Source organism: Lucilia sericata, unplaced genomic scaffold, assembly GCF_015586225.1.
Source record: "Lucilia sericata isolate MDLA Ls3-8-SP2 unplaced genomic scaffold, ASM1558622v1 Contig000014F_arrow, whole genome shotgun sequence".
NCBI classification, from domain to species: Eukaryota; Metazoa; Arthropoda; class Insecta; order Diptera; family Calliphoridae; genus Lucilia; species Lucilia sericata.
Window position 1 is genome coordinate 1240716 of NW_023994053.1, and position 72089 is coordinate 1312804.

The 72089-nt window shown below is 32.1% G+C and overlaps 6 protein-coding genes across 8 annotated transcripts; 2 read left to right on the forward strand and 4 right to left on the reverse strand.

The window, feature by feature from the left end:
• The first annotated feature begins 8387 nt into the window (after window positions 1-8387).
• LOC119605102 (protein dj-1beta-like) lies at window positions 8388-9606 on the forward strand. Its single transcript, XM_037958053.1, has 3 exons — window positions 8388-8663; window positions 8933-9252; window positions 9326-9606. Exons 1-3 carry the CDS (start codon window positions 8478-8480, stop codon window positions 9474-9476), a joined length of 657 nt encoding a protein of 218 aa, XP_037813981.1. The 5' UTR covers window positions 8388-8477; the 3' UTR covers window positions 9477-9606.
• A 3809-nt stretch (window positions 9607-13415) lies between these two features.
• Window positions 13416-29929, reverse strand: LOC119604658 (RAC serine/threonine-protein kinase). The gene is made up of 8 exons (XM_037957422.1): window positions 29343-29929; window positions 17185-17899; window positions 16949-17114; window positions 16681-16878; window positions 16222-16611; window positions 15922-16155; window positions 15713-15859; window positions 13416-15584 (listed from the first exon to the last, which is right to left on the reverse strand). The coding sequence occupies exons 2-8, from the start codon at window positions 17541-17543 to the stop codon at window positions 15504-15506; spliced, it is 1575 nt and encodes a 524-aa protein (XP_037813350.1). The 5' UTR covers window positions 17544-17899; window positions 29343-29929; the 3' UTR covers window positions 13416-15503.
• Window positions 29930-33671: 3742 nt separating this feature from the next.
• LOC119605135 (protein mini spindles) lies at window positions 33672-47819 on the forward strand. Of its 3 annotated transcripts, none has more exons than XM_037958110.1 (16): window positions 33672-34172; window positions 38923-39605; window positions 39662-39846; window positions 39910-40229; window positions 40291-42830; window positions 42917-43154; window positions 43220-43743; window positions 43863-43943; window positions 44459-44872; window positions 44946-45135; window positions 45238-45491; window positions 45561-45891; window positions 45961-46140; window positions 46214-46382; window positions 46654-46898; window positions 46967-47819. In XM_037958110.1, the coding sequence occupies exons 2-16, from the start codon at window positions 39028-39030 to the stop codon at window positions 47042-47044; spliced, it is 6327 nt and encodes a 2108-aa protein (XP_037814038.1). In that variant the 5' UTR covers window positions 33672-34172; window positions 38923-39027; the 3' UTR covers window positions 47045-47819. The 3 variants fall into 3 exon arrangements, with proteins under 3 accessions (XP_037814038.1, XP_037814046.1, XP_037814029.1); XM_037958101.1 differs by having other exon boundaries at window positions 33673-34172; window positions 46630-46898; XM_037958118.1 differs by lacking the exon at window positions 43863-43943 and having other exon boundaries at window positions 46630-46898.
• Window positions 47820-49744: 1925 nt separating this feature from the next.
• LOC119605176 (NACHT and WD repeat domain-containing protein 2) lies at window positions 49745-56091 on the reverse strand. The gene is made up of 11 exons (XM_037958141.1): window positions 55976-56091; window positions 55817-55905; window positions 55283-55748; window positions 54493-55163; window positions 54192-54392; window positions 53050-53898; window positions 52588-52980; window positions 52207-52520; window positions 51318-52148; window positions 50893-51257; window positions 49745-50836 (listed from the first exon to the last, which is right to left on the reverse strand). Exons 1-11 carry the CDS (start codon window positions 56076-56078, stop codon window positions 49950-49952), a joined length of 5169 nt encoding a protein of 1722 aa, XP_037814069.1. The 5' UTR covers window positions 56079-56091; the 3' UTR covers window positions 49745-49949.
• A 4283-nt stretch (window positions 56092-60374) lies between these two features.
• Window positions 60375-61480, reverse strand: LOC119604563 (putative uncharacterized protein DDB_G0291812). Its single transcript, XM_037957261.1, has 2 exons — window positions 61086-61480; window positions 60375-60951 (listed from the first exon to the last, which is right to left on the reverse strand). Exons 1-2 carry the CDS (start codon window positions 61478-61480, stop codon window positions 60375-60377), a joined length of 972 nt encoding a protein of 323 aa, XP_037813189.1.
• A 1100-nt stretch (window positions 61481-62580) lies between these two features.
• LOC119605127 (zinc finger and BTB domain-containing protein 14) lies at window positions 62581-64476 on the reverse strand. Its single transcript, XM_037958091.1, has 4 exons — window positions 64196-64476; window positions 63305-64119; window positions 63097-63231; window positions 62581-63030 (listed from the first exon to the last, which is right to left on the reverse strand). Exons 1-4 carry the CDS (start codon window positions 64337-64339, stop codon window positions 62712-62714), a joined length of 1413 nt encoding a protein of 470 aa, XP_037814019.1. The 5' UTR covers window positions 64340-64476; the 3' UTR covers window positions 62581-62711.
• Window positions 64477-72089: the final 7613 nt, after the last annotated feature.

Below are 72089 nucleotides of genomic sequence, written 5' to 3' on the forward strand. Positions count from 1 at the left end.
CCGCATTTTAATAGGAATAATTCAATAAACCGAAAAATTTTTCTTAATGTGCTAAAAAAAAAAGTACCATAAATACAGTTTTCTCCCTTTTACACCCAAAAAGGACTGAATTTAAAAAAAGTAAGAAACAGGTGTCTCATAATTTTTGGAGGTGTATCCAAAATATTTATAAAAATGTTATTATGTTAATTAGTTCAAAAGTTATAAAGGTCCAAAAAAGGTACCAAAATCACCTTTGTTATACATTTTTACCCCTAAAAAGTACGAATTTCAAAAAAGTACCAGACACCCATATCCTCATTTTAGGAGTAGATACACGTGCATTTAAAATTTTTCTTCTATCACTAATATTGTGTAAGATAATTAAGAAAACCTGTTTTACCCGTTTTTTTTCCCCTTTTACGGGTAAATTTACAAATTTCCAAAAATCCCTCCTTAATGGATCTTCATAATCAAAAACACATCTACTGTCAAAATTTCATGATTCTAGGTTCAGCCGTTTGGACTGTGCGATGATGAATCAGTCAGTCAGTAACGCTACTCTTTTATATATATAGATAACTAAACAAGTAAGAAATTATAGTCGGGCGAGGCCGATCATATAATACCCTACACCTTTGACAAAAATATAATGTGATTTAGTTGACATACTAAAGCATTTAAGTTGAATTGTACCTTGCCTTAGATATACATACTTAAGCCGTTTATGAATAAAATTGTGGACATTTAAGTGAAATTTTGATGGGGGCTTTTCATAGGGGCTAGGGTCATATGAGAACCTATTATTATTGAATTCGTGGGGGTCATCAAGTCTTGTATACAACTTGGTTATTGCAGCTTTTTGTCGAGATATGAGTATATTAAACATAATTATGAACTTAAAAGCCCTATTCGGCGTGTTCAGTTGTATGGGGGCTAGGTGAAATAATGGACCGATGTAAACCATTTTCAACAGGCTTCATTTTCGGTACCATAAAAGATCATGTGCCAAATTTCATTGAATTATCTCCAAAATTGCGACCTGTAGTTTGATTACAAGTTTTAAAAGCCCTATTCGAGGGGTTCATTTGTATGGGGGCTAGGTGAAATAATGGACCGATGTTAACCATTTTCAATAGGCTTCGTCCCTGGGACAATAGAATATCATGTACCAAATTTCATTGAATTATCTTTAAAATTGCGACCTGTAGTTTGATTACAAGGATTACAAGCCCTATTGGGGGGTTCAGTTGTATGGGGGCTAGGTGAAATAATGGACCGATCTTAACCATTTTCAATAGGCTTCGTCCCTGGGACAATAGAAGATCATGTACCAAATTTCATTGAATTATCTTCAAAATTGCGACCTGTAGTTTGATTACAAGGTTTACATGGACGGACGGACGGACAGACGGACGGACATACGGACGGACAGACGGACGGACATAGCTAAATCGACTCAGAAAATGATTCTGAGCCGATTGGTATACTTTAAGGTGGGTATAGGACCAATATTATTGTGCGTTACAAACATCAGCACAAACCCAATATACCCTCCCCACTAAAGTGGTGTAGGGTATAATAACATTAATAACTACTCAACGTTATAAAGTTATGATATCCTTAAAATACATTTTATACTAAATTTTAAATCATATTCCTCATTATTTATCGCACGTTACACTGTGCCATGGCATTGCGTGTGCGCCAAAAGATAACACTGTATATTAAATAACAAAGAAATAAAGAATTTATATGGAACTTTATGCAGTTAAGAATGTTTTGCTTTAAAGCACAATTTGGTCAATCACCATCTATGGAAGTGGTAAATAATTCATTTAAAAACAAAATGTAATTTATATGTTAAATTCTAATTTTCAATTGTTTTCTTTCTCTTCCCAAAAAAACGGATTCAAAACCCTATAAAATAGATTATCGGTCAAATCGGACTTAATATTTCATAAAATTTTAGAACAAGCAACTATTACTTAGGGCCTCAGAGTGGCATCGAATTTAACAGAATTATTCTTTTTTCAAAACTAAACAGGTAGAGAACAAATGAACATGACAAATTTTAATCCAGAGCTGCACTGAATTCGACTCATGTCATGTGAAGATAACCTTTTTTTTTTAAATATTATGTCAAATTAATTTTGGTAGGCGTTTTAGTGATGCACTTTCGCCGCAGACCATAATTTTGTAAATTAGTATTTATGTATGTTTAAGAACACCAAATCTTATTTGAGGAAGTAGACAATTTTGATGCAAATACAAAACAATGGCATGCGGGGTAAATAAATATGATGCGCGGAAAAATAATTGATTTACATTGAAATGTTTTTGTTGTTGTTGACAGCTTTTAATGTGATGCAACCATAAACACCTTGTGAGTTAATTTTGATTATTGTTGTCGTAAGTTCCCAATGAAATGACTTGTTTGTATGTTTAATTTTTTGGCAACTTATAATTTGTTAATTGGTTTTTTAAACATTATCAACAATACAATACAATTTACTTGTTTGTTTTTATTTTATTACATAATCTGTTAAAACAAAATTACATACATATCTTCATACATTATTATAATGTTGTAGTACTTAATTTATAATTTGAAACTAAGTACGTAAGTACTTACTATTGACCTTGATTAATATAATTGGGAAGGTAAGGTTCTACTTATGGATACTTGCACATTTTTTAGAGAAAATATTGTAAAGAACTTTATATTAAAGAAATGTAAAACTTGATATATTTAGTACATAGCATAAAACTATTATAATTGTGTTTGGAATATTACTACATACGGATATACATATTTACATATGTATTTATATACATAAGTAAAATTTCTTTGCGTATATTGTGAAAAGTCGAACGTGTTTAACAAACACTTTTACAAATTAATAATGTCTCTGCTTTTAAAGTGTTAAAAATTTTGTTTAAATACTCATAACAGTACAAAAACATACATGAAAGGGAAAGCTTTTGTTTTTTTTCTCTTAATTTTTATTTATTATTGAAACTGAAATGCCTGCGAAACACACCTAGATGAATCTGTCCATTTCTTCGCTTATTTGTTGTAATCGCATTCGACATATTGATGAAAAATTAAGAAAAAAAATGAAAATAAACAAAGCGCACGCACGAGCATTTACTTCATTCGTGTTCAATGGAAACGGTGACAAAAACAGATTTATTAAATATACATTTGTATATTGTATATGCGTGTGTGTGTTGTAGATAACGAAACATCCCGACAGATCTGAAGTCGTGTTAAGTGTTAACAAACGTACTATATACTTATGGTAATTTAAAATTTTGAAATGGTACTGAACCCTAACAAAAAAGTAATATTTTAAACAAGATGGCACCCTTTCAATAAAAAACAAGTAAGAGTGCTATATTCGCCTTTGCCGAATCTTATATACCCTTCACCATAGTGTATTTAATAAATATCAATTTCATAAAATTTAAATGTATTTCATTTTCCCGACAATATCATTATTATAGCAATAGCAAAACAAAATGAACAACAACAACGCTAAACGAAATAACCACACAAAAAACAAAATACACAACGCAATGAAACCGACAGGCATCCAAACATACGAAAATGAATACACCAAGAAACAAAAACAAAATACACAAGGCAATGAAACACACAGCCATCCAAACAGACAAAACGAAATATTAAAAAAAAAAAACAAAAACAAAAACAAAATACACAACGCAATGAAACCAACAGACATCCAAACATACGAAACTGAATGCACCAAGAAACAAAAACAATATACAGAAGGCAATGAAACACACAGGCATCCAAGCATACGAAACGAAATTCTCAAAAAAACAAAAACAAAATACACAACGCAATGAAACCGACAGGCATCCAAACATACGAAAATGAATACACCAAGAAACAAAAACAAAATACACAAGGCAATGAAACACAGAGCCATCCAAACATATGAAACGAAATACTCAATGAATAAGCTGTGTTGTTGTTGCTATATGTATGTATATCAAAGCATGGAAAAATTTGTCTTTTTTATGAAATTTTCAGAGGTTGTCTCGGATTTTTGCTCATATCTCCGGTATGGACCGATTTTACTGATTTTAAATAGCGATCTTCTCGAAAGCATGTCTAACAGAATTATTGAAGATTCGGATCTCGCCGATATCTGGGGTCCTCTAAAAACTGATTTCAACAAACACACAGACGGACAGACAGACGGACACAGCTTAATCAACTCCGCTACCTATAAGGATCCAGAATATATATACTTTATGGGGTCGGAAAATTATATTATAGAAATTACAAACGGAATGACAAACTTATATATACCCTTCTCACGAAGGTGAAGGGTATAATAAAGACTGATCTAACAAAACAAAACAAGTTTCCGAGTACGAGAAACTCCGTACCACGAGAGAGATGAATGATATTCTTTCTCTTTCTCTCTCACGCAAAATCAAAAGTTTCCCAAAACAAGTTTCCTAGTGTGGACCGACAGATACATCCCAGTAAAAAATTTTTAGACTTTAGGAAGCTAAAAAGGGAAGTAACTGCATCTGTATTCGCTTACTATTAAGCCTTACTGAGAAGCAGGAAATAAGGGAATACCAATGATAGGAGTAATTTTATAATGTAAGCTGAAAAAATTAAAAGCTTACTACTATCCCTTACAGAGATGCAGATTGTAAGTGAAGTATTTAAATAATATTTAAGCTTACTAGTGGGAATGCTTCCAAGTGGGAATTCGCTATATAAAAATAATGCCTTATCGAAGCAGGTTTGTAAGGGAGAAAATAGCTTCGTTCCCTTACAAACCTGCTTGCATGTAAGCTCCAATTTTTACTGGGATGTTTCACTGTCGCTAGGCTTAAAATATGTTGGAAATCATCATAAAACAAACCAAGGTAAATTTTGTGAGGGGTAACAAAAGCAATTTTGCCATCCCTAACGGACATGGCTACATAGATCGGGGGTACTATGGTAATTTGGGTATCAAAAAGTACTGAAAAAAGTATAATACTTACGGAATTTTCCATGTCTGATGTGCAAGTAAATAAGTATGTATGTATGTTAGTATGTAAGAAGTAACACAATCCACAATAGGGTCATGTTTGCTTAAACAAAAACAAAGATGATTAATTGCATCTTACTTGTCCGGTGACACTATGTGTTTATATGTACATATGTTTATGTGTGAGACAAATCACAGGCTTTTTGTTCAAAGTCAATCGGTGTTCATATTAAGATTTTTCTTTTTCTATAATAGATGTTTAAAATAAAGTGGCGGTCATTGTGATTCAAACAAAAGTGAATGAATGAATGTTTTCATTCGGGCTCCTCACGTTTAAAGTATTGTTTGAGTGTTTTTTGTTTTGTTATTAATTTTTCTTAAATATTATTATTGTTTTTGTTGTAGAATTTCTCTAAAGCTGTACTTTACAAATGGCATTGAAAAATGCTGTCAGATTTGATGTGACACATTTGAAAGTGTTAAATAAATGATAATTAATTTCAAGTAAAATGTAATTTTACATCATTGTTAATTATGTATGTATGTATGTATGTATTATGAATATATGTGTGTATGTATATTGGACTGTCATTTTAATTCTCATTGAGTTGCATTAATTATAGCAGGTTCCAATTTTCAACTTCAAATAATAAAACGTTAGTTTATTATTTTCAATTTTTGATTGACTATTTTAAACTCGAAAACCTTTATAAACTTTCATACATTTTATATGGTTTTTTAATAAAAAGGCTACTATAACTCAAATATTTTTTACAGTGTACTACAAAAGATGAGCCGAAATAAAATATATTATTATCTATTTTAAATTAATGTATATTATTCCTGTAAAAGTCTTTAATATGTCTGTTCACATATAAATTTAATTACATTAAGTAAATGAGGGCTACAAAACATGTTCCATACTGTAGTTTTATCAGATTTCAAATATCTCTATTATTTTCGGTGTGAGATCGTTTTTTTGTTGCAAATATAAAATTAGTTACATAAATAATAATCAAATTTCAATTTAGATGAGAAACATATCAACCTCTAATATCTGAATCTGGTTTAATTTTTCAAAACCATTGATTTATTTTAAAGTTATTTAAAAAATACTTAAATGCAATTTTTCTCTAAACGCTTGTTTTCGAATTATGCCAATCTTGCAGTCGATTGGCATAATCCAAAAACAAAAAAATCAACATTTATACTAATTATACCTATGTATTTTTAATAATTATATCTATGTACTATAAACAAGAATATTATTATTTTACCATGAGCCATCCTAATGTATGTATGTATCCCGTAAGTTTGTGATTTATTCCAACGGCAAATAAGTCAAAAATTTCCTTTTAATACTCGTAAGTCGAATTTATGGTTGTATAAATTTTTCTCCTTTGTTTACATGAACTTTAGTAGTGATGTTTTTACTTTCCCTTTTAACGACTTTTACAACACCAGTGTTTCACCCAGCGTTGCCGTTTTTAACTTTTCCTATCAAAAGTCGACTATAAAAATTAACAATGATTTGCCAATTAATCACTTCCAAATTATGGGCCAGAAAGTGATTCTAAGACAAAGCTTACAACAAAATATAAGTTTTGATAATAGAACTGCACATTAGGGTGTGTTTAATTCTTATATATATCCTTTATAATATCCAGTATAGAAAACTTTAATTTTTAATAATCCATTTAACAAAATTTTTTAAAGTTTGAAAATTGAGTTTTGGAGATGCTAAAGATGTTAAAATAATGGCCCTTTTTTGACCACAGACTAAGCCGAGTAAGCGTTATCCAATTTGAACAAAAATTCGTACTAGCACATTTATGAACCTTATAAAGATAAACATAATATTTTTTGTAAAATTTTTCAAAACTAAAACAAATTTTCTTATATTTACTTTTATATGTCTTCAGAATCACAAATTTCTCGGGAGAAATTTTAATAACTCAACCATTTTTTAACCAGTTTTTCCATCTTTTTGGAAAGACAATTTTGTAGACATTACGATTTTGCTATAAAATTGTGCAATAATTAATACTTAAAGCCTCATTTTGTGAAAAAAAAACTCCAAAAAGTGCCGTTTTTCCCATAAAAACGCACTTACAAACTTTGGCGGCGATGCGCGGCTCTTACCCTCAAAATAATTGAATAATATTTTACAGTCTTCCATTTGACGTTAAAATACAACATAATTTCACTATTAGAAGTTGTTCCGAGCGAAAAGCCTATTTTCGACCCACCCTAATGTACATACATACTTCAAAACTGACATTTAACAAAGAAAAAACCGTAATATGCGTAATAATCGAGATATATACACAAAAAATATGTTTGTGACCTTTCAGTGAAAACAACATACTGCTGCTAGGAAAAAATTAGCAGCACAACGATGGCGTGTATGCGTTACTATAGCAAAAAAATATATTTCGATTGTTGTACAAACGCAGAAAACAAATACTGTGAATATGAGCTGCTAGAAATTTCAAAGTAATGTTGCAATTTTTATTAGCAATAATATTAAAATGTGAAGATGTTAAAATATTTTTAGTATTATATTGATAAATATGTGTATTTTACTGCAAGTGGTTACTAATATATTAGTAAAATAAAACGTTGCCTTTCACTTCCAATATCTCGCGTACACGGGATTAGTGCTAACTTTTGGAAGAAGAAATTTTTTATTATCCTCTTGAATCATGTGACCCGCGGCTGTAAAAAAATCAATATAAAAACTTTTACATCCCTGGCAAGTCTATTATTTTTCTCGCATTACCAATTTGTTTAATATTTTTTGTTATTTTTCTGTCAATGATGTTAACTTTTTCTCAAAGTAAACTGCAAAATGTAAATATATTAAAAATCCCAAAAAATTAAGTCAATAATATTGTTTTCTGAATCAAAAATTATAAATCGAAAACGACGATCAGTGCAGATAAGACTGATTGCCTTTCATACCAAAAACATGTTAGGTTTCATTAAATGAAACATGGAGCCGAATAAGGAATATTAAATTTAAATTAAAAAATAATTTGTTCAATTGACGTTGTGCTAAGCATTGTATTTCAGCTCTTTTACAATAGTAATAAACTTATATTGGAGTATGGGCTCCAAGCATTAGGAGTAGTAGTAATATAATCCATATACCTTGAACCGGAAATGCCCCTAAAGCTAAAACTTAAACCCCCTTAAACTTTAAAAACACCAAATTTTAAGAAAAATCGCTGAATTGCCAATACTGACTTCGGCTAAAAAGTGTCAAAACAAAATACGTGTTTAATAAAATAGACCTACACGTACAGCTGACTATTTTTTATAAAAAGTAAAGGTTACAAAAACAACAGGCAAATTTTGACATATTGGTGGAAAATAACAAAAACAATTGCCTGTGGTTGTTGCAGATGTTTATTGTACAAATAGTCCGTCGTCACTTTATTAATACACTTTCTGTCAGAAAAATACCGAATGCTGTTCCTGCGAAGGTCATTCATAAATATTTGCCTGAAACCATCAAATTTAAGTGGGTTTTGTGAACGTAATTTTTGCAGTCAAATCATAGAAAAAATGTCCAAAACTGCTTTAATTATTTTGGCACCAGGTGCTGAAGAAATGGAATTTGTTATATCCGCTGATGTTTTACGTAGGGCCGGGGTAAGTTCAAATAAATACATATATGTGGATGCATATATACTGTGTGTATGAGTTGCATATTTAAATAATAAATATGTACATTAGTTCATACTACTTTTATTTTGTGTTTTTGCCAAAATTAAAATTTGTTTCGTTTCGTAAAGCATGAAATAATTCCTCCTAAATTTTTAGCAAAAATATCTTTGTAACTATTTAAATTTTGAGTATTTGGCAGTTAATCTAATCTAAAACAGCTTAAAATATAAATTATAAATTATGTACTATTTTAGGTAAAGGTAACAGTTGCTGGTTTAAGTGGTACCGAACCGGTTAAGTGCTCCAGAGATGTTGTGATCTTACCAGACACTTCTTTGGAAGCTTCAAAATCTAACAAATACGACGTTGTTATATTACCCGGTGGCTTGGGTGGATCGAAAGCCATGGCAGAATCGGCAGTTGTAGGAGAAATATTAAAACAACAAGAAAGTGAGGGTCGTATTGTGGCTGCTATATGTGCTGCACCAACGGCATTAGCAGCTCATAGTATTTGCCAAGGAAAATCACTGACATCCTACCCATCTGTAAAATCTCAATTGGAAACTATTTACAAGTAATTCTAACGAATATACACACATATTTACTTTTTGTTAATACATAACTACCTCATTATTCATTTAATTTAGATATATTGATGATCAGACAGTTGTTCAAGACGGCAATTTGATTACTAGCCGTGGACCAGGAACAGCATTTGAATTTGGTTTAAAAATCGCTGAAGTACTAGCTGGTTCCGATAAAGCGGCGGAGGTTGCCAAAGGAATGCTGTTGAAATAGATATTTTATTACAATGTTCAAACAGCTCTTACAATAAATATGAATATATGTACATACCTATAACAAATTGTATATTCATGTACTGGTCAAATTACAGGATATAGTCTGAAATACAAAGAGTTAATGAAAATAAACAAACATTAAACTTTTAAATGCGAAAATAATTTACTGTAAAATCTGCAAATCCGACAAGTAGTGAAACGATAATTGAATCTAATTATACCCTACACCACTATATTATAGTGGGGTTTGTAACACCCGAAAATATTGGTCCTACACCCACCTTAAAGTATACCAATTGGCTCAGAATCACTTTCTGATTCGATTTAGCTATATCCGTCCGTCTGTGTGTCCATGTAAACCTTGTGCACACTCTACAGGTCGCAATTTTCAAGATAACTCGATGAAATTTGGCGCATACTCAAGGACGAAAATGGTTAAAATCGGTCCTTTATTTCGTATAGCCCCCATACAACCGTACCCTCCGTATAGGGATTTTAAGCTCATAAATATGTTAAATGTTCTTGTATCACTTCAAAATCGGCAAAACTTAGTTTTTTATGTATTAATGATACTGCTGATTTTCGTAATGATCGGGCCTCATTTTACCCTATCCTCTATACAAAGTCCCATTCAGAAAATGAGTTGATGGTCAAAATTCACTTACAAACACTAGTATCACGATGATATTCTGCATAAATAACTAATGTAGACGTAAATTACTCTACCAAAATTTTTAAGGATATGACCATATTAACCCCCTGCCCCTCATTTAACCCCACTTTTAGAAAATCCCTCTTTTGGCAACAAATTGTTAAAATATTTCTGAATTAAGGTAAAAATTAAATATTATTAAAAAATAATCAACATTTTTAACATAATGTGGGGTGGTCGGACATGCCCGACTATAAATTCTTACTTGTTTAATAATTTAAAGTTACTTTGTAGTATAAAATATAACCAAACAAACGGGTTTACGATCAACCAGGTTGATGTTGCTTGGTTATTTCAATTAAATATAACTAAAGTTTTATCACGATTTTATAAAGAAAGATATTAAAATCTGTAAAAATATATTCAAGAAAGGTTTTCAAATCTTTTTAAACTATTTTTATTCGCCCTTATTCTGCATTTCGAATATGAAAATTTATTGTTGGAATACCTTTTTTCGATCGTCGCTTAACTGAATGAGTAATATACAGTTAATCGCAAAAATAAGTATACTGAAATACTGACGATTGGTTTTATTTATTTTATGATAATTATTATTCACTAATTTTTTTCTTCATATTTTGGTTCTTTGAGTTCTCATTTAAGCTGAAGTTAAAAAAGGTGCAAAATTTACGTCACAAAAGTAAGTAACAGACCATTTCAGTATATATTTGGTTTAATGATATTAACAAAATTTATGAAAATTTTACTTGTATTAATATAATTACTTTTTAATAAAATATTTTTTACACAATAACTTGGAAAAAATCTACTTTTAGTTCCGAAATCTTGAAATTTGTGCCGATTGGCTCCGGAATTAATTAGTAGAACAGTTTTTTCTTATTTCTACGATTTTTTTCCACTTTAGACCCCGGATTTTGGATCTGCTGGTCATTGAACCCTCCAAATGATGCATTGGAAATAGAATTTTTAACTTTTGAAAAGAGTTGTTATTTCGAAATTAATGTTATATGCATGGATTTGGCAATTTTGAACACAGTACGTTCTTAAAAAACCGAAATTTAACTCCGATTTCTTAAGACTTACAACATAAACTTTAAAATTTGGATAATTCTATATATTTCCTTTAATTTAAACAGGTTCTCTAAATACTTCGATTTCCAAAGCATACAATAATGCTACCAATCATATCTTGATATACTCTATACAATAACCATGTTTTATGGATCAGACATTATATTTGTTCCAGCAGCAAATTAAGATGTATCCGTGTTCAAAATTGTTCAATTCGTATTCATACCACCAATTGAGCCTGATTTAATATAAAAATCTTACTATTTTGGACAATAATCAATTTCAGAACCGATATGTAGTGTAAGTTATTGACATGGTCACCATTTGACGATTATTGGTAGTATTTAGGAGTGTGTAATGGATGATTGGAACCAAAAAACTTGGTTTAATTAATGGATACTAGTACAAATATAATTAATATCGCATTTTAAGATATAAATTTTAGGAAATCTCCGTTAAATATCGAATATGAACGCTATACTATGTTAAAAACGGCAATGTTCCGCAATGGATTGCAATTATTGTAAAGAAACGATTAATTTAAAAGTTAAAATATCGTCTTCCAATGCATCATAATGAACAAACGAGGGATATTATTGAATACTGGATCCAAAACTCCGGGGGTTTAAATAGTCAGATAGGAAAAAATGCTCCTATAAATAATATTCAGATCAATTACCAACAATTTAAATTTTTCGGAACAAAAAGTGAATTTTTTCCATGTTATAGTGTACAGAATATTTTATTATATAAAAATTACATTCAAACAGGTAAAATTTTCATGATTTTGTTAATATCATTAAGCCAAATACATATTGAAATTATCTGCATACTTACTTTTGTGACGTAAATTTTGCACCTATTTAACTACACCTTAAATGAGAACTCAAGTAACCAAAATAACCCGGAAAAAAGTAGTGAATAATAATTATCATAATTGTTTTTAATAAATAAATATGTTACTTTTTTGATTTTTGAAAAAATAATATCCTTTTTTAAATAAAACCAATTGTCAGTATTTCTGTATACTTATTTTTGAGATTAACTGTAAATAAAAAGTAATAAAAGCAAAGTTCGGTATAAAAAGAACAAATTTTTTATGAAAATTGTTATCGAAATATCGAGACTTGAAAATAAGTTCTTAATATCGAGAATTTGTTATAACTAAGCTATATAGTAGAGGTGCAAAAAATTGGGTTCCGTTATAACTACCGCCAACGTACCTTTAAAATTAAAACAATTATATTTTTTTATTTTTTGTTTTTATTATTTTTTTAAATCTTATATTTTATTTGTATAAAGTATATAATATGTATAAATTATTACATAGATAAAATGTTATCTACATATTTAATAATGTTTTTCTTTATTTTCGATCCGTATATCTTTTCTTCGGAATTCTCAACATTTCTCATCGAATTATTAAATCGTATTGTTTTTCATGTATAAACAAGTATTTTTTTTTTTTATTAAAATTAGTACAAAAGGTAAAACAAATAAAAAAGTAAATATGTATTGAGTCTGTTCGTAAATGTATATGTTCCTTTTTTAAATTCATTATTGAAAATTTTTAATGCAAAAAAGCGAGAGTGATACTGGAATAAAAAAAAAAGTACTTAAACGAACAGGCTTTGATACCAATAAATCATTAATACAAAAAACTTTACATATTTATTAAACAGCATTTCCATTTTTTCTTTTTTTATAAAAAAAAAATAAAGTAGTGTATATTATTTAATATGACTTACATGACTAAAACTGCAAAACTTCTTATTTAAGAGGAAGTCGGTAACTATTGTTGATGAATTATATTGATTTTTGTGTATTACTTTCATTAGTTATTAGTTAAAAAAGTGATTTATTTCTATTATTAAACTATTTTTGTTTGTTTTTTATACTTTTTTATTAAACTATTTTTATGTTTTATTTTTTTGTTATTTTATTTGTATTTAGGTAAATTTTTGCTATAAAAACCCTATGAAAATGTTTACAATGTCAAATAAACAAATTTAAAATTGTTTTAATAACGAAAAAAAAGTAAACCTTCGTAGTAATTAAAAGAACATAAAATAATAATATTTTTAAAACTAAAATATGTAGTTCAAAAGAAAACATCACACTTTTCAATTAAAGTTGGTTGGTTGTACAGTTTGTTGCATTCAATTAATTAACATAATAAATCAAACAAAAGGATTCTGCTTTTTCTTAGAGTACGCCGTTCTTTTCAATTAATTTATATTTGTTTAATGAAATTCTTTGAATTTTTTTTGCAATAAAGTATATAAAAACTGAGCTTAAAACTAGACTGTGAGGCTGGGGAAGGAATTTGGGTTGTGTTGGTTGGTATAAATTGGTGCGGATAGTGCTGGAAAAATGTTTGTTCTTCCTTCTATTCTTAATGATTATGGCTTACAGATGATTGATTATTACAATTATGTTTTTGTGTTTATATGGATCAGTAGTAAGTAGTTATTCAACTGTTAATATAACAGCTAGTGTTTATTTTATTTGTTTGTTTGTTGTTTACTCTATAGTGGAACATAGTTTCGTTGTTAATTTCTTTAGATTGTACATTGAAAGTAAAAAGCAAAATCCCTTTAATTAATTGTATCTCTCTTTTTTTCTATTTTTATATTGGCATATTCATAGGTAACGGATTAGAAGATTCAGAACAAAATTATTATAAAAAAATATATCGAAAACAAAAAATTAACATGTTTTATTTTTATATTATTTGTTTTTGTTTTTAATTTTTATTTCATCTAAATGCTGTGAAATAACAAGTACATAGCTTTATATACTGAATTGTAAGTTGTTGACTATTAACTCAGCGTTGTATGCATGTATGTTTGTAAGTATGCAGTATAACCAACCACAAAGATACTTCTTCAAATGAAATTGTTACTAAAGAAAAAACAATAAAATATACATAAACGTTGTCTCGGCATTTGTTTGCTTGCTGTCTTGGTTTCTTTCTAAAAGTTATATTAAAGTATGTTTGATTAATGTAGTTTTCATAAAACTTTCTTCAGATTTAAAATCAAACTAAATTCGTTTAAAATAAATAACTATCAATCGAAACTCAGTTAAGATACAAATGATACTATACAATACACATGTATTATATGAAATTATAAGAAGTTAGGGGAAAAAGTTAAACCAAACAAACAATGTATCTGGCTGGCTGACAGTGTTAACTATCCGTCAAACTCGCGATGAATACAATTTTTCAAATTCATTATCATATTTTAATTTATTATTATTTTTATTCGTTTTTTTTTTTACTTTGAATGTAAAGTACATACTGTTCAATGAATTTTGAATTCATTAAATTGTCTTTACAAAGTTAATTTAAAAAATTCTTAAAAAAAAGAAATTAAAAAATATTTCTTGGTTGGTTGGTTGGTTGCTTTTTTGCTTTTTAAAGCACCCTATAGTAAGTTGTATATAGTATTTATGTATGTATGCATGTATTTATGTAGATATATAATGCAACTGCCTGTTTGTTATATGTATTATGCTTTTTAATAATATAAATTTAATTAACTTTTTATAGTTTTTAATTTTTTGTTTTCATTTTTCTTGTTTTAAATAGGTATATTAATGTATATTAAATTTAATTTCATTTTTTAATGTTTCGATTTAAATACATCGTGTTTTAAATCATATTGTTTGTATGTATTGTATGCTGATTTTTTAGTGTTTTTCTACTCAGTTTTTTATTTGTGTATTGTAGTTTAAACAATAAATAATGAATTATTTAAATGATCGCCTCAAAGAAGGCCTTAGAATCCAACAGATGGCTACCAATTAACAGTTGACCTTTATATGGAGGGACAAAAGAAATTAAATTACCTGTTATTATTTTTATTTTTTAATTTATAGTTTATTTTGATGCTAAGAGAGTAAGAATAAGATCTATTTGGCCTTTATGACTTTTATCGGAGCGAACGAATAAATCATATGTAAGGATTAGTTTATCTTTTTTGGATTAGCAGTGTTTGTTTACTTTCATTGAATTAATTATTTGCTGTTGTTGTTTTTTTTTTAAATTAATGGTAGTGGTTGCTTTATAGTTTGTTTTTTTGTTTGTTTGTCATAATTGTTATTTAGGATACTAAAATACGTTCCAACGTTTACGAAAGAAAATAAGTTCGTTGAAAACGTTGGACGACTTTTATTTAGACGTGAACACGGCTAATATTGTTTGCTGTTGTTGTAGTTGCTGGCATAGGCAATATGTGTATTGTTGAATTTTTATCAAATGCTTTGCACTCTTTTCTATTGCATTGATGCCAAACTAGCTGAGTTACTGATGTGTGATGAAGTGCCCAATGTAGAGGCCATATCCTGATAACTAAACTGTAAATAGAAAATTAAATCAACGTTTTTTATTTTATGTATTTTATTTATTTGCGAATGTTAAAAAAAGTTAAAACCCCTAAGTATGTATAAGTTTATAGCTGTTTATATAGTTAGACATTACTTACTTGTGGAAAATGTGGTTCTTCTGCTATTGAGCCTAGGGGGCCCGTGGGGTCTGGTGGTGTCAATTCGACACTTTCACCGGTGAATTCTTTGTCAAAATAACGTGTATCCGTATCTGAAGTTACTTGGGGTTTAAATGGCGGTTCGATCTGAAAAGTAATCATACTTCATTATTATAAATATGCAATTTTTAATTTCTTCAACTACTTGCCTTTTTCTGCACCAAATCAGTCCAATTAATGCTGGCGAAGAAAGGATGTACTTGAATTTCTTTTACATCACCTGGTCCGCCACCTAAACGTTTTTTAGGATCTTTAGCCAAAAGACCGGCCAGCAGACTTTTGGCCTCATCTGAAATCATACGAGGAAATTTCACTTCTTCCATAAGAATCAGTGTGAAAAGGACGTCGTGATCACGATTATAAAATGGAAGACGCCCACAAATCTGGAATTGAGTTAAATGAAGAACAGGAATGAAATGTGTTATTTATACATCAATTTCGTTGCTTACCATTTCATACATAACCACACCTGTGCCCCACCAATCAACAGCTCGACCATAATCGTTATCTTCTAATACTTCTGGCGCCAAATATTCCGGCGTGCCACAGAAAGTTTTCGTCGTGCGACCATATGTAATATCTTCCTTGCATAGACCGAAATCTGCAATTTTTATGTGACCATCTTTGTCTAACAAAAGATTTTCGAGTTTAAGATCACGATAAATAATGCTTTGTGAGTGTAAATAGCCCAAAGCCGATATAATTTCAGCTCCGTAAAAGCGTGTTCTCTCTTCGGAGAATATACGTTCACGACTTAAATGAAAGAACAATTCTCCACCGTTTACATACTGCATTACGAAGCAAAGTCTATCGTTTGTTTGGAAGGAATATTTTAAAGACTACAAAAAGGAAAATAGTTTAAATTTATTACAATCTTTTTGATATAACACTTAGCTCGCTATACATACTATTAAAAATGGATGATTTGTTGTTTGTAAAACTCGACTCTCTGTTATGGTATGGGCAACTTCGTCCTTTTGTATAATAACTTCTTTTTTGAGAATTTTAATGGCATACAACTTGGCTGTTGCCTTTTCGCGGCACAAAATCACTTTACCAAACGTTCCTTTACCCAAAACTTTTAAAAATTCAAAATTTTCCAAAGTCTTAAGGATATAAAAAAAAATATCATGTATTAATTGATAAATAGAGTTATGCAAATTGTGCCTAACTTACGACTTTCTTCACTCCACCACTGCTGCGTGTTGATGTGCCCTGAACGGAAAACTTTTCACACAATTCATTTTCAGCAATAGAAGCCATATCGACATCTGTCATATCTGTATTATCTGAAGTACACATCGCAGTTTCTCCCAGTTCACTCAAGCTACTTGCCACAGTTCTGAAGCAGAATAAAACACAATGAATATTAAAGTTTTTGATTTTGAAGACATCATAAATACGAAACTTACCTTATGGCGTCTGTCCATTCTTGCCTCTCCCTTTCAGTGTCAACAGAGAATGTTCGCTCAACCACTGAGGTCCACTGGAGACCCCGAATGATAAATGTAAAAGGCCTGGGGCGATCAACGGTCATTATTTGGCAGCCCTTGATCGTAAAATCATTTAATGGTCTTTCAGGCGGAGCGTTTTCATTAGGTTTGGAACGCCAGCCGTGCAGTGTGCCATCGCTTCGTAATATAAAGTAACGAGAACGCCATGTTTTTATGTGTTCACCTCGTTTTTGTAACCAGCCCTCTTTGACTATTGTTGCATTCGAATGACTGCCACCGGCTTCATTGGAAGCAGACAAAGAGCCAATATCTGTCATGGCTACTTTTGGAAATATCTGTGAAGAAGTGGATGTAATAGAGGAAAGTTGAGGCTGTTGCTGTGATGAGCTGTTGTTGTTTGGCGTATTTTGGCCGTTCTGATTGCTGTTGCTGCTACCAAAACTACTAAACGGGCTGGTGAATGAAAATGCTACAAAATTAGAACCCAATAATCCAGTAGAGGTAGATCCGCGACCAGTAGCTGATGCGGTTGTTTTACCACCGGCTGTTGCAACCACTGTTGATCTCCTCGGTGCTGCAAACGGTAAGTAATTCGTGATGAAGCCGTACGTCAATCCAAAATTCGATTAAATCAATTCAGCACACCTGTGTGCTTGTAGAAGGGTATTATTGCCTAAAAAATAAAAAACAGTTAGTTTGAAAGGAGGATGTATGTTATATCAAATCCAAAGAAATACACCATGGGAAATCAAACCCACGACCTCCGGTCTAACAGATTGCAACACTAACCACTAACCAGAGAACCACATAATCAGGCTCCGCGGGAACCGGTAGCCCGATTATGTTCCCATTGCTAATGAAAGATCCACGGAGTCTCCTGTAATTTGTTTGTATATATGTATAATGTACTATTAATTTTTGAATTTGATAAGTATTTGCCCAACCACAGATTACTTAAGGACTGTAACATGAGAACTGTCTCTGCTTACAAACGTGACTTTAAGTTGACGTCTGTTTTCTCTTTGTTTTTCGTGACGAAGAACGTATTAGAGCCAAACAGGTGACTAGACGTTAGTGGAAATTACTGTTTCTTTCAAATGTATTGACTCTTTGTCGAACTGCTGGGTCGTTATTTTCTTCACACATACTAATTAAAAGTAGTACTTACATACACACATATTGCTCATTTTCTATAAGACTGATCTAAGTCAAAAATATAGTTTAGATAATGTTTTATGTCATCTTACTATTTCTTAAATCATTTTTTAACAAATTAGAGTTTAACTTCTCCTGACAATATATTTTTTTTATATTTATTATATACTACTGGTGCCCGGTCCACGTTACAGTCCCTCTATTCGACATGTGAACTTTACACGTAAAGATCTATATAACCCTATAATTTTAAAATAATCGGTTTAGCGGTTTAGGTATAGTTGACTGAAAATTAAAACTTCGAAGCTATCTGTCGGACACGGATGAACACTTCTCACGATCCCTGAAACACCATTTTTTTATTTTATTTGTTAGTAATACTAAGTTTTGGCATTTATAACAAAATATTGCTCTAACACCGAAAATAATAGAAATTTTTGAAAATATAATAAAAATACGTAAATAACTTTCAAACGGCGAGTATTTTTTAGTTCTTAAATAAAAAAAAAAAACTAAATTTGAGTTATGACAGTCTTGTAGCAAATAAGCGAAATATACATTAGACATGTACCTAAAAATACACTTAATTTAATATTTAATATTATATTAGAATATCATATTAGAAAGTCTTTATTATTAAAAAACATTTACAAAAAATATGTGAAACTAACTAATATTTTAATACTTATAGCTGTAACTGTTTCTTTTTAGAATTATGAAATAAATAATATGAAATATTCATTTTGATAAATATATATATGTATGTATATGGCGTGGAGAAATGTCAATAACATCCAGATTTTTATGCGATATTAATGTTTTATAAATAATTATCTCCCGAAAATATGATTTATTATAAATCGATTTTTTAAGGACGTGACTAATGTCCATACATATACATACATATGTGCATATACATACACACATACATACATAGATTTTGTACTATTGCAGACAAAAGATCGAAAAGTTTTAATATTTTTTTTTTATTTTCTAACACATGAAAAATTTACCAAACAGAATGCAAACAAAAAAAGATCAACATCACGGACGACAAAAATAAAATTTTAAGAAACTAAATTTTAAAATGGTAGCAGCTACATACATATATATAAAAAAAAAAACAAAAAGTGAAATAGAATAAAATCTGTGAAAGAATTTCCTTCGTCTAGACGAAAGACGGCAAGAGTGTGTGCCGTCATATGTCTGCGAATTTTTTTTTTTGGTTTTGTCTTCAATTGTGTGAAATATGTAACGTTGAAAACGTTTGATGTTGGTTTGCTGATGATGAACGAGTATATTTATGTATGTATGTACATACATATATACAGTTTTGGACAAAATAATAGAAACATTTTAACTTGTTACCTTTTGGTTAATCAAAACCAAAATAGGTGTTTTGGATAGTGCAGAATATTGTACCAAGTGTTTATTAAACGACAAATTCCTCACGTTTTTTTAAATATGTACTCATTGTACATAACGCTCATTTACTACAAGACAGGCATAATCGAAAAAAAGTCGTTCCGAGAAAAACTTGTTACAAACCCTTCACACCAGTAAAGCTATTTTTTGGACTCCTCTAATGTACATCGTAATGATATATACGAATGTGTGCTGGTCCTATATTCATGCTGGATGTTTGAGTGGATCAGTATAACTACGAAAATATACTTTTAAAACTTTAATAATGAAACCCGGTGATGTTTTAAGGACGACAGTGACTGAAAATATACCTAAAGTATAGAGAGGAGTTGCTTCAGATGAAACAGAATTGCCCTGTGATCCTCGAAGAACATGTGTTACGTATAAAAAGGAGTTTCAAAATAAGGAACTACTGAAAATATTTGATATTAACTTTTATATGTACCAAGTGTGCTAATCTCATGACCACCACTGTATGTGGAGTTATCAAAGTTTCTTTGACATATAAAATAGTTAATGCATTATCACTCTTATGTTATGTTATTATGTTATTGGAAAAATTCACTGATGTTATAATTATGAACGTGTGGACACCGGAAATAGTTTTTGAGGTATATCCTCTAAACAAATCTGTTTTTAAAATATGAGGAAATCTAATTGAGAAAAAATAGATAGTTTTAGTTTGGAAGCCGAAATAAAAAGAAGTTTTCACGGTAGTTGTAAATTTGATAGTAGTTGGACGTCCATTTATAAACCGTGATGGAATGGTGAAAGAAGTGATTTAACTTGGTGAGAGTGTTTTTGTGACTATCTGCACTTAATGTTAAATCTGCTTCGGATTTACACAAAGGAATAATATATGGAAATTCCCATAATATCGAACGCGACAGTCGAACACATTTAAAGTGAAAAATGTCAATGAGGATAGTCTGCTTTCCAAAAGACAAAAAAATGTTTTTTCTTTCGGATTTGTCGATTTTTGCATGCTGACAACTGAATTTATTTCAAGTGTAGGGTAATAAACAGCTTTTGGAGTCGTTAGAGGAGTAGTGCGTTATATATTTAGTTCATCTGTACGATCAAAAATATTAAATATAGTATTTTTCAATATAAATTTGGTATGACAATTATTTTAAAAAAGTGACTATTTTGCAATCCAAACAAGTAGAGCATTTAAAATGTCGATATTTTCAGAGGTTCTGATCCGATTTTTTTAAAACAATTATGTAGGAGAGAGTGATACACTTGAATTCTTTTTGTTTTTCATTCGTACAAAAATATATCGATGCAAAAATGTAAAATTCTTTAAAATGGATTAACGTCATTGAAAAATGTACAATAATTTTTAGATATTTATTTAAAACAACACTTCTAGGAATAAAATGAATTTTGAGGACCTATTGATACAAACAAAAATACACAAACAGACATATGTACATATAAACATGTGAATTGAACATTAGTGTTGCGAAAACAACATGTTTGTTGTGGAATATTATTTTTATCGCAACTGCGGTCAATATGAGTTTTATGTATTCGTGAAATAATTATTATTATTTTAATTGTGATTATTTTATTTATTTTTATTATTATCGTTATCTTTGTTGTTGCTGTCTATTGAAGTTTGTTACAACACACTTTTGCATTCATATTTATGTATAATATTTTAGAAATTCCTAAAACCGTAAAGGAAAATAGCATTTCCCAAAATTCAAAGTCATATGTCGTCAATAAGTTGGAAGTGTTCTAATTAAAAAATTTGGGTTACAGATATTAATAAAATTTGAACTAATTAAAAAATGATCCAAAAATTAATTCCCATTGGGTAAAGAAGGCACTGAATCAGAAACCCTTGTAAAATCAGAACAAAATTTGGTCAACCAATCATATATCTGGGAAACTAATCGAACTAAATTCTTCAAATTTTGCACTAAGAACTTAAATATTCATCTGAACATTTTGGAGAAAAAAGAGCGGACTTTCGTCATGGGGGGCTTGGAGCCCCCATATTAATTAAATAGGAAAATTATTATATCTGAGAAACTATTAGAGCTAGAATCTTCAAATTTTAATTGAAGAACTTTGACATTCATGTGAACATTCAGAGAATAACGGGCGGACTTTCAATGGGGGGTTTGGCACCTCACATATGAATTAAATACAAAATTTCGCTTATCTGGGAAACTAATAGAACAAGATTCTTCAAAAGAAGAACTTTATTATACATATGAACATTTTGGAGAAAAAAAAAGGCGGACTTTCATCTGGGGGCTGTGAGTTCCCATATGAATTAAATAGAAAAATTCGTATATCTGAGAAACTATTAGAGCTAGAATCTTCAAATTCTATATGAAGATCTTTGACATTAATGTGAACATTTAGAGAATAACGGGCGGACTTTCAATGGGGTCTTGGCCTATATGAATTAAATACAAAATTTCGTATATCCGGAAAAATATTAGATTTTTTTTTAATTTGTCATCGATTACATTAAAATCTTAATTAACGTTGGGAAAAAATGTACCTCTGGAAAACATTACAGTTAGAATCTTCAAAATTATTAAGAAGATTTTTTATTTATATTGCTTTTAGGGTAGCAAAGCACACTGGGTATAGCTAGTTGCTTATAAAATTCCTTATTTTATCTACATATGAATTCGGTTTAATGAAAAGTTATATTGACTCTCTATCCTCCCCCCCCGGGGCATGTTTCCATGATGAAATGTCCATCATGGTGTATTGCAATCCCGGGGTAAAGAGATGCTACCAGTATCTCTAGTCTGCCGGGACTATAAACTGGTGATGTCAAATGTATCCTTGGCTTCGACTCGGAATGATTTGGCATGGGGTCTAACCAGAGCACCATATCATCTGGCACTACGGGTGGCCGGTTGCCCACAGGACCAAGTCCTGACCGGTCAATTGGTTGAGGTTCCTTCGGGATCCACGTAGTGGCTGTGGTTGAAACCCAAATCGCGGGGAGAGAATGTTGGTTTAAGGACTGATATATCCAAATGCTAAGTATGTTTGGATTCTCTCTCCGGTGCTGTTGCCATCTCAACAGATGTCACTGGGTGATGTGACAGAGCAACCTATGCTGGATTCCTGAACCCGTTGAGTATCTCTTACTCTTCGCGTAGTAGGGCGCCAGTATAGGTTGGGGAATTTTCAGGTTGACACTTGGTAGTTGCCTGTCATTCCGTAGATCGTTCTTTATGGTCTGAGAATGGAACTGATGTAATTGGAGAACGATCGGGAAGTCTCCTTCCTCCACAGGACTAGTATTGATTTAGTAGACCTTTTACTTCAGGGAAGTTCTCGGTGCTGTTGCCATCTCAACAGGATTCATATTGTTTCATGCTACGCGACATATGGTTGAGGTCCGTTCCCTCAACTCGTCGGGGCAATTATTGGGTTCGAATTGACTTTGGAAATTTCTACATCCTTTGTCACATTATCTGACATACAGAGGGATCCTGATTTATTGGCTGGATATTTCGGGCTACCAAATACGTCTCTAGGTGCTGTTGCCGAATCAACAGAGCCATCTCAGTAGTGTGGTTGCGCGGGCTTAAAGAGGTTAAGGAATGCACTGGAATGGGTCATTAGATGATGGAGATTGCATTTTGAATAATGCAATCTTTCATGACATCATAAGGGTGGTCACCTTCCGGCTTACCGGAAGATTGATTTCACCTGATGTTGGGACTTGTCACCCCCTTCTATTGACTTTAGACCAGTGATTGCTTTTTCCTTGTCGGGGTTTGCATTGGGATTGATCCCATGCTGCCTGTCATTCCGCAACGGGGCTACTATGGCAAGAGATTAGATAGCTCGAGTTCTTCAGCAAAGTGCTTGTACATGGACCGGCTCAGCCATGTACAAAAATTGCCACCTGAGTTCTTCATTGAGGAATTCAGGGGCGCGTGGTAGACCGTCTCTAGTCTACCCAGTGGATGAAAAAGACCACCGTGAAATAAGGCCGTCAAGGCAGGTGTTCACGTTAAGCACTTGACATTCGTGACTCTCTATCCTATCTAGACAATGTCATAACCCTTTAATGCATAAGCGTACCATATATGGTACATGACTTTAAATGTTGCAATGAGTTTCTCAAATTAATTTAGACAGTATAAAAGTTCAGACAAATACCATTATGACACTTTTTTAATATGAATTAGACACACATAAAAAACCTGATAAAGTTATCGTTTGTACAAAATTTTAAAAGTAAATTTCCATATCCCAGCTAGCATTTACATGATTCATTGGCGAGCGCGATGATTTTGCGACTATATTTTTAATCGTCCACACGATTGTCCTCATTTTGTGAATCTTTTTTCAATCTTCCAGACGATTGTTTCATTTTGTGACTCGTTTTATAATCGTCCTGACGATTATTTAAAAAAATATATATTTTAATGTACCAAAAGATGCTTTTGCGAGTAATTTTGGCGATTGTTGAACGAATTAACCGTCGCTTATGTATTTTAGCGATCATCGGAGGATTGTTGTTAGTCAACGATCATATTTTACTCTTCCAAATGATGCATATATTATTGTCAAACCGGTTTATTTATATTACGCAACAATCGCCGATTACGGATTCTGGAGATAGTTGGGCGAATTTTACCGTTATACGTATAAACGTTTAGCAAAAACAAATTATTTTGTCTTCTTTTCAACTCAGTTTATAATCAGTGTCGAGACAAGTAAGAATAAAAAGTGGTTTTTGAAGTTTATTAAATTAAAAATTTAATTTTTAATAAAGTTTCTTATAAATACTAAGTGTATTAACTAAAAAGTGTTTTATTAGAAATCAAAAATTAAATTTATAATATAAAATAATTTATAATGCTATCAAATAAAGCAATGATGGAGTCTGCTTATAATGAAGTGGGATCATCCAAAAAACAAGTTAAAGGCAGGGAAACATCTGATTGCGATGATGTCCCAATGAAAGTCAGTTCTTTCGAAAAATTGGTTGAATCGGATTTCACTGAAACATCATCCGTTTGCGATAATTTTCCAGTTGAATATATAGAAGAAGTGAATTGGCCGAGTAATGAAAGTGTGAAAGAGAAAATTAGACTTTGGACAGTAAAACACGGGTTAACTACAACTGTGGTCAACGAGTAAAACTGTAAAACAGTTGGAAGAATTACATAAACAAATAGAAGAGAACGTGGATATTGTAGCTCAATTGGTATGTGTATAATTATCCGTCTATATACATATTTTTTAATATAAACATACATATATACATATATTCATATCAAAATTTTTACAGAAATACGTTATTGGTAAAGTGGGTGGCGACAGCTCCAACTCGTTTGTCAGGAATGCAATTAAAAAAATGCTGAGCGATGATGTGGCTGCAAAATTGAGTTGGCGTGGAACGAACAGTAAGCCCAGTATTCAGGAATTCAATATAACGAAAATTATAACAAGTAAGTATTTTTTATAACATGATTTTACTGAATTCTAATTATTTTCTTTTTAATGGTGTCTGCCATTCAAAATTTCCGAAAGCTGATGATGCAGGTATAAATAAGGTATTACAACAACATTTTGTTCATGCTGGTGACCGTCTCAGAAAGAGTGACCGAACCAAAAAGATTGATGAAGCCAAGAAAATTGACGATTTGGCTGAAAAATAACTTTATTTTTTAATAATTTTTCTATTGCATAATTATTTCCATTATTCATATGTATGTATTTATTTTCATAATTGAATTCAAATTTATATTTATTTTTGTTTTTTATTTAAAGTTGACAAAAATGCCAATGCAATAAACAGTATAAAACGAATATCAATACTTTTTATTTTTAGCATATTTTTAGGCATTTTAGGATCAATTAAAATCTTCTTTACGATCGTTCCAAGACTCTTCTATAATTCTGTTTATCGCATCGTAGAAGATTCATTAAGACGATTGTGTAAAGATTCTGTTTATCGCATCGTAGAAGATTCATTAAGACGATTGTGTCAAGACTCTTTTTAACACATCGTAGACGATTCATAGAGAAGAGTCGCGGCTGTGACACAGTTACTCCCGTTGCGTTGAACTTTCGTAATTGGAATACGATATCGTGGAAGATTAATTTAAGCGCCACCTCCAATCGCGGAAGATCCTTTTTTGAAAGAAAATGCTAGCTGGGATGTTGCTTGTTACGTATATGTACATACATACATATGTACACTAGTGGACCACTTTGTACATAAATATGTGCGTTTCAATGTACTAAAAAGGAGAAAAATAAAAAAAATAATTGAAAAGGTCCTCAGTTCCCTAACTGCAATTGAAAATCTTGACCTCAGTACAATATGTTCAAAAACATTTTCTGCAAACTTTTCGAGTTGGGTGTCAAAAATGGTATTATAAGGGGCAAATAAAATTCCAAAAATTCTGAAATGGACTACATCAAGTGCCAAACAATTTTTTAAATAAGTTTCTGTATGAGCTAAAAATTACGATAATTTTTATATCCATTTCGATAAAAAGAGAAAATAATATGCCTCTCCAATCCACTAAAAATTATTTTGTATACCAAAAATATTCTACAATAATTTTAAAATTATTTTTCCGGTAATCAGCTCAAAATTACGGAATTTTTGACACCCGCTTCAAAAAACTAAAATATTTTATTTTTCAAAAATTTTACTGAGGTTAGCATTTTCAATCGCTGATAGGGAACTGAGGACCATTCCAAAAAAAAATTTTTTTATTTTTCTCGTATTCAGTACATTAGGTTAGGTTCAGCAGACTGTATACTTAGAAAAGTATAACTTTACTTGGGTCCAAATTAGGTCCCTTTGTAATGCCTGGAAAGAAAACAGATACGGAAAGGAGAGAGAAGCGATAGAGACAGTAATGGGTAGTATTTAAGAACTGAAAAATAAAAAGAATAAAAAGAGATAGTAGCGAGCCTATAAGAGAAGTGAGGATCATAGTGTGTGATCAATTACACACCCATTTCGACAGTTTTAAGAATGCTAGAATACGTTCAAGTTGAACAGTTGATAGATCCCATAGATCAGAAAAATATACCGACCCTATTACACAGAAGATGAGTAATTGTTTCTTCTTCATTTTGACAGCTCCTACAGAATTCATTGTATGGAAGACTAATGCGTCTTGCATGGTTTCCGAACTTGGAATGACCAGTAAGAACTGATAACAGAGTGCTCAGATGTGTTCTACTAAGCCCTAATATGTAGGATGTTTTATAAGGATCCATACAGGGCCATAGCAACTTAGCAGTCAAGCAAGTGTGTTCTTGAGACCACCGATCTTGAGCTAAACTAAAACAAATGTTGTATATTTGTTTCTTAATGGCCGCTAGGGGGACGCCGCAGAATTGGTCTATATCCAGTATGGCCATCCTCGTACCAGCTTTCGCCAAGATATCAGCAATAGTATTGCCCATTATATCCCCGTGTCCTTTGACCCAAACGAGGGTAATTCTTGAATGTCTCGCCATCTCGTTTAGAGGCGCCTGGCAATTCTTGGACAAGTTTTGATGCGGAGTAAACACCTATCAGGGATTTGATGGCGGCTTGGCTGTCAGTATAGATTTTGATATCCCTATTGAATTATTTACTACTTTTATTTAAGTTTAGTGATGCATTGAAAAATATAAGCCTCACTCAATAATAATAGTAATATTTACAATTTTTAACTAAAAATATTTTAAAAATAGTTAAAATATTTGTTTTTAAATCCTAGTGAAATAATTTTTCTACACTAAATTATTAGTTCAAAAAATATTCCTGCACTATTTTTTTTTTTCTACGTAGAAATGTTTCACTCAATTGAAAGTTTAAGTTAATAGGTCAGTCTAGAAATGGTTCAAGTCAACCAAAAACTCGTTGGACGAATATTATAAATTAATAAAACTTTCATTATTTACAAAATTTCCAAGCTGTTGCTTAAAAAACTCCCAGTAACCACATCATTTTTGCAACTGGCTATCTAAATCTGTATTTTCCATTTTAATAGATGTACCTATATTTTAAAAAATTAATCATTTATTGTCTTACAAATTCTTTAATTTTCATTTAAAAAAAATTAGTGCAAAGAAAATTATTGCAGCCTTTTGTTAGTGACTGTTCAAATTTTTAACTATTTGAGTGTAGTGCTTTTTTCTACACTACCACTCAATTGAGTTATAGTTAAAAAAATAATATTATCACTAAAAAATATTAGTGTTAAAAATATAAGCTTGACTATCGCTAAGCTGCTAAAAATTAGTGAAAAATATATTTTTTGAAATAATATTTAGTGCTAGTGAAATATTGATTTAACTAAAAAATAGTGCACTACACCCATCTCTGGTACGCATCGATTGAGTGGTATTCCTACATGAAATTGTTAAAAAGCCTGTTTCTTAGGACACTCTAATGTATCAGCTTTTTATTTACATAAAGAAATAAATTTTAATTGTAAAATTTTTGTGAAACCTTATATTAAGAAAAGTCCTGATCGGAGTTCGCGATGCTCATGCCAAATAAACTGATGGGCATTTTATACATAAGTTTAATTCACTGCACCAGTTTAAGTCATATTAAGAAAGGCCCTGATCGGAGTTTACGATGCTTATGCATTTTATGCATAAGTTTTATTTTTTTGTAATGCGTAAATGTACTAGATTTCAGATGCAGTGCAGTGACACATTTATGAACAGACCCACAACCTACAAAATGTCAATAATTTTTAAGCCGCCTTTATACTATGTTTAAAAGTAAATTTCAAATTGAAATTTTCAATAGACCAAAACATATGTTTGAAATATTTATATTTCTTTATTGAATAAATTGTGCTTATTTTTAGCCATTTGAAATTTGACCAAATTTAATATCTTGAAATAGTTATTTTTCCATTTTTTTCCTTGTTACATACACATATTAATGCAAAATGTACATATGGTACTTCAAATTTTTTAGCTTATTATTCACAAAAATTAATAAATTTTAATTGTAAAATTTTGTGAAATCTCATATTATGAAAGGACCTGATCGGAGTTTGCGATGCTGATTACAAATAAACAGATGGACATTTTATGCATGTTACATTCACTATTTGCGCATTATACATTTATGTGATGCATTTATGAACGCACTGCGGATCAGATGCAGTGCGGTGACACATTTTCGAACAGGTCCACAACCTACAAAATGTCAATAATTTTTAAGAAGTCTTTTGATAAAAAAAATCAACGCCGGCAACTTTTAATTTTATCGGCGGCTAGGCTAAGACCATTTTCAGCCGAATCGTCGCTGGTCTCTGCTCATAATAGCATTAATGTACATACATTTATGATTATGCATACAATAATTATACATACATACATACATATATGTATATAATAATGTAAATATTCTGTTTTTATTCATGATGACTGGTTGTTACCGTTACAAGAGTTGCCATATAAGTTAAAATATTCCATTTCAACCATTTGCTCTAACAAAAATGCAAGATACAATTCATTCCCATCGTGTACCAATTATTCTCTTCTATTTATGTTAAACATACCTTGAATTGTGTTCAATTAAAAATAATCCTCTTTTCTTAGTTGAAGAAACGCACTTTATTAAAATGCAGAACGTTGCAGATAACACGTTTTTTTACAATTTTTAAGGCAATCTTGAATTGTTGCAAAGAAATTCTCATTAAAAATCTCCCTCGATTTTTTTTGTTTTGTCTCTTTTCATTTAATGGTGATTACTGCATTTGCAAAAATACATGGGGGTCACACCTGTGAGACGTTTTTTAGCTATTTTATTTAAATTATTTATTTTGGAAATTCATCCTTTTTTAAGAACTTTTTATATACATAATATTAATGAAATTGCATTTTTCCACTTTCTTAGGTTTTCTTCGGTTTTACGCACAATGTCGTATGAGACAGACGTTTTTCTACGCCTTCGTTTTATTTTTCACTTTTAATATATAAAGTTATAATAGGAATTTTCTTAAGTAACTTTCTCACACAGCAAAAATAAACTTGAATAATAATAGATTATATCTTATTTGTATAATTATTTTTTATTAAAATTGTTTTCTTTTTCACAATCTATTAGAAAATCTGAACGAACACGGCGGCTTCACAAAAATATTATGTCGCCATTTTTATTTTTACCGAACTTGGTAGCACAAAAAAACTGTTAGTTTTATCACTGATAGAACAGTGCTAACAAGTTTTACAAAATTGTACGAAAATATAATACACGAAAATACAACTCTACTTCACTATGTTAGCCCTGATTTAGACCATGGTAAGATTAATAAGGTGATTTGAAACAAAGATATTTATTCATGATAGACCTAAAAAGTGCTTATAAAAATAATATTATTCATCTCAGGGTTATACATATAAATAAACTTTTTGTCGAAATTTTGATCAAAAAATAGGTAAATTATTGTGTTTTCGCTGCAACAAACACAAGCATTTGTCTATCACAGTTCAAATAAACAGCTGTTTCATCGACATCACCTTGTATTTAGTACGCCATGGGACCGATATTTTTGTACATAATCAAATCAGAAAAAAATATAAGAAATTAAAAATTGAATTTCCACCAGCCTCAGATCTACTTAATTTAGATCAAATTCTTTGCCTCTTTCACAATATCAAAAACACATTTTCTTATAAATATATTGAAAAAAATGTCAATATATTTGTAAGAAATAAAATGTTCTTTCGCATTTAGAGCAACCGGCAGTCTAAATTTGTTCTCGTATATTGACATTTTCTTTGAAAATAACTTTTATGAGAAATATCCGGTTTTGGTGATTTTTGAAATCTTAAAGTTGTTGTTGTTGTAACAGCTAAAACTATACAATAATCTAGTTGGGGGGTTCTACATCAATGTCCAGGCCTAAATTGGGCTACTTCAACTGGATACGTCCATAAATCCATTGGACAGAGTGAAGTAGGGTTGGCTGAGCAGTTGAATATGTGGTGGGTATCATGAGTACCCTGACCACATGCAGGACATTCGTTGGGGACGGCACGGTCTATACGTGACCAGTAGGCATTGAGCCTGCTGCTCCATCCCGATCTTAGTTGTGCCAGAACTACTCTTGTTTTCCGCGGCAGGTCTTCTTCCGTGTCTGCTATGGGCGGTGGGCGACCTCCAAGTACGACATTCATGCGGTATCCTGCGAACAATGAATTTATGGCGTCTCTATGAATGTCGTTCAAAGCTGCCGAATACGAGGACTGATACAGTGGATCCCGCACATATCTGCATATGTTTTCCTCGTATATACGAAGATCCTTCCCGACATGCCTCGGGGGAGTATCCAATTGTGTGATGTTTAAATTGGGATGACATCCCAGGAGGAACTGTTTAGTTAACATGACATTGTGTTCCTTGACATTCCCCGACAGCCGGTTCTACGTACGGGATGACCCGTATTATTGGGCCAAGGGCTGTCAACCTCAGCAACAACAATACAAAAAAAATCTTAGAGTGTTTACCATTCACAGAGATTGCAAATTAAACTTAAAGACTAAGCCTAGCCGCCGAAGAAAGCTGCCGGCGCAGAAAGCTTTTTAGCTTAAAACGTCTTGAAAATTTCGCTATAAAAAAGGAACGGAGGTCTTTCTTTTGCGGGAAATATAAAAATAAATATAAAATAGTTAAACTATTACGGGTTTTTCTAAATATAGCTAACCAAATACATACTAATTCCAAAACATTTTTTAATAACGGATACATTATATATTCCTCCTTACAAACGGGGTCACACTACTTAAAAAGATTTGGAGAATATTATGCCTGAACTTTAAGGATAAAAATATATTACAAAAACTACTATGTTTCCTCACTACGACTGTGTGCCAAACGGTAGCAAAGTTCTATGGTAATATAAAATTTTCTTATGGTGGAAAATATTATCACTTTTGCTGTGCCAAACGAAATCTTTTTTGAATTTTCACAATTGTCACTAATTTCACAAGAAAATCTACATTTATTTTAATAAAAGAAACACTTTTATTGATTTTTTTATTTTTAAAATAAATTTCTACAATCACAAATGTCAGGATGCACTAAGTATTTACTATATATATATATATATATATATATATATATATATACCTGGGCGATTTCCATTAATTTTGCATTAACATTAAATTAAAAAAAAATTAATTTAATGTAAAAAATATTGCATTAACATTAAATTTGTAAAATTTAATGCAATAAATTTCCATTAACATTAAATATTTTTGAATTTAATGCATTAATTTTACATTAACATTAAATATTTTTGAAATTAATGCATTAATTTTGCATTAACATTAAATATATCTGAATTTAGTGCATTAATTTTACATTAACATTAAATAAGCAATAAAATTAATGCATTAATATTCCATTAACATTAATATATATAAAAATTGATACACATAAATAAAAATACAGCACAGAAGACCTCGATCTAACTAAATACAACTAAAATTAAAAAGGTTAAAGTCCTTTCTAATAACTCCTATATTCCATTCAAACTTGTGTGTTTTAAATATGATATTTATATGAGATTCCACAGACAAAATAAACTAAAAAAGGAATATCTGGGAAGTGATACTATTCTTCTAATATGTATTATCGAGTATAGTACATATTAGAAAGGACTTTAACAAAATAAACTAAAAAAGGAATATCTGGGAAGTGATACTATTCTTCTAATATGTATTATCGAGTATAGGACTTATTAGAAAGGACTTAAACACATTCAATTTTATTTGAATTTAGTTAGACCGAGGTCTTTAGCGCTGTATTCCTATTTTTATAAATTATTTTATACATTAATGTTAATGGAAAATTAATGCATTAATTTTATTATTTATTATTTAATGTTATTGGAAAATTAATGCATTAAATTCAAAAATATTTAGTGTTAATGCAAAATGAATGCATTCATTTCACAAATATTTAATGTTAATGTAAAATTAATGCACTAAATTTAAAAATATTTAATGTTAATGCAAATTTAATGCATTAAATGTACCCATGTTAATGTTAATGCAATAAACTTGCATTAACATTAATTTTTTTTAATGTAGAATAAATTGTTAATGCATTAACACATTTAATGCATTTATCCCAGGTCTGATATATATATATATATATATATATATATATATATATATATATATATATACTTATTACATCATGACAAATGTATTACAAACTAAAATTATAAAATATTTTATTTTTTGTATTTTCAGATTTTTCTTTTCAATTGTCAAAAATTTATGTAGCCCGATGAGCTAGTAAAATTTTATTCACCTCATATCTATTGATCCCCTTATTTATAAACACAATTTTATTTTATAAACGATTAATAAATCAAATTTCGTATGGACATTTTGTTTTATAAACCTTTTATAAAATAAAATGTTTATGAATAAGGGGGTAAAAATTTACATTTTCAAGTAAACACACACACTTTACATATACAATTTTAAACCGAACAAAAAATGTAAAATGTAGATTTTTAAATGATCTTTCTTTAGTATGTATGTTGAAAACAATTTTCTAAAGATCCCAAATCTAGAGGATCTAAATCTACAATCGATCTTCAACGAAAAATTTTGGAGGCCATTCATTTGATATACATATGTGTTTGTGATTTACTTGTTTTTATATTGTTCTATTAAATAATTATTTTATACAATATGGTAATTTTCAAAATCTCGATTATTCAAAATATTTTCATTTAAAATCACCGCTTTGTTCAATTTCGTTCAAAAAATAAAAAACCTAGCTAAAAACATAGCCGGCTTAGAGTCGATTGTAAGCCGCCGCCGAAATTTATAGTGTCAGCCGCCAACGTCGTTAATGTCCGTCGTCACAGGGTTCCGTCTTGCATTGTTGCAAATATGGACGTTTAGTCCAGTTATTCTGATTCAGAAAAATATTTTTGCAGAAGTAATTTACTTTGGAAAATAAGTAATTGTGTATCATTTTTATTTTACGCGTAAATTGTTATTTATACTATTTATTTAAAGTTGCGTCGCATCATTTTTACAAATTGCTTTATTTTCCCTTATTTCATTTGTGTGTGTGTGTGAAAAAAAACATTTTTCTGCTCAGTGAAAAATCGAAGTTTGTTTCGCGTCTGCTTCAAAAACATAAAATATTTCAAATAACAGCATACTATGAATCTTATAACCACATCTAAGTGAACGTAAAATCAATAAAATAGATAGAAATAATAAAAAACTTAAATAATTTGTTAACTAAATTAAAATTGGGCGTTGTAAAACTGCGGAAGTTCATTATACGCAGAGACGTACAATTTTCTTTTGGTAAATAACCACAAAGTTGAAATCTGTATAAAAAATAAAAAACGGTAAGTCGACGTCATTTTGTTATTTTTTTTGTTACGAAAATCTGCATTCTTTCTTCCTCTGATGAGACATAAATTCCACTACTATATGCTAAATTAAGCCGTATTGCACCAAGGGGTTGATGACTATTTTTGGCAATGATAATAAAAATGTACATTTCTATAGGTATCTGACGAATAATAAAACTTTACACAAATAACAAAGTATGTAATAATATTACCACTCATTTTGGAGAGTGTAGTGTGTATTACACAAAAATAGATTTGTCGGTTAGAGGGGACGAGTAAAAAGCTTTAGCTTATATTTTGGTCAGAACCAAAAAAAAAAAAAAAACATAATTTCTTCTATTGATTGAATTGGTTCTTTGTGTATTGTACATACGTATGTACATATGTAACTATTTATTCCGTTAGATTGAATTTAGCTTGAGAAATTGATCATACAAGAAGAATAGCAAAAAGAAGATAATAAAAAAGTAATGAGTAATAGAATAAGGATAAAGCAGTGTTGTCAAGTTATATTTTACAATATAGTACACGAATACAACGTTTAAGAATACTTTTTTAATTTTTATCTGCAGACTTTTCTTTTTTAATGTTTCAAAGAATATATTTAAGGATAAAATTTCGTCAAAAAGTTGATCTAAGCTTAAACTTTTGATTACAAATCAAATTTTAATATCTTTAGAGCGTTTTTAATAAACGCATTATTTAATACATGACAAAGTTATCTATCACTTATTATACTTATAAAATTTACGTTGACATTGTTCGCGCAAATGCTTGTGATGTTTTCTTAATTAAGTTTTTGACTTCTAAGTAGGTATACAGTGTTGAAAAAAATAATAAGAATAATAACTCTTCTCCGCTCAAGACCGTTTGAAACTTTTTATAAAGTATTTCATTGACTTTCACGCTAAAATAATTTTAAAATTTTCGGGGTTATAGAAAATATAGATACCCAGAAAATATTTGATTACGCGCTAGCAGTAGTTTTTTTTACATACGCATAAAGAAACAAGTAAGAAAGTATAGACGGGCGTGGCCGACCATATGATACCCTACACCAGTTATGAATATTAAATGTGATTTATTTTTCATAATAAAGCATTTATCTTGAATATTATCTTGATTCCGATTTATTTAAGCAACTTATTGACGATAAACTTTCTAAAAAAGTTTTGTATGGGGGATAGGAGCAAATGTGGACCGGTCCCGATAAAATGGGCTGGATAGATTTGTATGTATGTATATAATATTTATCTGTGCTAAATTTCATTGCAGTTAATAAATAAATTATATATATAAATTAATAAATTATAAATAAATAAACTGTCTTCCAGCGAGTTGGTGGTCACCTCCTCGCTCTTTGGATTTGACTCCTCCGGATAGCCTGAAGTGGCTATTAATGCAGTTGGTACTGTTGATGGCACTGCGGTGTCCTTATCAGGAATAGGAATAGCAGTATTTTTAATAGACACATTCCCAATTCTGGAGAGCACTGCTGTTCTGTCTTCTGGCGGGTGAGTGATTTCCTCCTCGCTTTTAGGATTTGACTCCTCAACATTGCTAGTACTTGCTAATGATGCTTTGGGTACTGTCTTAGGTGTTTTAGTGTCCTTGCCGGGGCCGGTTTTGACAGCCCTTTCAATCGGCGCCTTCCCAATTTTGGAAAGGGCAACTACACTTTCTTCTGGCGAGTTAATGGTAAATTCCTCGATTTTAGGATTTGACTCCTCAACGTTATCAGTAGTGGATACTGTGGTCTTAGGTTTTTTAGTGTCCTTTTCGAGGCTTGTTGTAACAGCCCTTCCAATCGGCACCTTCCCAATTTTGAATATGACAGATTTAGAGGCGAAGTAAGCCCTACCTTTATTCTTGGCAAGACTAGCCATGGATTTCTGGTCGATACCTATTACAAATAAAGTTCCCTCAGGTTCTTCTTTCCTGTAAAAGACATCCCATTTTTCCACGGCCAGCTCAGCATTTTGACCTCCAAGAATTTCCAGTATACGTTCATTAGCCAGTTTACTGCCCCATCCTTTTATGTAGACAGTGGACTTTAGGAGCACCGGAAGCTCGCTCTTCTTTGCCAGTCCCAGCCTAGCGCCGTCCCAGGGAGGAGGGATACTTTCCACCAACCTCATCAACATCACGCCCATGCTGAACTCGCAGCTCTCGCTCTCTATTGGTTGTTTGCCCTTTGAAGCGATTGCATGGTCCACTATCTTGTTGTTGACCAGGTCTTCTATTTTACTCTGTTGGTCTATTGGAATTTTGCCTGTCGGATTACCGGCATCGTAAACTGCATAGCAGAGATCGTCCCGGTGCCTAATTCTGGCAACTTTGGCGTAAGATGGCGACTCTTTATCTTTTCCTCCGTCTAGCTTCTCCTTCCTCGTTTTTCGGGGCTTCTTTTGAGATTCCCTTACCTTCGAGGTTGATTTCGCCGACGTGTTCGTCTTCGGAATATCTGGCTTGGCGTTGTCACCCTTACTCGCAGGATTCTCACTTGAGATTCCTTTGAGTGAAGTATGGCTTGGCTTCGACTGTGTATTAGAAGACGGGGAGCTCTTTTTCTTCTTAGGTTTATTCTCAGTTGTCAACTCCTCGGGAGAGCTGATCCTTTTTGCCTCAGATCTTGTCAGAGAGTCCGATTTTTCCTTTGGAGTGTCGTGGGATTGACTAACTATGATTTCCTGAAGCATCTTTTTCAACTTCCTCCTCTGTGCTCCAGAAAGTCTTTTCTTAGTAATAGGTAGTTTAGCTATGCTATCATTCACCTCTTTCACCATTTGCTCTACTTCATCCTTTTTGGGATTTGCTATAATGGTATTATTATTATTATCATCTGAGGATTCAGAGTCGGAACCCTCACCTATATTTAAAGGCTGAGGTAGCGTAGAGCTCTCTCCGAGTACATCCTTCTCTTTCACCCCTATATTTTTGCCAGCGGCATACTGTACACTTGACGCATTGTCCGCCACGGAGGCCAAGGTACCCACCTCCGTAGTAGTATTCTGCTCACGATTGCAGGATGACGACGACACGTGACTCGCGAGTAGATCAACACTTGCCGCCGGTACTGGGTTATTTAGGCCCTGCACCGTAACTTTTATCTTTTTATTTTTATTTTCCATATTTGTTTTTTTTTTCTTCCAGTTTTTTGGTCCGCGGGGAATATAATATTCCCAGGTGGTGGACAATCTGCCCTCCCTCAGCTTAAGTGAAATTAAAGCTGGGAGAGGACAGATGGTCCATCACCACCCCCTATCCGCCACCCGGGGACGCGCTCGGTAGGAAAAATCTGGGTACTTTTAAATTTACTGTTTGTCTGTCTTAATAGTGCTCTAACTACTCGGAGTCAAAAACTGAAAACATTTTCCGAAAAAAGAAATTCGAAAATATTCATACCTATTTTCCTTACAACATCTTAGCCGTCAAAATTTAGAAAAATTCCTGTGATTAAATTAAATCGGTAATTTTAATCAAAATTGTTGAAATATGAACAGACAACGAATTTTCAAATTACTTGATTAAATCGTGATTATTGGATGTCTTTCATCATCTGACATTTTGCAATTGTTAACCTTTCTTTACACACTCTAATGATGGAAATGTTATTAAATTAAATTTATTTTGGAAATAAAAAATCCTCTATGCAACAAAGTTGTGGGACAAAAGGTAATATGTCCTGATCCTAAAGTTATGAACTAAGAGAAATATTTGATGTTATATTTAACAGATACCAAGTGCGTTAACCTCATGGCCGCCACTATATTTATATTTAAAAATCATACTAATGCCGAATCTTAAATACTTCTACCATAAACTTGTTGTATAAATTGTCAAATTAAAGATTGTCGAAAAATCCATATACCCATATATTTAGTATATTTTAGTACTGCCTTAAAGTGATATGTAACACTTAACACACTGTTACATACTGAAATGTTACATTTAAAATAAAATGTACTAAGTTCCAAAAAAATATACATATGGAGGATATTATTAAAAGGACGTATTATTAAAATGTTGGTCGATTTTTATCATTTTCAACATAGTTCGTCATTGTATGAAAAAACAAGTGTCTGCCAAAAATAATCAAATAATCTGCTTTAGCTTTTGATCATATCTTTTTATGAAGTGGCTGAATATAAATACCATACTGCATAGGACAATGATGAATATTTAGACTAAATTTACAAATTATGTTTTGTATGATTACAGTTTTTACTTTATTAAAAACCGACTTGTTTCAAAACCTTCATTTTGATTCAATCAAGTCTTTCATTGGATCCATACGAGAAATCAATATTTGCGAAATTTTTACGTATGTGGAATGGTTGATTTTAATGTTTTAAAATCAAAATTGATCTCTTATTTCTATTAGCAATGAGATAATTTACTTAAAATCAATAAACCATAACATAATTTTTTAAATCATTTTATAATGTTTACCAAGTTTGTTCGTCTCTGGTCATTAAATTTTTTTAGGCTTCATTGCACTTTGACAATATTTTTCTCATGCTTTTATTTTTAACACTCATGCCTACCATAAGCATTTCTTATTAAAAGTATGTGCATATATCAGAAATATGTTTATTTGGACACATTTGTTTCCATACATATGTATATGTACATGTATTTGATAAGTATGTACTTCAAAATCAAAAACGCCATCAATATTACTAATTATTGTTATATTCATTTCATATATGTATTTGTCATTTTCTCTATGTGTATATTGAAGATATAAATACTAAATACGGAATAAAATAAGTTTATATTGGGAAAGAGCTCTTTTTGTGACATCAAGATTTGTTAAGGCTAGCTGTAGTCTAGACGAGAATAAAACATGGCTGAAGATACGGAATATAAGAAATTGCCAGTTGATGAAAGATGTGTTCATAAGCTTTGGAAGGCTCGAGTAGATGGATATGAAGAAGCTGCGAAAATCTTTCGTGAGATTGATGATGAAAAATCTCCAGAATGGATGAAATTCTTGGGCCTGATTAAGAAGATGGTGGTTGATTCGAATGCCATGGCTCAGGAAAAAGGTCTTGAGGCAGCATTGATTTTCGTTGAAAATTGTGGTCATGCCGGTAAGACCGTAGGTGATGTCATGTCAGGCATTGTCCAAAAATGCATTGCTGCTCCAAAAACTAAAACCAAAGAGCTATCGGTTCAAGTAACGCTCATGTACATTGAAATTGAAAAACACGAAGCAGTTCTCGAAGAGCTGATCAAAGGTATGGAACATAAAAATCCTAAAATAGTAGCGGCATGTGTTGCGGCAACAACACTGGCTTTGAAGGAGTTCGGCAGTAAAGTCATTAATGTAAAACCGCTAATTAAAAAACTGGCGCCACTAATGAGTGAACGTGATAAAGCCGTGCGCGATGAAGGAAAACAGTTGGCAATTGAACTTTATAGGTAAGTAGACGCAGCATAATGTTGTATAAAAATTTATTGAAAATATTATTTTTTAGATGGATTGGACCAGCTATGAAACAACAGCTTTCGTCACTTCCACAAGTAACTGTTAAAGAGCTCGAAGATGAATTTGATAAGCTGAAGGGAGAAAAAGCCGAGCCATCAAGATACTTAAAATCACAACAAGAGAAACAACAACAAATGTCTGCTGCAGCTGCTGATAATGAAGACGGTGGCAATGGTAACTAGAGTTTAATCGTATTTACGAAACTTTTTTTTAATGTGAAACACATTATTATTTTAGAAGAAGATGCTGACGCTGTTGGGGAAGAAATTGATCCTATAGATCTTCTTGATCCTGTAGATATTCTTTCAAAAATGCCAAAGGATTTCTATGACAAACTCGAAGAAAAAAAGTGGACTTTACGAAAGGAATCATTGGAAGCTTTAGAGAAGCTCTTAACAGAAAATCCGAAACTAGAAAGTGGCGACTATGGGCCAGTGGTTACTGCATTAAAGAAGGTAACAACTAAGGACACCAATGTAGTACTGGTTGCTATGGCGGTTAAATGTCTCGCGATGTTGGCTAAAGGTTTAGGAAAACGTTTCTCTCCATATGCCATGGTAAGTGGTGAAGAAACATTTTATAAATGTGCACTTTTCTCATAAAATATTTTTACATAAGGCGTGTGTTCCATCATTGTTGGAGAAATTTAAGGAAAAGAAGGCCAATGTTGTGTCAGCATTAAGGGATGCTATGGATGCGATTTATCCATCTACAAATTTAGAAGCGATGCAAGAACAAATTGTTGAGTCCCTGGGTAATAAAAATCCAAGTGTAAAATCAGAAACAGCATCGTTTTTAGCAAGAGCATTTGCACGCACTCAACCGGCATCAATAAATAAAAAACTGTTAAAACTGTTGGTGACTACTTTAATAAAAACTTTAAACGAACCAGATCCGACAGTTAGAGATAGTTCGGCCGATGCTATAGGCACCCTTATGAAATTGATGGGAGAAAAACAAGTTGGACCGTTTCTGGTTGACATCGATGCTTTAAAAATGGCAAAAATCAAAGAGTGTCAAGAGAAAGCTGAGATTAAAGTTAAAATTGCGGGAGCAAAAAAGGAGAGGCCTGTTACAGCACCAACTAGTAAACCAGCTGCGGCTGCACCAGCAAAGGGTGGCACTAGTGAACCAAAACCAGTATCCCGACCCGCAACAGCAGGTGTTAAAAAAGTTGCTGTTAAAAAGGCGACACCAGCTACTAGCGGTGGTAGCTCTGGAGCTCCGCTGTCTAAGAGTGCTAGTGCTACAAAAGTCTTAGCCACGGAACGCGAAATGACACCCGAAGAGGTGCAGGGAAAAGCGGAAGAGATAATTGCTGCAAATATACTTACTGGTTTGGGAGATTCAAATTGGAAAAATCGTTTAGCTGCTGTTGAGAGTTTTCAGCAACAGATTGCTGATTTTGATTCCAAAATGCCCGGTATTTCTCAAGTTTTAGTTAAGACAGTTAGTGGTCGTAAGCCCGGTTTGAAGGAAATGAACTTCCAAGTTTTGAAAATAAAGTTGGATATAATACGGACAATTGCTGAAACGTATCCTATATCCACCACAACAATTGATGTTGTTGTAAATGAAATAACCGAAAAACTTGCTGATGTTAAAAATGGTAGTACCGCCGGCGATGTTTTAACAGCCTTTGCAGAGGCAACTAAATTGGATTATATTGTAGGAAAAGTGTTTTCATTTGCTTTTGAACAGAAATCGCCCAAAGTACAATCGGAAGCCTTGAACTGGGTTAATAAAGCCATATTAGAATTTGGTTTTCAAATTCAACCTAAACTTCTAATTGAAGATGTGCGAAAAGCAGTTCAAAGCACCAATCCTGTAGTTCGGGTAGCAGCTATAGGTCTAGTCGGAACAATGTCAATGTATATGGGAAACGCTTTAATGATGTTCTTTGACAACGAAAAGCCAGCCCTTAAGTCACAAATTCAAGCAGAATTTGATAAGAATGTCGGCGAAAAGCCTCCTAAACCAACAAGAGGTGTTAAAAAATCATCTGCTTCATCAAAATCAGAAGGCGCGGGTGACGCTGACGCCGACGCAGGAGACGATGCAGATGAACAAGAACCAGTGAACTTGGCGGATATGTTGCCAAGGGTTGACATTTCCAGTCAAATAACTGAGTCTTTGTTGAAGGAAATGTCTGATAAAGATTGGAAAGCCAGAAATGAAGGCCTCAACAAGCTGCAATCTATAATAAATGAAGCAAAACTAATAAAACCCACAATTGGGGATTTGGCACCGGCTCTAGCGTTGCGATTGGTAGATTCAAATGCAAAAATTGCCCAAACAACTATGGCGATTTGTGAACAATTAGCAAATGCAATGGGACCAGGTTGTAAGAATCACGTACGAGTACTATTTCCTGGGTTCTTGCATGCTTTGGGCGATAGCAAGAGCTTTGTTAGGGCTGCAGCTTTAAATTGCATCAATAGTTTTGGCGAAAAAGGTGGATATAAAGAATTTTTTGAAAATGAAATGATTGCCGATGCCCTAAAGTCAGGTTCGCCAGCTTTGAAATCCGAACTATGGGCATGGTTGGCAGAAAGATTGCCGCAAATGCCACCTAAAAGTATTTCAAAAGAGGAGTTAACTTCAATGATTCCACTTTTGTACGCCCATATATGCGATCGCAATGCGGATGTACGCAAAAACTCAAATGAAGCTGTTTTAGGAATCATGATTCACTTGGGTTTCGAAGCCATGGTAAAGGCTTTAGACAAACAGAAACCAGCGTCAAAGAAGGATATACAAGCAGCATTAGATAAAGCTCGCCCAAATCTACCGATAAAACCCTTGCCAAAAGGAAAACAACAGGCGCCCATTTTAGAGGAACCTAAAAAGTCAGTAAGAGGTGGTGGAGCTGGTGGTGGTTCAGCAATTCAAAAACCCGGTGTGAACAAGAGTACAGGTGGTGCGAGAGTGGCTAATACATCGTCGTCTCGAAAAAAAGAAGAGGAAGTAGATACATCTCCTTTGTTAGCTGTTAACAATACGAAAAATCAAAGATTGATAGATGAACAAAAAATGCGAGTCTTAAAATGGACTTTCACCACACCCAGAGAAGAATTCATTGATTTACTTCGAGAGCAAATGACCACAGCCAATGTCAACAAGGGCCTAATGGCCAATATGTTTCACGATGATTTTAGGTATTGTCTAGTCATAATTATATTTTTGATTTTTAGTTTTCTTCATTAACAATATGATAATATTGAAATATTTTTTATTTATTTAGATATCACTTAAAAGTGATAGAATCGTTGATGGAAGATTTGCCACAAAATCCGAAAGCTTTAATATGCAATTTGGATTTGATTTTAAAGTGGCTTTCGTTGCGTTTCTACGATACTAACCCTTCTGTTTTAATTAAGGGTTTAGAATATTTACAACAGGTGTTTCTAACTTTGGTCGAACATGAATACATTTTAGCGGAGAATGAAGGTAGTGCATTTATACCTCATTTATTACTGAAGGTAGGAATTAACTGATTGTTACGAAGAGAAACTGACAAAAAAACCGTTTTTTTTTTTAATTTCAGTTGGGAGATCCCAAAGACGCTGTACGTAATGGTGTCCGCTCTCTGCTTCGACAAATTCTTTTAGTTTATCCCTATACTAAAGTTTTTGTTTATGTCATGGAAGGATTAAAGTCTAAAAATGCCCGTCAGCGCACTGAGTGTTTGGATGAGTTGGGTTATTTGATTGAAACTTATGGACTAACTGTCTGTCAGCCATCACAACAGGTGGCCCTAAAGGAAATTGCTCGTCATATTTCGGATCGTGATAATAGTGTGCGTAATGCTGCTCTTAATTGCGTAGTACAAGCTTATTTCATTGCTGGAGATAAAATCTACAAACTTATTGGTCAACTCAACGATAAAGATCTGTCTATGTTAGATGAGCGCATCAAACGCGCCAAAAAACCACAGAGAAAACCGGCTGAAACCAATAACACAAGCGCCAAATCATCGGGACAGATTTTACAACAAGACAGCATTGAAATTGATGAACCATCAACAAATGGATGTGATGAATTACCATTGCCTGAAGAACACGATCAGAGGTACATTTTACATTTTTGAAAATGCTAGTTTTTTTGACCAGTTTTAAAATTATTAAAGAAAATTTGCATTTTTATTGCTCCTAAGTTTATTTGATACATTTTTCATTTTTTTGCCTTAGTTCTGAATATGAAACAAATGAAGCTAATAACTCCTCTATGGCTGAAAAAGATGTGCGCGCTACATCGCTAATAAGACAAGCGTAAATTTCTTTTAATTTCGTTATAGTATTGTTTTGTTCTGTTTCGTCTTGATTTTTAGTGCAGTACTGTTTGCCTTTGTCGTTTTAAAATACATATTTATTGATTTAATTCACATCTATGTGAATTGTCTGTGTGTGTGTGTGTCCTTTAAAAAGTAGTATTTAGTACGATTATGGCATTTTATAGCTAAATTCGAAAGAACTTCAAATGCCACAATCAGCAACTGATCTACTATAATCTAAAGAGTTATTTTGCGGTTCGATTGCAAAACTTAAAGGGATTTGTGATCGTACTGAATACCAAATTAACTTTTTAGGTTAGTGTAAGTCTCCACAATATATGTACAATAGACACGTTTTTATTATGCTTATTAAAAAGTATCGCATTATAAACTTACATAGTTAAATTACTTTATGCATCTTATTTTATTCTTTTAACATTTTCTATTTTACTATTAAAATTAAACCTCACAGTATGATATAAATTTGAGATTTCTTTTATTTCTGAAACTTAGGACATTTGATCAACCCTCAGCAGCTCCCGTGATCAATATTATGCCGCAACATATACAGCCCCCAAAAACTACGGGGCCTTTTGGTTTAGATCCAAACAAAATTGCTGAAATCGAAAAGGATTGGGTACGTGTTGATCAATTGGAACGTGTTGAAGTCCCTAGAGTCGATATTTCTCTACTCTTTGAACCAATCAAAGTCATTGCAACAAAGGATGGTGTTAAGTATCCCCAAGAGAAATTTGAACAATTACTTTCGCGATCACGTTACATGCAACAAACGCATACAACTCCACCTCCGCCATCTGCAGCAAGTGGAATGGTTGGCAATGGCTCTCCATATTTAAGTCCCCAACAACAACAGCAGCAATTTAATGCCGCTCTCTATCAGCAAACAATGGGTATCAATTCGCCAAAGTACGTATGCATGGTTGTACGATGAAATGTTTTCACCATACTCATATCGTCTTCTCTACTTGTTAATTTTTAGTTTGGCTGATGTGTTGCCTAAACATGACCCTCATTTAATAAAAATAATAAAGGGTATTAGCAGTACGGACACCCTGAAAGCCAGAGCAGCCATAAATGAGCTTAACGAAATAATTCAGTCCCCTGAGAAACAAGCCGTGTTAAAGGATTATGAGGAGATTTTCATTCAAAACGTGCTGGCACAGTTAAAGGTACTGCTTAAATTTTAACAAGCACTAAAACCAATTTAATCAAATAGAAAAAGATAAGGATGATAGTTGTATCGGAAATTAATATTTAATTTTTTTTTGCAGAATCTCTCACAAATACCTATTACTGAATCGCTTGTAGTCTATCAGCCATTGTTATCTATTCTCTACTCATTTTTCTATTCGAAAATGTTGGGTAAAACAATGAGCGTTGCCTGCATTAAAAATCTAATGTCGGCTTTACTACATCTCTTGGCGGATCAAAAACTTAATACCAGTGATGATGGCCAATATAACAAAGTAATAAATGGAATCTGTTTAAAAGTATTGGATAAATCTAATTTTACGAACATGAATTGGTAAGTTAGTTTGTAGATAGAAATAAATGGTAAATGGATTATAGAAATTTAAATGCATAAATCAATTAGTGCATTAATTCGTTTGCTGCGAGAAACATGTCCTGAGGCTGGATTACCAAAGTTCACAGACCTTCTAATGAAATGCATATGGCGCAATGTCAAAACATTGCCTGAACGGAGCAATGAGCTAAACTATGATGCAGTAATACTTGAGGTACACGAATTTATGCTGGCATTGCCAAGTTCTTGGTGGCAAACGCGACCTTCGGACACACCTTTGAGAACGGTGAAAACCATTATACACAACATGGCAAAGGTTAAAGGAAATGCCATATTGCAACATTTAAATCAGATTCCTACTCATTCAGAACTTCATGCCTATTTGATAAAAATTTTAAAGGTATGAATATATTTTTAAAGTCAAACCACTTGATTGATTTCTGATTTAAAAAAAATATTGAAATTTTAGAACTTGCAAAAGGAGGGTAATTTGCCGAGTTCCTCCCCACAACGTTCGGCATCTTCGAGAGATCTGCAATCCAAACAGCGTATTTCAAATCAAGCTCACGAAACCATGTCCCAAATATTTAAATTAATTTCTGATAAGGATACAAAGCAGCAAGGTCTCCAAAATTTATATGAATTTAAGGTAAGTTGAAACAGCATTGCTATTCAAAAGACACTTTTTCATTTAGTGTTCTTGTGTCATTGTCTGTTTATAGACGAAAAATCCCGAAATTGATGTTTCGGCTTTTCTAAAAGGAGCTAGCCCTAGCTTCCAAAAATATATTGAGGAAGGATTGGCTGAAATTCAACGTACAGTTTCAACTACGGTAGAGGGAAATCAACCCCAGACTAATTTACCAACACAATTGAGTGATAATCGTTTGGGTGAGTTAAATTTGTATTTATTACATTGCATTACATTCTACTTGTATAAATTGCACAAACGAAAACAATACTGAATTACACAGAATACCTAAAATTAAGTATTTTTTTTTTTTTTAATTACACACAAACAACTCACGTGTTCGCCACACATCTATCTATGTATACATAAACACATGAACATTCATAAACGGGTGCACATACACTTTTGTATAAAAATTAATATTTCTGTTGAAAACTATGTAAAAAGTCGCACGATCTTCGTACCTAACAGATGCAAATTATCAGAATCAACATGCTTCCGCAATTGGCGAAAATGCTGGTGTTAAGCCAGATCCCGATTTTTGGATGGATCGATTAAATCAGTTAAGAGCTAAAGCAAATTTAGCTCCTCATCGAAATGCTGATGGCAGTCTCTTAACCAACTCACATTTAATGATGATGGACAACAAAGTCATGGATGAAAACCTGAGTTTAAATACAATGAATGCCCAAAAAGTGTCTTTAATAAGGAGAGATGTAAGTACATTTTAAAAAATATTTACTACTACTTCCGTGATGCGTGAATGTTATTTTATTTTGATTAGAAACCAGAAATGTCTCCAAACCGTCTACAACATATACAAGCAAAGTTGGCCCAGATAAAAAAGGAAAGTCATACTTAGATCTGCTTTTATATAATCGCTGAAAGGTGTCTTAATTTTGACACAGAAAATCGATTTTTTAATTCATCTTATCCATAAAATCCTCCAAACTTTTGCTTCTTAGTCACCCACCCGCATTTGTCCTTGTTAAAAGCCGCTTTAAACGATTACATTTTACGACATCCTTTGGGAAGGTATTAAAAATAAAATTAAATGCGCTGGCTTAATGATTTTTTTAACTATTAAATATATGTATCGGTAAACTGAGCCATTAGAAGCTGAAAAGAAACTCATGTTTATATGCTACTTTTCCAATAGTGTCATGAAATGTGATGATGTAAAGCTGCATAAAGTTGCACCGACCCTTAGCTATATATCACCGATCCATCTAATTAACAATCAGTAAGATTTTGTGCGAGTGTGAACAATGGAATATTATTGAAATGAATTTCAAAGGATTACTGACTGAAGCAATAGCGATACATATTTAATTGCTTAAAAATAGTTAAAAAAAAAACATAAGCAGAAACAAATCTTAATATAAAAATAAACACTCAATACGTATAAAAATGATGTATACTCAAATTAAATAGGAATAAAAAAACAAACCTATTCTTATAACCCACTCGTTGGGACTAACAAAATAATGAACAGAAACAATTAATGCATATTTAAAAATACTTATTTAATAAAAGAGAAGTACGATTTTAAACTTAATTGAACTAAAAAGTCTCTGCGAGAAAACATCAACAAATAAAATTAATATTATTTTCTTATTCGTTTAAAATAATTAAAATGTAGTTGAGAAATTCTTATTTATCAACCCTATTCTTTACAATAGTAATTCAAGCGATTATTGCGGATATTGAAAATGGGGAGTATTAGCATAAGTTTGGTTTCTTTATTATTATCTTTTTTCATCAAATTCGTTAATTCTTTAAAAACTAATCTTCATTTTGTATTGAAAAATATTGTTATACACATACCTTTTTTATATTATTAGTTTTAATAAAAAAATCTTAGTATTAAGTCGTGGACTTTTTTCTCTTTTGTTTTTTGTTATTTCAAACACTATTTTGCATTGATTTTCTCTAAAGAGATTAAAAATACTCTAATATTACATTGTTTTTTACTCGATTCCTCATTTTTCATTTTTTCATTCTTAGTGTTTGTTATAGTTTACGCTCAATTTTCATTGATTTTCAACAATTTTTTCTAATTTTTTTTTTAGCTTGTAGTAGTACTCCTTTAATTTTTGTAGATGTAAGTTAACGTAATTTATTTTTTTTTTTACTTTTTTAACTTATAAATCAATAATGAATCATTCTTTCTAACCTAATAAAAATTTCCTAAAAATATAATCAAATAAAACTTATATACAAACAATTATTAAACTGAAAATGTTTTTATTCCTTTGGGTGTTCAGTGTTCCGTTGTATAATGTGTATGTATTTAAAATCATTTTTTTTTTTGTTGTTTTCTTTTTTAAATTTTCCAATATCTGGAGATTTCGATTAAACTACACCATGAACCATGAATATCAACTTACCATGTCTTTATTTTTTTAAGGAATTCATCTCATTAATGTTTGGATATACATATGTATATCTGAATAAAAAAATATATATACACTAGCTGACCCGACAGACGTTGTCCTGACCAAATTAGAAAAAATGTTTATGTTCGATTTGTGATTTTAGATAAATCGAAAAAAGTGAGCGTAAAAGTGGGCGTGGTCAATTATTCCTTCAGTAAAACTTTAAATTTGATTACTACGAACATGTTTTAAAAAATTTAGCCAAATCGGTGCAGACGTTTTCCGATTTTAGATAAATCGAAAAAAGTGGGCGTGGTAAATTTTTCTTTCAGTCAAAACTTAGATTACTACGACCATTTAAATAAAAAATTTAGCCAAATCGGTGCAGCCGTTTTCCGATTTAAGATAAATCGAAAAAAGTGTGCGTAAAAGTGGGCGTTGTCAATTTTTCTTTCCGTAAAAACCTAAGTTGGACTATGATGAACATTTCAGTAAAAAAATTGTCCAAATCGCCGTTCTCAACTGATGCAATTACCAACGAACGACAATTGATTTTTATTTATATAGATATAAGCAATAAGAAGCGTTTTTATTTCTACAAAATACTGTTTTTAAAGTGTTATCTGTTTAACGAGATATACTAGGGAGCTAAAAATTAGTCAACAATTAATTACACTATGCTAGTTGAAAAAACTGTCAAGCTGGGCATTCGGCGGATTAAACTAATTCTAGTGTGCTGAGTTCAATGGTGCTCATCGTTTTTTTTTTAGGTTAGCTCTTGTTTTTAAGATTTACTATTATTCGCGTAACGCAAAATAAACTAAAAAAATTTATCGCGCAGTCGTTTTAGAGCGGGTTTTTTAGTTGGCAATCAAATGCCAATCAGATTAGTTAATCTAAAAATAAATTTAATCTGATGTTAATCCCATTTGATGTTTTTGAGTACAAGATTAAACTTCGCAGTGTTACCATACAAAACAACAGAAAACGTCACTGTTTGTTATCAAAACAATGCATGTTTTATAAAAAAGAAGACAATTGTAAATTTAATATGAAAATTAATGAAAACTTAAATTTAAAATTTAAAAAATAAAATTAACATTTTAATGTTTATTTTTATAAAAATTGTATTAAGTTTTTTGCATCTGCTGTTTACACTTTTTAATTTTTTGCTCAAGTTTAAACCGCCTCCATTGGGCGCTTAAACTTGCAAACAAAATTAACTAATTGAGTACTCAAAAACAACTTTTGAGGATTAATTTTAATTTAATCGCTAATCTTTCACCTAAAGATTGGTCCTTAGAAATTTCAGCGTACTCGAATTAGTTTAACCCGCAGGTTGCCTAGATTGATAGAAAAAATAAGTATTAAATTCAAGCACAGTGTTATTTATTCCCCTATAAGTTCTGTATTTTCCATTTCGTTGTCAGCTTTGACATCATCTTTCAAATCTTTGTTTTTGAATTTTTGATTATCCAGTCTGGAGGATATTGTGGCGACACGTACAGCTGCTTTAAAGCCAACTTTTGCCTTCATTTTTGCCAGCTTCGCCTTCCAGTTTTCATCTCTTGATGGTAACGCATTCAACCATTCTATCATGCCATCATTTTTAGGATCTACAATGGCTAAAGATGACATGCATCCATCAACTGTGCCCAAAACAATACATCGTCCGTCTTTTGTACTCTTAATGGCTGTCAATTCTGCTTGTAAACGGTAATTAGCAATCATTTCGGTATCTGAGGTACGAAAGACTCGTATGGTTTTGCGACCACTGTGATAATAGCAAACGTATTCATCACTTTCAGTAAAAATGCATATAACTGAAAATACACCCTCGGCCACTTTAGGTATGAATGTTTTAACGGTAGTTCCTTTACGTAGTTCCAACATTTCTAGACCTCCCCTAGAAGGGGCATATATGCCGTACTTTCCATCTTTTGTGATACTGCCTCCCCATTTTGGTATGGAACGTATATGTTTCTTTGTTTTTATATCCATAATACTGCCCTTTTCACTATTTATAACAGCTACTTGACTGGCCTTGTGCGGCATAGGTACTAATGAGACTACCTCCTTAATAGAACAGCTTTTCAAAAGAACTTTTGAAATGAAAGTTCCATTTGTAGCACTATAGACCGCAAGGCAATCTTTATTGTTTTTGTCTACAGTGCATACAATTATGTAGGCGGCATCGGCTGATATTACTGCTTGGCGAAAAGATAATCCGGGGATCATTCGAATAGGATATTCAAATCGAAATAATATGGAACCCTCTGTTAAGGATAAACGGTTGAATAACAAAACAATTTGGCATTTTTTCTAATCGTACCTGGAACAGTTCTTACTGTTGTGGTGGCCATTAGACGATTTGTATCTTCTCCTTCTTTTAATTCTTTTTGATTTATGTTCGGACACGAAACAATCATTACTTTATAACCGTAGTCCATAAACGTTATTTGTTGAATTCCCGGTTGGTCGTCACGGTAGATAACTTGCTCGGAAACTCGATTCCATATAAGAAATTTGCCTGTTTCGGAGGAAATTATGTACCGTCCATCGGGTGTTATTTCAGCGTGTGTCACAATGGCCCCCAAAGGGCTATCCGCTAATTTAGTTATTAATCTTCCGGTTCGTGTCTCCCAAACTCCCACACAACTTCGAGTGACTGTTACAGCCAAATCTACTTCAGATAAACTAAAATAAAATTTTCAAGGATTACCACAAGAAATGACTGGTGGAATTAATAATAATTACCTGATATTATCAATTTGTAGTTCATGTCGATCTATTACATGCACTTTTTCGAATATGTTATTGATATTCCATACTTTGACGGAGCGGTCAATCGATGAAGTGACCACATTATTCCAATTTCCGATAGTTAATGCTTCAAGTTGTATGATGCGGCCAAAGTGAGCATCTAAAACTTTAACTAGTTGCAGGGTGTGCAAACACCATACATAAAGGTTTTTTCGGACACCCGCTACTGCATAGTCCAGCTTTGAACTGGTCATTATGGAGTTTGATTCCATTATTTTGGTGGTGATGTTCCTCACCCCATGCGGCAATGCTAGATACATAGATTTATCGCTCAATCGGTTTCCATCTGCATCTCCAAAATCCCAAATTACGAAGCCTTTTCCGGCTGTTCCCAAAAGCATGCGATCTTGTTGATCTAAACGCAGCTGGAGTAACATTTCCTTTTCATCGTTTTCAAAGCGAGGTAGCTTGTTTTCTAATATCCATTCAATAGACGAATTATCATTCGATTCCTCAAATCGATAAACACTAACTTCATAATTATCCTCATTTGCGCATCCATAAATTTGTGTTCGATTTTTATTAAGGGCTAGAGCACTAAAAAAATAAAGAGGTGCTGTATAAAGTTCGTTTCTGTGCGAATCGAAACGTAAGCGTGACTCGTTAATTGACCCAGACCAAAAGATGAGATTATATTCAGCTGGCGTTGTAAATTCTATGTGCAAAATTTCCCATCCAATGCAATTTCCAGGTGTTGCAAATATTTCCACAAGATTTCCGCGCATATCGAATTGGGCCCATTTCAGTTTGCAACTTATGAATAAACTATACATACATTGATACAAATTATTACTAGTTATCACTGATTAATTAATATCATTACCATTGATTTAACAAATACAGACTGCTAATCGGTCCATCGCATTCTTCGAATGGAGAATTAATAATCACAAATTCACTCGAAAGCATATTTAACAGGACAGTTTGATTGTTATTGGAATAGGCAGCGGCCCATTTATTATCAGGGCTTAAAACTAGTTGTTGCATTATTCCCTCTATTCCTGGGTTAACATCTCGAGTTAAATCTGACGTTGACAAATCAAATGTTATGAAATGAGTCGATATAGATACCATGTAGCGCATATCACTGGTTAAGCGAAAAGCAAACACTGCAAATTGATGTCCTTCAAGGGAATACTTAAGAGTTTGAAAAGTATTTGGTTTTAAATTCAAAATCTGAAAACATATAAAACTAGAGGCAAACCTTTAGGGGTCCTCCTGGCGTGTGGAGACAATGGTTGACCGGTATTAGTGCGCAGTCTTTGGGACCGCAATGGTCGCATGCTCTCAACAACATTTTTATGTTTGCATTGCCTCCAATTTCCGGTAAAAGTCGTCCGACTAGCTGAGGAGCCAACATATTGGGATACACAGCCAAAATAGCTCCACCCAAGCGCAATGCATCTGCTACTAACATCAGCTCTCGCTTCGCTTCTTTGTCTTCTGTGTTTGATGAAGCATCTTCAAAATCAGCTAAAACTGCTTGTAGTGGACAACTAGAAAGCTTTGCATGTAGCCACTCATAATTAAAAAGTACATGTTCAAACAGATCCTTAAATCGACGTGATCGAACAAAATGAAACGGAAGTTCACCAAACTGTATATTTGGACAAGAACATTGAGAAAATATTAAATGTTTTATTAGGGTTAATGTATTCGTTTTCACCTTTCTAAGATTGTATCTTTTGGAACTTCCGTCTTTACTTGTAAATACCAAAGGTTGTATTGGTACTTTACGGTCAGCTGAACCCTCCTTTTCCGTGAGACCAAAACGATGTCTTTGTATTTCCGTAAACTTAAAAGGCTTTGGTACTCCTCCGCCCCATATACCCAAGTAATAATCGGCAATCATAGAATGGAAATACATCGCCATGTTCATGTTTTTGAAATATCGCTCCTTTGCAGTGTCACGAAACTGCCTGTGATACCAGTTCATTACATTGACACCATCAGCCTCTCGTTCGCTTAGGTAATTGGGTAAATCGTTACGTATACGTGTCCACAACAAAGGGGGAATCCGTCTAACGGGGGGTAAGTGGTATTGATAAACATCGTCTAAAACTTTATCATCCAACGATATCAAATCTTCTAGCTCACTTTCAGACAATCCCGACTTCGAAGCTGTAATGTATGCTAAAGCATGAAATACCAAGATGCGACCATGCTGCTTCTCAATTCTCTCGAACAACATCATAATTGAGTCCATAACGTTGTTAGCCAAGTGGGTTTCTTGAGGACGAGTATAACTGCGCCAACGGCATATTTCGGCAAACACTAACTTTACGAAAATTGGTAAAGAACACTTGCTAATCGCATTTGCAACTAATCGCCACTGATAATTATTAAGATCTCTACATGCTGTTTTCATCCACATTTTAATGACGTTCATCGCCAAATCTTCACCTAATGCTGTGACCTCTATGAAATTCTCCTCCACATCAATCATTTTGCGCAAGACATGATATTCTTGGGATACAACAGGATTGTTTTCTTCTTTTGCGCATGATATTATGATCTAATATAAATTCATGGCCGATAATTTTAGGAGAACAAAAGTAAATATTTAAAACAAGACCTATTTTTTCCATACCATAGCCTACAAAACTTTACCCACCCACCACCATCTCAACATCGATAAATTAACAATTTAGATTTAGCCCAGTTTAGCAGGCACAGATCAAGCAATTTGGGAAAACTTATACTTTTGAATCATATTGCCGACAACCAATTTTGATTAAGTTCGATATTCCAGGGAAAGAAGGGGGGAGGTAGGCTTGGTATCCGACAATTCATGCAATACCCACTTACCTTACAGTGTACTGGCAACCGGGTAGGTATCCAGGAAACACTATTTGAATCTTGTGTACCAGTTAGTTGGTCAACCGAGTCTAGATATAACGTCAAAGGCTGATTTTCACTAGCATAAGTTAATAATTGCTTAAAGTGTGCTGTTAAAGGTACCAAGTCATCAGGAATATTTTCAAAAGGCAACATGTAATTGTAGGAAATCTATAACATGGAGGAATACACAAATATGTATGGCAATATCGATATAGGCTTGAATATATTTATGAGCTATCGAATGCTGCATATACAACTAACCACCCACCTGCTGGCAAATCGATATTAGAGTTGGTGTTAATGCGCTCGAGTCAGGGGTTGTTCCCAAAAAACGTATTATATTTATTGGTCTTTTGTAGCTACAAGTGCATTCTGTAGCTACAAGTGCAGCACTTTTAGCCAAAAGTGATGTTTTTCCACAACCTCCTTCGCCATAAAGGACAAGTGGTTTATCTGAATCCCCCAGCATATAACGCTTGATGTGTTCTAGACTTTCCTCACGTCCATAGAAGACCTTAACCGAATTGTTACAAGCGTGCAAATGCTGAAGGATTTCAGTGACTATCTGTCCCTGTGCACTGGAGTCTTCCTTGCGCATAGCTCTATCAACTAATTTGATAATATTTTTATAAAAGTGTGATATAAAATGATTAAGATACTCCTCATGTGTTTCGATATCAAGGCCTTCACGGCCGATCCACTCTACGGTATATTTTTGGGAGTTACTGGATTCAATTTTTGCTGGCAACCGATTGTCTCGTAAATCGGCTAAAAGTTTTGCTGATTCAGTATCCAAACTTCGGTTTATAATGTCGACAAAAAGAGAGGCCTTCTTCAAATTCTGCAGGTTAATATTGTTAATATAACGGACATATGAAAGGCAATGGTTTTTTGTATTTTTGACATTCAAAATGCCATTTATGACCTCGCGTTCAGTTACTAACCAAAGCATAAATATGTTACTCAAAATCAATTATATTATATTTAATCACTATAATCAATATTATATTATACTTAATCACTACTATCTACATCGTTAGTATTGCCACGTCTCTTACCTGACATGAAATAGTTGTGTACTGCGTCTTTACTCATTTTACCACTAGCTCCAAGAGAAGCAGCTGCCTTTCTCAACAATTTTTGCATTTTTCCCAAAGTATCCCACCAGATGGCCTGATCTTCTGCCTGTAGCTTAGGTACTCGTTTATTATTAAAATTAATCAATATCGAAGAAATTGGCTGAAGTACAGACACCGGTGGTACAGCGTTGCTATCCTTTTTATACCATAAATCCAATAGGGCACGGTCCACGCCCATTGATGTCAATTCTTCGCAAATCAGTTGCAGTTCTGAAGAAACAATATATGTCGGTATTGGTCGATATCCATATTTTTGACCCAAAAATACCACAAAATTCGGACCCATAGATAACCTTTGGCAATTTTTTATTTCTCGCATACACAGCTCAGTTGTCATGTGATCATCTGTAGCCTCGTCACGCACTCCCCATCGCATATCCACTACCTAGACATGTACGAGGTTCCAACAACAAAATAGTGATGATGTAATCATTAAGTAATAATTATACATGCCTGAAATTCCAAACCATGTTTTTCGCGACAATAGTCTTTGATGCGGGGATAACATTTCGCCATTAACGAATTACGTTCCATCGTTGTATCTATTTTTTCATTCATATAATTTCGCAACAATAATTTTGATGGTCTTGGTATTTCGAAAACTATACGTACCCGTAAATGTAGAACTAGTAAAAATACGAACAATTTTAGAACTAACAGGAGGCAGCGACTCCAGTGATCCAGCAAATATCGAGTCAATGGTTCGATCATCCATAGTAATTATTTGTATTATAAGATTATATGAATGATGTGTTATTCTTTAGCTTACTGTTAGAAATAAACCGTTTGAAGCAAATTTCATCACAAATTTAACTGAAACTGATGGTGCATAAATAACCAAAAGCCTAAGTGTTTGTTTGATCGATATTGTAGTAATCAAACTACCAAAACACGAATTAAGCAAAAAATAGACAAGATGTGAGTGATAGACGACAGTAGAAGGATACACTTACAGCTCATTTACACTTACTTTATTCAGGGTTGTTATATGTACATACATATGCATGTAAATATGTAAATACATCCATTAGGATGATCTCTTTTGTATGGAGTTTAAAAAGTTGTTTATTTTTTTAATGAAATAGAAGTTCAGTTTGCTTTTTATTTATTTATTTATCAAAAATATACTTAATACATAAATATATTAAATATATAATAATAAGCGCAGGGTAACAAGACCATATTGCGCGTTCTATCAAGATATGTACATTTAATAATAATGGTAAAAGAATAATACTAAAATTAATATAACAATTCATTAAAATAATGCAAATAAATAGAAGGTTCAGCTCATAAAGTTATAAAGAAAGTTATTTGAAATACAAAAGTTAAAACTTTTAACTTGTAATTGTAATAATATACTTTTAACTTAAAAGTATATTATTACAATTTCAATTAAAATTAAAAATGAAAAAAAAATATAATATATCCATTATATTATGTTTAGCAAAAGATTTTAAAATTCTATTAATTTGCCGAGGTTTAGAACAATCCAAAATAAGTTCAAGTGGCTCCGACAATCTGGATACAGGACAATCCATAAGAATGTGAGGGACATTGATAACCACTCCACAATGACAGCAACTTAAAGGACTACAATTTTCAAAATTATGGCGGGATTTGAATAAACACTTTCCTACTCTAATTCGGGCGAGCAGGATACACTGCAGCCTGGAATACTCATGATGGTAAATGGGCCCAGAAAGACACGGATTATGCTGCCTCAGAAAACAACCACAATTTATCTATTCCCGTTCTAATATATCCAATTGGGTATGTTTAAAGATGTTGGTAATACAAACTTTGAAACATGGCATTTCCGTTATCAGTGGCATATTAATCGCTTCCTTTGCAACTTTATATTATACCCAAATGTGAAGGCACCCACAGAATAAGCAATGGTTGATGTATAGTAGGATTGTTTAGAATGTTACAATAGGACCCATTCTTGTTGTTATATAGAGCCATTACTGCACATAAGCTGTCAGTACAAAATTTTTCTACAGCATGATAGATTGCTGCAATGATTGCAGCAAGTTCAGCTGAAAAAATACCAGAATATGGAGGTAATTGGCTCTGTTTGACCACCACCCAGTTCGAATCGGGTTGGCGTTGAACCACTGAGTACAATGTTCTTCCATCTTGAAAGGATCCATCCGTATACAGTTCAACATTAGCAGAAAAATTATAAATCTTTTCTATTGCCATTTTCTTAAAAATGTCCGGACTGGTGTTAGATTTTCTGTGAGAGTATAAACTAAAGTCTATTCTTGGCCTAGATGGTAAAGGTATTCCAAGTCTTTTAAATAAAAAAATGATCTTATCTATTCCACAAATATTTCCTTTATGACCAGAATCAATTTTTTGCCAGAAAGTTTCATGCAGACCATCATTTGGATATGTAATAGATCTAGCCGCCATTCTGATCTTCTATGAAGCAATGTGTAAAAATCTGGTGATTTCGATTCAATTCGAAGACATGGCAGAGATGTTACCGGTAGCTGTTCGAAAACAATTTTTCAGGGCAGCATTCAATTTTCCGATATTAGTTTTCGAAGTCCATCCATATACCGTTATACCATGCTGGACTAAACCATGTGCCAAAGATCTGCAGATGTCTATAGCTGTTTCAATATGGGGGCCCTTCTTCTTAGAACATATTAACTTCAGGATGTTATTAATCTTACCCAGTTTGGCAATCAAATATTTAATATGACAGTTCCACAATAAATTTCTCGTAAACATTATACCAAGGATTCTTAGTTCATCTTTGCACTGTAATTGAATGTCTCCAAATTGTATAGCTGGTGGAGAACAATTCCTTCTTCTACAAATATGCAGCAAATCTGATTTTTGTTCCGGTACGACTGCTCCACGAAAAGAAGCCCAGTTTTGTATATTCTCATTCAATGATCTAATATTATTAGAAATAGTATCATGATTTCCTGATGCCAAAGCAAAAATATTATCTGCATATATACCAATAACATCTATTCCAGGCACACTCTGAACAGATCTGGCCAAAGAATTCACATAGATGTTAAAAAGAACCACGGATAGTGGTGACCCTTGGGGTATGCCATTATGCAGATTATATGGTTGTGATAAGTGTCCATCAATTTTCACCTTAATTTGACGATTACACAAAAACGAATAGATAAACTTAATGACTGGTAATGGTACACCCCAATCACGCAACTCATCAAGAACAAATATTGAGACCACACGATCAAACGCCTTTTGAATGTCCTCAGATAGTACTATACTGTGCTTTCCTTTCGATAAATTCTTACGTAGTTTGTTCTCCGCCAAAACCTTCTAGTCATTATCTTTTCCAATAATTTCGATAATACAGGAATTAATGATATTGGTCGTTAACCTTCTGTCCCATTTAGGTTTTTCCCTGGTTTCGGTATAGGTGACAACAGCGCAACCTTCCAATCATGTGGATATATTCCATTTTGCAAAATTTTATTATACAGTTTAACAATTCGAAAATGCTGGGGTTCGGGAGCATTTTTTATCATCGAATATGTGATCCTATCCATAGATGGTGTAGTTCCTTTAACATTGCTAAGTGCCTGCCCAAGTTCATCCCTGGAAATTTCCTCGGAAAGAAAAGTATTCTGGTGGCACATGTTCTCTTCAAATTTATTTATATAAGTACGTTTTCTCAATATGGTATTAGTATCAAAATTGTCGTCTGAACCAATTGCACACCAAACTTGAGCAAATTTATCCGCAATGTCAACTGGATTAGAAATAACAGCGTCATCAACGATGAAAAATTGCATCTTTCCTCAGTTCTAATACTCCTTATTCTAGACCATAGAGTCTTAACATCCAACATCGGGTTGAGAGAGTTTAAAAAATTACTCCATGTTTGGCGCTTTGCTATTTTCGAGATTAAATACATTATTCTTATTCTTGATCAATTTTGCAATAGAGGAATTGAACCAAGCTGGGGAATTATTTGAACGAAGAATTTTACTCTGTAGTATTGTCTCGTCTGCAGATTTCCGAATAATTCTCTTAATTTGAGCTGCTTCTTTATTAACATTCGGAGATTCAGGGAATTCCATCATAACACTATTTACCTTCATCGAAAAAAGTGACCAGTCAGCCTGATAATCTAAAAAACTTGAATGAAAGCGTTTCTTGTATGTCTGGTTATTATTGCTTATTTTTATGGGAAAATGATCCCCAGTTTCCGGTGTACTTAACGTTGTCCAAGATAGACAGGGAGCAAAATCAGAATTTGCCATTGAAACATCAATAGCAGTCAATGTGTTCCTCGTATTAAGAATTGTGGGAGAGCCATCATTAAGAATTACCAGACCAGAGTCATCAGCAAAATTCTCCCAGAGAGCTCCACTAGGTGACAAATTCTGAGAACCCCAAATGGGATTCTGTGAATTTAAATCCTCAACAAGTAAATGATGTCCATCATTAAAATTTCCTATAGCGTTAATCATTTGGTCTGTCAATACTATTTCACTTTCCTTATAAATGTCGGTCTTGTTGTGGTGAAAAATTCTATAGCCGGGAAGGTGTAAAAATTTCAAATTTCTTGACACAATGTGTGTTTCCTGAAGTGCGATAATTGTAGGCTTATGTTTAGAAACTAGATTTTCCAGAGCGTAATTATGTGTTATAAATCCTTGGATGTTCCACTGCAAAACTATAATGTTCAGTCCAATATCCATTTTGACGGTTAAAAAATGAATTATTCGCAACTATCATCCTTATTTTCCTCTTTATTTTTTGGCAAAGATCTCCTATATGTTCCGGGTGTTATTAATACGTTCAAATCTGTAAATTTTCCAAAAATACTACTACATGGTGTTAAATCGGTAACATTTGAAGTCCCATTAGGTGGAGTTCCCAATTGACATTAATTTGTAGTAATTCCATTATCATCTTCGATAGTAGCCAATTCATTACCAGCACTAGCACTATCTTTATCATCACTTATCGATATGCCGACATTCTCGAATGTTGACGATAACTGCTATTGATGAGTTAAGTCCTCTGTTGTCAAATCAATATTACTGATAATCATATTTGTTGAAGTACTGTCATCTGTTGAAGTAATTGGGTTTAATGTGCCGTTGTTGTTGGTAGTGTTGTTGTTGGTAGTGTTGTTGTTGGTAATGTTGTTGTTGATGGTGTTATTGTTGATTGTTGTTATCATATTATCATTGTTGGAAGTTGAGGAATTTGTAACGGGGATTTTATTTTCGCTCTTGGAAGTTGATTGATTTGTAGCTTTAATGTCATTATTGTGGATGTTGGAAATTGATGCATTTGTATTAGTGATGTTGTTCCTATTGGAAAATAAAGAGTTGGTTTCTGAATTGTTAATTTTACTGGAAGATGAAGAATTTGCATTGATGGTTGTTGTTGTCTTTTGTATACCGTTAGATGAAAAGGCGTCATTGTTGTCTTTGTACAAATTTTGATTATTCGTGACTATTGTTCCATTGGCCAAAATTTCAGAATAAGTAGGAGCTCTCTTATTGAAAGGTTTCAGGGTATGAATTGTAGGGTTGTCATTAAATATTGCCCAAGCCTCACGTATGGTGCACCTTTTGTCAGCTTTAATTTTATTGACGAGTCAAATGATGTGCGAGTTTCATTGTTACAATTAACACAGTATTTTCTGGTACACGGATCATGTGGTGGAGTAAACCACAAACTTTACACAATTCAATATTCTTACATCTCTTTTTTTTTGTGACCTAATCTTTGACAATTTGCACATCTCATTGGATTAGGCACTTGTTCATTAACTCGCACTCGTTCCCATCCAAGTTTCAATGTTTCTGGTCGGTGTATTAGGTCAAAAGTTAATATAGCTGCTCCTGTTGGAATGTACTTTTCGCCTTCTTTTCTTGATGGTTTGCGAATTTCAATCACCTTCTGACCTTCAAGGGATTTTAAAAGATCCTCTTCAGAAATATCAATGATCTTCCTTGAAAAAATTCGTCCTTGAGTGGAGTTAAGACCTTTAAGCATATTTATTGTCACTGGTACAACATCAATATATTTTGCCTTCAGGAATTTTTTAGCTGATTTCATATCTGCTGTCTTAATCATTAGATCACCGCTTCGCATTTCCGTAATGTCTAAGTAATCACGTGAAATAAAATTTAAGCCAAATATATAAACAAAAATAAAGCGTTCCAGTGGCCTTCCAATAACAAACTATGCAATCACCCGCTATAACACACCGATAATAATGAAAACGATGTTGACGCGGCAAGTGCCCGGCAAAGACTGTGTTTGCTTTTTAGTTTTCGAAAAAGTTTATTCAGAAAGTTCGACTTACTCGGAATCTTCTTTATTAACGTTCGATTCAGCCATAAACAAATTCTCATGTGATATTTTGGAATTGATATAAATAGGAAAAAAATCTCAAACCAAAGCAATGTTTGAATTTTTATTTCACTGAGCCATTCTAATATACATACATACTTTCATACATACATATGTATGTATGTATATATGTATTTTTGGAAAAAAAACACAAGGACGTACTATTTTGTTAATATTTCGTTAAGTATTTGAACTTCCTGTTGAATTTGCATAGCCTACTACGAGGGATATGCAACAGGTGGATAATTAAAAGCAAATAAGTAAGGGGTTGTTTTTCAGTTGGATAACCGTGTATTACACATGCCAACAAATTATTTACCCAGACACTAAAATATACTTTTTTAAAGGATTTAATTGCGCTGATATCGAATAAGGTAGAATATGTACTACATATATAAAATAGGTTAACCACAAATTTAACTTTCTAATGGTATAACAGATTTTATAAATAAAGGTGTCTTCGGGAACAATACAATAAATTTGTTCCCGTATATGCTAAATAACAATTAGACATCTTATGGCAGTGCAATGTTATCTTTGAAAAATCTAAATTGATAAAATGTTAAAGCTTTTACAATAATCTCCAACGAAATTCGAACTTATTAATGAATGAAAAAATGAAACATTTTAACTTAAGAGTTGTCATAACATTGTTTTTGTAAATAAACTTATTTTGGTTATACACCTAATGCAAATACATGTCGCTCATTTGCAACCAAATGGTCATAACGCAAAATCTTTAAATTTTATGATGTTTTTAATGTCAATTATTTTAGTTTTTATGATTTTTTTTTTGTTATAAATGCCCATAGTAAATCTTAAAATTTTTAATGACGTTTTTCTTTGAGCTAGCTTTATTGTTGTGACCTTTTAGTTAGCCTATTAGGCATTGCCTATATATTTATTATTTGGTATGTTTCTTTATTAATAAATAAAATATCTATAAAATAATTTATGGATTTTTCATATTTTAACTACCACTGGCCAATTGATCATCAGTAATCTCTTCTAAAAATATAATATCATCATTTACATCTTGTTCGTCTTGGCCTGGTATATAATAATCTCCATAAGCTTTACCACCATGTGCATGACGTACTGTATTCTGATGCAATCTTGTCTCTTCATGCTGTTTCAGATGATGTTGTAGGCGAAAATCTTTTGCACAGTATTCGCAACGATATAGTTTAATTTCGGCATGTATTAGTTTGTGTTTCTTTAAGGCGTGAGCATAACTAAAAGCTTTGTCGCAGACATCACAAACGTAGGGTTTGTGGCCCTGATGTACCCTAAGATAGGGAAAAGTAATGGAATGGTTTTATATAGTTACACTTCTTTACTATAATTGTACTTACGCTTCATGTGCTCTTCGTACACTTTCATAGTAAAATGTTCGGGAACAATATTTACATTTCAATGGTTTGCCACCACTGTGGGAGAACATGTGTTTGCGTAAAAGTTCTCGTGTTAGAAAGGTTTGATTGCAAATCCTTAATAACATATCAATTAATAAATATTAGCAAAATATAATTTATTTATATATAATAAATGTTTTCCACTTACTCGCAACTGTAACGATGCTCCTTATCATGACGCTGTCTATGTTCCATCATACGTCCCAGTTTGGCAAATACATTGCCGCATATATCACAAATATGACCATTTTCATTTTTGGAGTTAGTGGGTTTGCGACCACGTCGCGAAATTTGTTTGATACTGCCCGTTAAGTCGTTAGAATTTAACTTTAATGTTTTCTTTCTACTAGTTTTTGTACTATTTGTGGTTTTGTTTAAGGTTTTTTCCATTTCACTGAGATCTTCTTGCTCTGTAGTCATAACCTGCTGTTTGTAGGATATCTCTTCCTCCTCCTCTTCCTCACACATAGCCTCTTCTTGATCCTTTTGTTCTTCTTCCTCTTCTTCCTGTTGATCTTCAGTATAATTATCTTGATCATTTTCCTCATCATTCTCATTGTCATCAGTATTTTTTAAGATATATGATACTTCTTGTTTATAATATTCCTCCTGTTCTTCCTCTTCTCCTATAGGATTTTCATCACCACTAGCTAATTCGTTTAATTCTTCATCATTTTCCCGAGCTGACTTTTGTTCATCTTTACTCAAGATTTGTATATCTTCTTCTAAAGTATCTGAACAATCCAAGGGTTCTAAGTTCATTATTTCTTCATATTCTGCTTTGTAATTGGAAATGTGTGACCTATTACTTTCTTCATTGCTTTCATAGCCATTTAATTCATTCAAATATGTCATTATAATTTCTTGGGTCCTGAGCGCATTTTCCCGAAACTCAAATGCCATGTTCAATGACAATTCACAATTTTTACAAATATTTTTTGGCAACGTTTCATGTTCATCCAACTATAAATATTAAGTTAAATACATTTTTAATTATAGAAAAGTAACATCCTTTATATATTTATTTAGATTAACAAACCTTTTCCACTTGTATTCCTGTAATAAGATGCAACATTTCATTTGGCGGTTCGTCTCCTTCATCGATTGGTTTGTATAAGGAACGTAGTTTTTTTGTTTGTGTTAAACATATCCGGCAACTGTTGGCAATAAGTTCGGTTTTCATTGTTTCCTAAATTGAATTTTTTGGTTTAATTTATTAATTAGGGATTGAAAAAAAGTTAATTTTTTCGTTTTTGTTAAAGTTGAAGTAATTGTTTACTGTCTGCTTAAAAATACAACAAACACTAAGTTTTGACATTTAACAGATGTTTCAGGGTGCACTTATAAGGTGAAGTCAATTCAACAGCTGATCACTAATTTTTTTATTTGAGGTAGATACAACTGTCAAAGTACACCATTTAGAGTTGCCGAAATCCGAAAAAATATGTACATCTATCTAGGGATTCATTATGTTTTTAGGACAAAAAATTAATAAATAAATTTTATATTCATTTTAATCCATAGTAAATTTGTGCGAAATACTAAAAAATTGCACAAACTATTTGTCTTAAATATGCATCTATTTTATCAATTATAGGGAACTTTTTACTAATCAATTGAGAGTACAAACCTCCCACAATTGTAAATAAAATTATTAAAACTCGATTTTATCATAGATATCTTAATTTTTGACAACTTTCCATGGTAGTGGTTTGGTCACATTTCTACAAAGATCATTATATATTTCGTATACGACAATAGTAGAGACCTACACGGTATAAAAAATAATATGTACAGTTAATCACAAAAATAATTATACAGAAATACTGACAATTGGTTTTATTTAAAAAAAGATATTATTTTTTCAAAAAACAAAAAAGTAACACATTTATTTATTAAAAACAATTATGATAATTATTATTCACTACTTTTTTTCTTCATATTTTGGTTCTTTGAGTTCTCATTTAAGCTGAAGTTAAAAAGGTGCAACATTTACGTCACAAAAGTAAGTATACAGATAATTTTAGTATATATTTGGTTTAATGATATTATCAAAATTTATGAAAATTTTACTTGTAATAATATAAAATACACAATAACTTGGAAAAAATCTACTTTTAGTTCCGAAATCTTGAAATTTGGGCCGATTGGCTCCGGAATTAATTAGTAGAACAGTTTTTTTTTCTCATTTCTACGATTTTTTCTACTTTAGACCTCGGATTTTGGATTTTGTGGTCATTGAACCCTCCAAATGGTGCATTGGAAATAGAATTTTTAACTTTTGAAAAGAGTTGTTATTTCGAAATTAATGTTATATGCATGGATTTAGCCATTTTGAACACAGTACGTTCTTAAAAAACCGAAATTTAACTCCGATTTCTTAAGACTTACAACATAAACTTTAAAATTTGGATAATTCTATATATTTCCTTTAATTTAAATAGGTTTTCCAAATACAGTGGACGTCCACTAGTACGAATTATATAGTGTCAGGCCCTTTCGTAATACCGAAAAATTCGTATTATTGAACAACACATTTTGTATGTTTAAATTCAAATAATACACATAAAATATTGGATTTTATTTATTTTTGTTTTATTTTTCATGAAAAATTACATAACGGAACAAAATATAATAAATGTGTATTATTTTAAATAAATTTCTTGTACATAAACAGGCATAAAAGGGACATATTTACGTATATGAATTGTTAATTTTGAAAGTATCGTGAGTCCAATGGTTGAAATGAGATATATGTAGAAGGTATTAAATTTTAATGTTTTTAAAAAGATGTGTGCCAAAGACAATTTGCAATTTACATATGTGTTCTAAAATGTATTAAAATGTTCAGATTACATAAAACATTTATTAGAAACTTGAATGGAATATACCACAATTCTCTAATTTATAATTTTCTCTTAAAAATTAGAATAGTTATCCTTAAACCCATTGTTTGGAATGTGGAGTCACACTACTTTCAAAATTAACAGTTCATACATACATATGTATATAAATATCATTTTACTTATTAAAAAATCCATCATTTAACATCGATGTTTATTACATTGTAAAATGATTCTTACGGCTTTTTCAATAACAGCGCTTTTGAGGCTTCAATATTGTTCTCAGCAGAGTTATTGTCGGGAACTAATAAAATACTTTCCTCATTGGCGTTATCATCCAATTTAATTTCTTCTCTTGGGTCATCAAAATTCCAATAAAATAAATTAATAACACTAAATAATTGTTGATTTGTAAATATACATGCAGTAAATTGTGTGTATAGGATTTTTAAAAATACAAAACACTTGTAATAAATACAAAAAAAACTTCAAAATTACTGAGCTTAAGGTGAATGATACCGAAATAATAAAATAAAAACATAATAAAAACTTCATTCATACGTAAATAAAACCAAAATTCCCATAAAAAATGCGTTATTCGTACTATCGAACAGAAAAATTGTGACTTTATTCGTACTATAGAGTAGACAATGCAACAATTTTGCAATTCGTATTATTGGATATTCGTAATAAAGAGTGTACGTACTATTGGACGTCCACTGTACTCCGATTTCCAAAGCATACAATAATGCTACCAATTATATCTTGATATACTCGATACAATAACCATGTTTTATGTATCGGACATTTTATTTGTTATAGCAACAAATTAAGATGTACCCGTTTTCAAAATTTTTCAATTCGTATTCATACCACCACTTGAGCCTGATTTAATATAAAAATCTTACTATTTTGGACAATAATTAATTTCAGAACCGATATGTAGTGTAAGTTATTGACATGGTCACCATTTGACGATTATTGGTAGTATTTAGGAGTGTGTAATGGATGATTGGAACCAAAAAACGTGTTTTAATTAATGGATACTAGTACAAATATTATTAACATCGCATTTTAAGATATAAATTTTAGGAAATCACCATTAAATATCGAATATGTACGCTATACTATGTTAAAAACGGCAATGTTCCGCAATGGATTACAATTATTGTAAAGAAACAATTAATTTAAAAGTTAAAATATCGTCTTCCAATGTATCATAATGAACAAACGAGGGATATTATTGAATACCCGATCCAAAACTCCGGGGGTTTAAATAGTCAGATGTTCTTAAATAGGCAAAAAATGCTCCTATAAATAATATTCAGATCAATTAACAAAAATTTCAATTTTTCGGAACAAAAAGTGAATTTTTTCCATGTTATAGTGTACAGAATATTTTATTATAAAATAATTACATTCAAACAGGTAAAATTTTCATGAATTTTGTAAATATCATTAACCCAAATACATATTGAAATTATCTGTATACTTACTTTTGTGACGTAAATTTTGCACCTATTTAACTACACCTTAAATGAGAACTCAAGTAACCAAAATAACCTGGAAAAAAGTAGTGAATAATAATTATCACAATTGTTTTTAATAAATAAATGTGTTACTTTTTTGATTTTTGAAAAAATAATATCCTTTTTTAAATAAAACCAATTGTCAGTATTTCTATATACTTATTTTTGAGATTAACTGTATATAATATGTATATAATTTGTATTTTTGCTACTTCTTACCATTTTGTAATCTAATACAAATTTTTTGTTATTTAAATTGATAATTTATTTACTTTTTTAATAAGTAAATAATATTCTAATCCCCTTATTCATAAACAACATTTTTATTTTATAAAAGGTTTATAAAACAAAATTTCCATACAAAATACCGTTTATAAAATAAAAATTTTGTTTGTGAATAATTTTTCAATTCATGTATAATTTTTAATAAATTTTATCTTATAATACATATTTACTTTACGTGAAGAGATTTTTGGGCATGTGGGATTGACGCTAGGTAGATTAAAAAAAACACGGTGGCAACATGTACATTTTTTGACAGAAGTATCTACTTTTGTTATTTTTGTAGAATTGACTTCACCTTATAAGTGCACCCTGAGATGTTTTTTTGTTTTGCAAAACACAGTGTTGTATTTAACTTCTGTGTGCGTTTTAAAATAAAGCGTCAGTTGTCGCCGACGGTTAAAATAAACGAACATGGGTGGGTATTTAAAAAATACTAAATAAATGTGATAAATCGGAACGACAACAATACACCAATTAATTTTTTCTCAGATCTTTTATTTTACAAAAGTGTTATTTCATTCGTAATTCAGCTCTAGGTGAAGGAAGATCGCCGTGCGTCATTGCCATTATCTCTTAAGGGTAATCAGGTCATCCTTTTTGCTCTGCCTTCGAGAGTTTTACGTTTCACTACCGCCTTGGTTTAGTGTGTGGCGTCGGATAACGGTACCGCGTTACTGTTTTTCGACTTCTACGTATTAACCATATGCATTCGGATTTATAATCCAACTTTTACTTTAATACATGGTGGAGAACCATAAAAAACTCATTGGATTTTGGTGGAGACCATAAAACTCATTAGCTAAGTCTAAGCTATCTGGCTTCCTATACAAAGGTATAGGTCGATTCGGTATTTCTTGGACAAGGCTTCTTGGATTGTTACCCTGCTTGCTTTATGCGGCGCCATTTAAATTTTTAGATTCCAAAAAAAAGTGTTATTTGTAACAACAGCTGATCATTGTTTATGAAAAGTTATCAATATTAACAAAGTTAATCGCCCTTAAAGCCATTACTGAAAAACACAATCATCAGTTAACGTCCACCTAAATTTGTTTTGAGTTTAATCTAACAGCAAGTTAAGCTTAATTTAATTGAGTAGTAAGTCACCCGCCCTTAGACTGGTTTTTGGAGGATGGTCAATTATGGATTAACATTTTATTGAGCTTTTTTTCATATAATTTACATATACATATACCAATTTATTCTATATTAAATATTTTAGCGATTTATTGACGTCAGACTGATTTTGGAAGGAGGATTTATTATATAGGGGCTAAGGTCAAATGTAAACCGATTCTCATAAAAAATGGTAAATGTATTAGGTTGGATTGATAGCACAATGTATCTATATCAAATCCCAAGAAATACACCTAGGCCATCTTTCCAATTTTGGAAAGGACCGCTGCTCTGTTCTCTGGTGAGTGCGTGATTTCCTCCATGCTTTTAGGATTTGACTCCTCAACGTTACTGACACTGGATATTGCTGCTGTGGGCACTTATTGTCGACGCTTGTTGTTACAACCCTTCCCAATTTAGGAAAATGCAGTTGCACTTTTTTCTGGCGTGTAATTTCGCTTTTAGGATTTGACTCTCCAATGTTACTACTAGTGGCTAATGATGCTGTGGGCACCGTCTTAGGTATTTTAGTGTTATCCCTGTTGATTTACCGACATAGTATACTGCATAGCAGAGCTCGTTCTGGTGTCTTCTCTTGGCAACTTAGGCGTAATATGGCGGCTCTTTTCCTTTTCTAGCGTCTAGCTTCTCCATCCTCGTTTTTCGGAGCTTATTTAGTGATACTCTTCGAGGTTGATTTCGTTTTCGTCTTCGTAATATATGACTTGGATTGTCACCCTTACTAGCAGGATTCTGACTTGAGGCTCCTTTGCGTGAGGTATAGCTTGGCTTCGTCTTTATATTAGACTAGCTTTACCCAGTGTGCTTTGCTACCCTAAAAGCAATATAAATAAAAAACCCGCTTAACAATTTTGAAGATTCTAACTGCAATAGTTCTCTAGATTTACAATATGTTACATATTAGTGATGCCAAGCAAATTACTGAAAGTTCGCCAATTTCTATCTTTTTCCTCCAAAATATTCAGATGATTATTGAAGTAATTTCTGCAAAATTTGAAGAATCTAGTTCTATTAGTTTCCCAGATAAACGAAATTTTATATTTAAGTCATATGGGAGTTGTCAAGTTCCCCATTGAAAGTCCGCCCGTTATACTCTAATTGTTCAGATGAATGTCAAAGTTTTTCAAGTAAAATTTGAAGATTCTAGCTCTAATAGTTTCTAAGATATACGATTTTTTCTAATTAATTCATATGAGGGCTCCACGCCCCCATATGAAAGTCCGCTCGTTTTCCCCCAAAAAGTTCAGTTGAATATTTGAAGAATCTAGTTCTATTAGTTTCCCAGATAAACGAAATTTTGTATTTAATTAATATGGGAGGTACCAAGTCTCCCATTGAAAGTCCGCCCGTTATACTCTAATCGTTAAGATGAATGTCAAAGCTCTTCAAGTAAAATTTGAAGATTCTAGCTCTAATAGTTTCTCAGATATACGAATTTTTCTATTTAATTCATATGGGGGCTCCAAGCCCCCCCAGATGGAAGTCCGATCTTTTTCATCCAAAATGTTCAGACGAATTTTTAAGTTCTTAGTGCTAAAGTTGAAGAATTTAGTTTTATTAGTTTCCCAGATAAACGAATTTTTGCATTTAATTAATATGGGAGGTGCCGCTCCCCTCATGGGTAGTCCGCCAATTTATTTCCCAAAATGTTAACATGGATGTTAAAGTTATTTGTGCAAAATTTTAAGATTCTAACTGTAATTGTTTCTAAGATAAACGAATTTTTGTTTTTAATATATATGGGAGGTGCCACGCCCCCTAATGCTAGTCCGCCTACTTTTTGTCCTAAATAATCATATTGACACTAAAGTGGCTCCGACAAAATTTGAGGACTCTAACTGTTATATTATCTCAAATATACGAATTTAATATTTTCTAATATGGGCGTGGCACCTCGTCCATTTGAAATTTCAAAATAAAAAGTAGCCTATTACCTATTCCAGACATACAGGAATACGCTGTGAAAATTTCAAGAAAATCGGTTCAGCAGTTTTGTAGTCTATAACGTTCAAACATACAAACATACAAACAAACACACATTCATTTTTATATATATAGAAGAGGGTGAGCGCATTAGTTGCCGACTCCTCCGGAGATTTAATCTTCTTTGTCTCAGATATTGAGAGAGAATCAATATGAGTTCCTAAAGCATCTTCTTCAACTTCTTTCTCAGTGTGCCAGAAAGCCGTTTTTTAGCAATAGGAAATTTAGCTACGCTATAACTCACATTTGTGAACATTTTGTCTATTTCATGCTTTTTGTTGTTATTATCATCTGAGGATGTAAAGTTGGAACCTTTACCTATGTTTAAAGGCTGAGGTAGCTTAGAGTTCATACAATTGGGAGAAACATATTGTCCACCGCTACCCGGGGACAATTTATTTGATTTGTATTGTTTTATTTTTGTTTGCTTGATTTTACACAACTTTGACGATGCATCCATACGTTTAGGAAAGCAGCCATACATATACAGTTAATCACAAAAATAAGTATACAGAAATACTGACGATTGGTTTTATTTAAAAAAAGATATTATTTTTTCAAAAAACAAAAAAGTAACATATTTATTTATTAAAAACAATTATGATAATTATTATTCACTACTTTTTTTCTTCATATTTTGGTTCTTTGAGTTCTCATTTAAGCTGAATTTAAAAAGGTGCAAAATTTACGTCACAAAAGTAAGTATACAGATCATTTCAGTATATATTTGGTTTAATGATATTAACAAAATTTATGAAAATTTTACTTGTATTAATATAATTACTTTTTAATAAAATATTTTTTATACAATAATTTGGAAAAAATCTACTTTTAGTTCCGAAATCTTTTAAACTTTTAAAAAGAGTTGTTATTTCGAAATTAATGTTATATGCATGGATTTGACCATTTTGAACACAGTACGTTCTTAAAAAACCGAAATTTAACTCCGATTTCTTAAGACTTACAACATAAACTTTAAAATTTGGATAATTCTATATATTTCCTTTAATTTAAACAGGTTTCCCAAATACTCCGATTTCCAAAGCATACTATAATGCTACCAATCATATCTTGATATACTCGATACAATAACCATGTTTTATGGATCGGACATTTTATTTGTTCTAGCAACAAATTAAGATATATCCGTGTTCAAAAT

Excerpts from the sequence above, each read along its gene's own strand:
- LOC119605102 (XM_037958053.1), top strand. The coding sequence starts at position 8,478 with ATGCTGTTCCTGCGAAGGTCATTCATAAATATTTGCCTGAAACCATCA. Across the intron at positions 8,664-8,932 it reads ATGTTTTACGTAGGGCCGGG|GTAAAGGTAACAGTTGCTGG; the intron begins GTAAGTTCAAAT and ends GTACTATTTTAG. Across the intron at positions 9,253-9,325 it reads CAATTGGAAACTATTTACAA|ATATATTGATGATCAGACAG; the intron begins GTAATTCTAACG and ends CATTTAATTTAG.
- LOC119604658 (XM_037957422.1), bottom strand. The coding sequence starts at position 17,543 with ATGACAGATATTGGCTCTTTGTCTGCTTCCAATGAAGCCGGTGGCAGT. Across the intron at positions 16,612-16,680 it reads CAAATCATCCATTTTTAATA|TCTTTAAAATATTCCTTCCA; the intron begins GTATGTATAGCG and ends TCCTTTTTGTAG. Across the intron at positions 16,156-16,221 it reads GTGTGGTTATGTATGAAATG|ATTTGTGGGCGTCTTCCATT; the intron begins GTAAGCAACGAA and ends ACTCAATTCCAG.
- LOC119605135 (XM_037958101.1), top strand. The coding sequence starts at position 39,028 with ATGGCTGAAGATACGGAATATAAGAAATTGCCAGTTGATGAAAGATGT. Across the intron at positions 45,136-45,237 it reads ACGTGCTGGCACAGTTAAAG|AATCTCTCACAAATACCTAT; the intron begins GTACTGCTTAAA and ends TTTTTTTTGCAG. Across the intron at positions 45,492-45,560 it reads AATTTTACGAACATGAATTG|TGCATTAATTCGTTTGCTGC; the intron begins GTAAGTTAGTTT and ends TAAATCAATTAG.
- LOC119605176 (XM_037958141.1), bottom strand. The coding sequence starts at position 56,078 with ATGGATGATCGAACCATTGACTCGATATTTGCTGGATCACTGGAGTCG. Across the intron at positions 54,393-54,492 it reads TAATATCGATTTGCCAGCAG|ATTTCCTACAATTACATGTT; the intron begins GTGGGTGGTTAG and ends TCCATGTTATAG. Across the intron at positions 52,149-52,206 it reads CTGTATTTGTTAAATCAATG|TTTATTCATAAGTTGCAAAC; the intron begins GTAATGATATTA and ends ATGTATGTATAG.
- LOC119604563 (XM_037957261.1), bottom strand. The coding sequence starts at position 61,480 with ATGCGAAGCGGTGATCTAATGATTAAGACAGCAGATATGAAATCAGCT. Across the intron at positions 60,952-61,085 it reads GGTCACAAAAAAAAAGAGAT|GTGCACCATACGTGAGGCTT; the intron begins GTAAGAATATTG and ends AGCTGACAAAAG.
- LOC119605127 (XM_037958091.1), bottom strand. The coding sequence starts at position 64,339 with ATGAAAACCGAACTTATTGCCAACAGTTGCCGGATATGTTTAACACAA. Across the intron at positions 63,232-63,304 it reads GAGCATCGTTACAGTTGCGA|GATTTGCAATCAAACCTTTC; the intron begins GTAAGTGGAAAA and ends TATGTTATTAAG. Across the intron at positions 63,031-63,096 it reads GTACGAAGAGCACATGAAGC|GGTACATCAGGGCCACAAAC; the intron begins GTAAGTACAATT and ends TCCCTATCTTAG.